The sequence below is a fragment of the Nannobrachium achirus genome (genome assembly GCF_963921795.1).
Source record: "Nannobrachium achirus genome assembly, chromosome: 24".
Taxonomy (NCBI): Eukaryota; Metazoa; Chordata; class Actinopteri; order Myctophiformes; family Myctophidae; genus Nannobrachium; species Nannobrachium achirus.
Genome location: NC_137831.1, coordinates 949,520 through 1,021,608, shown reverse-complemented (window position 1 = coordinate 1,021,608; position 72,089 = coordinate 949,520). Strand labels below are relative to the sequence as shown.

Below are 72,089 nucleotides of genomic sequence, written 5' to 3'. Positions count from 1 at the left end.
CGCCAACTCCAAAAAGACTACACGCTCGAAATCCACTTACACTTCCGCCTCTCGCTGGACGGCCCACGTCCGCAAAGCATTGTGGGAAATGTATTCTTTTTTGGAACAGACTTTCCAAACGGAACAGACTCGCACTGAACACAGAACGTTCCAGTCTGAGTGCGGCCTGAGAGGCGAGCCTAGCCTAGGTCAACTTGACAGTGACACAGCTGCACAGCGAGTCGTAGATTGCGTCGAGAGAGAGAGAGAGAGAGAGAGAGAGAGAGAGAGAGAGAGAGCTCTTCTCATTTACTCACGACACAAGTAAAGTACAAATACCTGAAAATCTCCTTTGTACAGTATAAGTACAGTAGGCTACTTAAGTAAATCTACTTAGTTACTTTACACCAATGTTGTTGTTTTTTTACTGTGCTGTAGACTTCTATTTATATGGCACGAGTGCTGGTTGATTAACCTGGGGGAAAAAAACAAGTTACACTGTCCTGTGAAAAACGTAGTTATTCAATGTTGAATAAATGTGGATGATAGCATGTAGTTGTGTTTTCCGTCATCATGGGCACATTCATGTGTTTTTTATAGGGCAAAAATAAGAATTAATATTAAAAATTAAATGAATTAATTACTCGATTTCATTAATTAATTATCAAAAAATTTCGGCGCACGCGCGAAATCCCCCCCCTGGTCAAGACTTTTTCCTGCAGGAAACCCTGTAAACATATTTGTTTCAGATGGTGTCATTAAACTAGACCAGGTCACCTGGTTCTGCCAGACCCGCAATGAAAACTTGTAGATCGGCTGTTTTGACTAGTATGGCACTGAACTAACACATGAACACACAGGATTGTATAGGCTGAGCAGCTGGAAATGTTTGTGAGCTTGTAGATGGGCTGAGGAATTTATAGTGTCAGCAGCTCGTCAGCCAACTCAACTCAGCTGGTCCTGTACAGGTGACGGCACTCAAGGCAATCAGCCGAGCAAGGGAAGGGAGGGGCAGATGAGCAGTCAGAGGCAAACACAGGCACACTGAGGAAAAGAGGGACCGACCGACAGACCGACAGACCGACAGACCGACAAAGCCTTTTGTAGGCCGACCCCCTGGGTCTGGCAAACATGATGAGACCAAGATAAACGTATTTGTTTCAGATGGTGTCATTAAAACATGATGAGACCAAGATAAACGTATTTGTTTCAGATGGTGTCATTAAAACATGATGAGACCAAGATAAAAATATTTGTTTCAGATGGTGTCATTAAAACATGATGAGACCAAGATAAACGTATTTGTTTCAGATGGTGTCATTAAAACATGATGAGACCAAGATAAACGTATTTGTTTCAGATGGTGTCATTAAAACATGATGAGACCAAGATAAACGTATTTGTTTCAGATGGTGTCATTAAAACATGATGAGACCAAGATAAAAATATTTGTTTCAGATGGTGTCATTAAAACATGATGAGACCAAGATAAACGTATTTGTTTCAGATGGTGTCATTAAAACATGATGAGACCAAGATAAACGTATTTGTTTCAGATGGTGTCATTAAAACATGATGAGACCAAGATAAACGTATTTGTTTCAGATGGTGTCATTAAAACATGATGAGACCAAGATAAACGTATTTGTTTCAGATGGTGTCATTAAAACATGATGAGACCAAGATAAACGTATTTGTTTCAGATGGTGTCATTAAAACATGATGAGACCAAGATAAACGTATTTGTTTCAGATGGTGTCATTAAAACATGATGAGACCAAGATAAACGTATTTGTTTCAGATGGTGTCATTAAAACATGATGAGACCAAGATAAACGTATTTGTTTCAGATGGTGTCATTAAAACATGATGAGACCAAGATAAACGTATTTGTTTCAGATGGTGTCATTAAAACATGATGAGACCAAGATAAACGTATTTGTTTCAGATGGTGTCATTAAAACATGATGAGACCAAGATAAACGTATTTGTTTCAGATGGTGTCATTAAAACATGATGAGACCAAGATAAACGTATTTGTTTCAGATGGTGTCATTAAAACATGATGAGACCAAGATAAACGTATTTGTTTCAGATGGTGTCATTAAAACATGATGAGACCAAGATAAACGTATTTGTTTCAGATGGTGTCATTAAAACATGATGAGACCAAGATAAACATATTTGTTTCAGATGGTGTCATTAAAACATGATGAGACCAAGATAAACGTATTTGTTTCAGATGGTGTCATTAAAACATGATGAGACCAAGATAAACGTATTTGTTTCAGATGGTGTCATTAAAACAGGTGAGGAGAACTAAGACTAGAGCTTCTCGCCTACAGCAGTGTTTCTCAACCACTGGTCCTGGGGACCTTTGGTGGCCCCTGAGAAGGGTCAAGTGTGCCCCTTGAAACTGCTTGAAAGCCAGTTTTGTATTTACCATTTTAAAAATGATTTAAAACAAGTGAAAACAGCAGATCTACAAGCACACAACGCCTCGCCGCGAGGCGTTGTGTGCTTGTAGATCTGCTGTTTTCACTCGTTTTGTGTGACAGTCTTGTATGATGAAGCAGAGCTTTGCTTTACCAAAAGACGTACACATTTGAAACTTGGAGATACGAGGTTTCTGCCCGACAGTGACGATATTTTAGTGATTATGTTGTGAGGAAAACGTTGAGATAACAGCCATTTTGGTTAGAACTGACTGAAAATAACTTTGTACTTCAAGTTCAAAATGATACTAAATATTTGTGTGTCCAAATAAATTCCAAATATTATCAAATAATCTCTCGGCACCCCTGGACTGCCGTCACGGCACCCCAGGGTGCCCCCGGGGGCGCTTGTTGACCATGGGGCTTTGGGAGCCCACCTACTCTGTAAAATACATTATGTTATGAAATAAAACGCACCCACCTCGAGCCACCCAGCGGCCACCGCAGACACAACGGTTCACAACCCAGAAATAAGTGGCGGTCGATAGACTTTCAACAACACAAAACTACCTTTGGTTTGGTGAGTAGTGAAGTAGTTTAGTTTATTTTGACTCAAGTTGAGCACTGGTAGGGGCTGAGAAAACGCGGTCTATTCATTTGCCGACGGGTCTGTCAGAGTGTCACTGGAGGTGACGCCATGGACCAGAGCTAATTCCAACATGATAACGACCCCAAACACACCTCCAAGACCACCACTGCCTTAATTAAGGAGCTGAGGGTAAAGGTGATGGACTGGCCAAGCATGTCTGCAGACCTCAACCCTATTGAGCATCAGTGAGGCATCCCTAAATAGAAGGTGGAGGAGTGCAAGGCCTCTAACATCCACCATCTCTGAGATGTCATCATGGAGGACTGGGAGAGGGTTCAGTGGCAACCTGTGAAGCTGAACTCCTTGTCCAAGAGGGTTAAGGTGCTGCTGGACAGTAATGGTGGCCACACTAAATATTGACACTTGGGCACAATTTGGACATTTTCACTTAGGGGTGTACAACTCACTTCTGTTGCCAGCATTTTAGACATTTATAGCTGCGTGCGGGGACAATAAAATATGTTTTTATTGTATACTTTATATTGTATCAAAGTGTGATTTATTCAGTGTTATAATTAAAATATAATGACATATCGGTAGCACTTTATAATGAAGTACCTCAATAAAGGCTAATTAACAGCTAATAAGGCACTTATTAACAATGAATTAACAGCTAATAAGGCACATTAAGTCCTAATAGTGCATTTATAAACCCTTTACTATGCACTTATTATGAGATCAATTAACACTAACAAATCCTTAATAAAATCTTTATTATAACAGTATAAACAATTAATTAAGCCTTTATTAACACTTTATTAGGCAATTTAAAGCCACCTATTCTAAAGTGGGAACACATCGGGTACACCCGCCACTCTGACATGTCGGTTGAGTCCTAATTGTGCATTTAGAAACCCTTTACTATGCACTTATTATGAGATCAATTAACACTAACAAATCCTTAATAAAATCTTTATTATAACAGTATAAACAACAACAAGTCATTAATTAAGCCTTTATTAACACTTTATTAGGCAATTTAAAGCCACCTATTCTAAAGTGGGAACACATCGGGTACACCCGCCACTCTGACATGTCTCCTTTCCGACATGTCAGAGTGGCGGGTGTACCCGATGTGTTCCCACTTTAGAATAGGTGGCTTTAAATTGCCTAATAAAGTGTTAATAAAGGCTTAATTAATTGTTTATACTGTTATAATAAAGATTTTATTAAGGATTTGTTAGTGTTAATTGATCTCATAATAAGTGCATAGTAAAGGGTTTATAAATGCACTATTAGGACTTAATGTGCCTTATTAGCTGTTAATTCATTGTTAATAAGTGCCTTATTAGCTGTTAATTAGCCTTTATTGAGGTACTTCATTATAAAGTGCTACCGAAATATCTGCAGAAATAAGAGGGGTGTACAGATAGATTGTCACTTTATAAATGTGCACATACCCTCTATACACTCACATACCCTCTATACACCCTCTATACCCTCTATACACCCTCTATACCCTCTATACACTCACACTTATGTAGGTTTGTTTACTGTGCACATACCCTCTATACACTCACACTAACATATAACCCTAACCCTCTATACACTCACACTTATGTAGGTTTGTTTACTGTTGAGAGAGAAAACAATGTTGCCCATTAGGTTAATCATCTGGGGACCCCCCAAAAAATAATGTGGGGACCCCTGGGGGTCCCGACCCACAGGTTGAGAAGCTCTGCTATAGAAGACAGGACAGGCTGGTTCTAGAGTTAAATTAACATTAAAGCAGGGGGTCTTCAACAGGGGGTCCGGGACCCCTAGGGGGTCCTCAGAGTTACTACAGGGGGTCCTCCAAATCTTTGAGTGAGTGAGAAACTTTTTTCTCTTCTTTAATATTAACCACTTGAACCGATACTTTGAGAACTTTAGCCAAAAATAGCAGATCTACAAGCTCACAACAGATCTACAAGCTCACAACGCCTCGCGCTGCGAGGCGTTGTGAGCTTGTAGATCTGCTATTTTTGGCCAAGAGGTTTGGTGTAGAGGGGAAAAAGAGCAGACTAAGTACAGAGTAAAAGGTCAAGTTTATTAAGTATTGACGGTTCAAGTGGTTAAATATCTGAAAACACAAATTGACATGAATCCAAAATACACTGATGATTGTGCTGTCAAACAATGAAACTATATGGAATCTATGAACAGGTTGTGGGGGTCCCTGCTTCATCTCTCTCTCAACTAAGGGGTCCCTGCTTCATCTCTCTCTCTCTCTCAGCTAAGGGGTCCCTGCTTCATCTCTCTCTCTCTCTCTCAACTAAGGGGTCCCTGCTTCATTCATCTCTCTCTCAACTAAGGGGTCCCTGCTTCATCTCTCTCTCAACTAAGGGGTCCCTGCTTCATTCATCTCTCTCTCAACTAAGGGGTCCCTGCTTCATCTCTCTCTCAACTAAGGGGTCCCTGCTTCATCTCTCTCTCAACTAAGGGGTCCCTGCTTCATCTCTCTCTCAACTAAGGGGTCCTTGCTTCATCTCTCCCTCCACTAAGGGGTCCCTGCTTCATCTCTCTCTCAACTAAGGGGTCCCTGCTTCATCTCTCTCTCAACTAAGGGGTCCTTGCTTCATCTCTCCCTCCACTAAGGGGTCCCTGCTTCATCTCTCTCTCAACTAAGGGGTCCCTGCTTCATCTCTCTCTCCACTAAGGGGTCCCTGCTTCATCTCTCTCTCAACTAAGGGGTCCTTGCTTCATCTCTCCCTCCACTAAGGGGTCCCTGCTTCATCTCTCTCTCAACTAAGGGGTCCCTGCTTCATTCATCTCTCTCTCAACTAAGGGGTCCCTGCTTCATCTCTCTCAGCTAAGGGTCCCTGCTTCATCTCTCTCTCAATTAAGGGGTCCCTGCTTCATCTCTCTCAGCTAAGGGGTCCCTGCTTCATCTCTCTCTCAACTAAGGGGTCCCTGCTTCATCTCTCTCTCAACTAAGGGGTCCCTGCTTCATCTCTCTCTCCACTAATGGGTCCCTGCTTCATCTCTCTCTCAGCTAAGGGGTCCTTGGCCTGAAAACGTTGAGGACCCCTGCATTAAAGAATTCAATCACTGTAACTTCACAGTCAGCTGTAGCTAGCATGTCTAATTCACCAATACAACAACATGACAATGATGATGATGATAACATAACATCACCCATGGTGTTGTGATAACATAACATCACCCATGGTGTTGTTAGCTGGCTAGCATGTTTAATTCACTGATAAAATGAATAATAAAGATATTAATAACAGTATAAATATTCACCCATGTTGCTACAGAAGAGTCGCAGTTTGTTTCCAGTGTTGATGAACCAAAACGAGCAGCAATAAAAGTGTAAATAAGAATAAAACCAGGATTCTGTGGGCTAAGCTGTTAGCATGTTAGCTCTGCTGCTGCTGCACTGTTTACTGTCTGTCTGACCCGGAACTACTGCTGCTGCTGCTGCTGCTAGCGCCCCCTGTGGTGAGGAGCTGCTGCTGCTGCTAGCCAGGGGCGTCAACTGGGTATGGCAGGGGTATGCATGCAGCTGCCATACCCTGGGTCCAGGGCAGGGGGGAAAATAAAAGTTACTTTTAAATATAAATCCAATAATGTCTCTTTGTCTATCTGTGCTGGTTATTATGTTGTTAAATTACAGTAAAATAACTACAAATGCAAACTTTAACAAAATGGCCACTTTAACAAGGTATTATAATTGTATTCTACCCATCTTGACAGAATGGTATATTCCCAGGTTCTGCAGGTCAGCTGCACAGGTGCAATGCATTATTGTTAATTGTGGCCACGTTTACTAACATGACACGTTTAGCTGCACTTGAACAACCGTTCCAGGCTGCCATATCCAGCCCAAGAAACTGTAGAAACGGGGGAAAAAATAAAATGTACTTCTTAAAATAAATGTATCATGCCTGTTGCTAAGGTATGGCAACATGACTGGTGTCTTACGAGTCATGTTGCCATACCTTAGCTTTTTCTGATCTGACGCCACTGCTGCTAGCGCCCCCTGTGGCGAGGAGCAGAGAGACAGTCAGGTCAACAGCCCCGCTCATTTCAACAGGCATCAGACCACAGATATAAAAAGCTAGATACCTCCTCCACCGCTGCAGTTCATTAGCGCGACTGGTCAAACACCCCTGGCGGAAGTGCATAACTGTGGAACTGCGGAAGGCACTCTGCCCCCTCCAATGGGAAAGAGGGAGTCCTGCCAGGACTGCATCTGATTGGACTACCGAGCTTCCCATTCTGTGACGCACAAGGAAGCGTCCTTCAGAATTCCCAAGAGCCCCGCCTCAGAATTCTGGAGGCTTGCATAGAGTTATTGGGAGGCTTGCCAGGAGTCTTGGACCAGCACCCCCCAGCCGGAAGAGGCGTCTACCTTTCTATGTCTTGTTGAAGGATGAATTAGCCCATTTCATTTATTCATTGTAAAGGGTAATTCCGCCTATTTTAACCCATTTTCTGGACCTGGGTTACATAAACAATACATAATATGTGCAAGGTTACTCTCTTCAATGCGTTAATTATTGGTTTAAGGGATATTCCACTTTCAACTCCATTTGAACCATGATAGATTAAAAACACCCATTATTTTTTCTGGTGACTCATTTTACCCTCCTAATATGTGAGCAGGCCGTGTTTTTTCTCAAAGTTTTTTCATTTATTTTTAATTATTATTTGGGAAAATGGAAAAAAATGAAATACAAAAAATAATTATAAAAAAGAAAATGAAAAAAGTTATAGAAAAAACACGGCCTGCTCACGTATTAGGAGGGTCATATGAGTCACCAGAAAAATAAAATAATGGGTGTTTTTAATGAATCTATCATGGTTAAAATGGAGTTTGAAGTTACAATGGGTGGGGAGAGGCCCTGGGCCTGGAGGGCATGGTAACATTTACATCAAATATCTAAATATTGAATCAAGCAAATTAAAAAGCCTGTTCATAAAAGCCTGATTAGACCATAAAATTATCGTGTGTGTGTGTGTGTGTGTGTGTGTGTGTATATATATATATATATATATATATATATATATATATATATACATACAGTACATGGTCGTACGAATACAAATATATTTTAGTCTACTTTCAGTGTGGAGTTCAACTATCATGTTTCAGTTTTTCTACAAAACCAGGAAACTGTTTTTTTGTCTTGTTTTATACAATGTATATTCAGTGATTGTATTTCATTCAAATAAAAATATAATTGGTACATTTTCCATTCATTCTCCTCACTAGAATGTGTGCTGACCATATAAGGACTTCCACCATGGCCCGTGTTATGAGCATAGCTAGATTTGGGTTTCAGAGGTGGCCAGCCAGTCCTCGACCAATCAGGGTAGAGCATGGCCGTAGTTATGTTATGATGTTTAGTTATGATGGTCAAAATAAAAGTTTTGAGAACCGCAGTTGCTCTGAATTAAGAACGTCTGCTAAATGCCTAGATTGTACTGAACTCATAAAATGGCACAGTCTGGTAGTAAATCAGTATCATACATATCCTGAAGCTGCCTACCGATATTCAGTGATTGGGTCTAATGATCAAAATGAGTTTGATTGATTGATTGAAGGCTTTATTAGAAGCTTGCATAGGAAAAATGTACAGTTTCATGACGGTACAGTTCACTGGTACAAGGTCTACTAAAAGGAGATCCATGAAAAGACTAAGCTTATTTCAACAGGAAACCATTTAAGTATCTCATATAACATTGAATGACAGACAAATAGAACACAGTACTATGCAGTAGATATGTAAAGAAAAGGAAAATAAATAAGAAAACAGTAAGTCTAAACAAACAGAAAGTATATACAAGGAAGGGGCAGGGGAGGGTAGGGTTGGGCTAGGTTTTTACCAGTTGCGAACGGCTGCTGCCTGTAAGTGGGTTTTCAGGGCAATTTTAAAGGATGCTAGTGATCCACACTCCTTTATGGCCTTCGAGAACTTTATAATGGCGTAAAAAATCGCACCCGTGCGAAGTGAGCGGTGCAAAAATATTTAGGGAGTATGATATACTGTGGACTTTGATTTCCAAGCCTTTTCTTTAAATAACTAGACCAGGTCAACCTGGTTGTGCCAGACCCCCTGTCTGTCATCATCATTTATGACATCATGCCTTTTGTAGGCATGTCATCATCATGTCATCATCATATATACCCTTTATATAGAAAACCCGGACAGACCGACATTTGCTTATGTAGGCCTACCCATTTCATGGGTCTGGCAATCATAAATGTTTTTCCCTTTTAAATTGAAGATATTAAATAATATCTGTTTGGAACGTCGTGTATTTGATAATATAGCCTCTTCTGCATTAATACAAATTCCCATAACATTTACCAATGTATCCTTTTCTATGATTAACCTATTATTAACCTATTATATAATATTTATTGTGATATCACAATAACGTCATCTCTCAGATGAAGTTTAATTGGTTAATACTAATGGTGTATATGTTGAGAAACACATTTAATAAAGCTTTCAAAATATTATATTAGAAGCTATGACATAGGTCTTACATCATTCACAACATAAATAATAGATACAATTAAAAGTTAAGAGTTAAGTCATTCAATGTTGGAGGTAACTAGAATACTCCCAAAAGAGTGAGGAGGATCCAGAGCAACAGAACCTGGGTCAGGAGGCTCCAGAAGAGCAGGCCTGGTATGTTCTGGAACCACAGACCTTGCAGCAGAAAACTGAAAGATAGAGATTCCAGAACCACAGACCTTGAGTCAGGATGTTCTAGAAAAAAGATCCTTCTTCAAGATGGTGGAGGTTGGAACCATAGAAGAGCATGGGTGAGGAGGATCCAGAGCAACAGGACCTGGGTCAGGAGGCTCCAGAAGAGCAGGCCTGGTATGTTCTGGAACCACAGACCTTGCAGCAACAGCTGTACAACAAAGTACAACAGCTGTCAGCCAAGTACAACAGCTGTCAGCTATGTTCAAGACCACTGACTTGACTGAAGCTTTCAAGGAGACCTTCTGTAAGTGCCCGAAGAGCTGGGCCCGAAGAGCCCGAAGAACTGGGCAATCAATGGATACCCAGTGGATATTGTGTTTATTTGTATTTTAAACTTGTATTAGTTGGCTATCATTTATAACCTGTAGGATTTTCCACAGTCTGTCTAAAAGTGTGGTTATTTTATCGCTTATAAGTGAATATTCATCTAATACAATTTTGAAATTCAAGGTTAGCACCGCTCAATAATTTTTTATGACGTATTTTACGCGGCCTAAACGCGTTATGATGTATTTTACGCGGCCTAAACGCGTTCTAAATCAGAGTTAACCAATCGGGTGCCTATGTGACTATGACATCATGGACAGATCAACAGAATCGAAGTGTTTCATTGGTCTAGCGGACTTGTGTCATCATCATTTGTGACATCATGGTTTTGATAAAAAAAATGGTCTATAGGAGCGGTTAGCACAGCTCAAAAATCTATAAAGAACTAAACATTTCCACGCTGTAAGGCCAGTAAGGGACAAGATGACCCCCGGCCACTTTCATTATCACTGAATACACCTTTAATGTTTCAGACTACTCATAGTGTGTACAGAACCATTGTCTAAACGTCCAAAATAAGATCGTAGTTTTTAGCTTGCGAACCTTGAACTTTTGGTATTTTGCTGAGTGGCCCCGGAGCCATCTTAAGTTGAGTGGCCCTGCACTATACGAACCCTATTGTCGTACTGGATACTTTACTTTATAGTGTCCATATCCAGAGAACTTTAGCCAAAAATAGCAGATCTACAAGCTCACAACGGCGTTGTGAGCTTGTAGATCTGCTATTTTCGGCAAAGAGGTTTGGTGTAGAGTTGTAAAAAAGAGCAGACTAAGTACAGAGTGAAAGGTCAAGTTTATTAAGTATTGACGGTTCAAGTGGTTAAATATCTGAAAACACAAACTGACATGAATCCAAAATACACTAATGATTGTGCTGTCAAACAATGAAAGTATATGGAATCTAAGAACAGGTTGTGGGGGTCCCTGCTTCATCTCTCTCTCAACTAAGGGGTCCCTGCTTCATCTCTCGCTCAACTAAGGGGTCCCTGCTTCATCTCTCTCTCAACTAAGGGGTCCCTGCTTCATCTCTCGCTCAACTAAGGGGTCCCTGCTTCATCTCTCTCTCAACTAAGGGGTCCCTGCTTCATCTCTCTCTCAACTAAGGGGTCCCTGCTTCATCTCTCTCTCAACTAAGGGGTCCCTGCTTCATCTCTCTCTCAACTAAGGGGTCCCTGCTTCATCTCTCTCTCAACTAAGGGGTCCCTTCTTCATCTCTCTCCACTAAGGTGTCCCTGCTTCATCTCTCTCTCAACTAAGGGGTCCCTGCTTCATCTCTCTCAACTAATGGATCCCTGCTTCATCTCTCTCCACTAAGGTGTCCCTGCTTCATCTCTCTCCACTAAGGTGTCCCTGCTTCATCTCTCTCTCAGCTAAGGGGTCCCTGCTTCATCTCTCTCTCAACTAAGGGATCCCTGCTTCATCTCTCTCAACTAATGGATCCCTGCTTCATCTCTCTCCACTAAGGTGTCCCTGCTTCATCTCTCTCCACTAAGGTGTCCCTGCTTCATCTCTCTCTCCACTAAGGTGTCCCTGCTTCATCTCTCTCTCCACTAAGGGGTCCCTGCTTCATCTCTCTCTCAGCTAAGGGGTCCCTGCTTCATCTCTCTCCACTAAGGGGTCCCTGGCCTGCTCTAAAGTCTATCATTATTCCAGAACAGTGATAGTTAAATACTTGTGTTCTCTGTACAAAAGTTTCTCTCTACAAGTCACATGACCTGCTCCCACGCACACACACCCACACACACACACACGCGCACGCTCATGCACGCACGCACCCACCCACACACTCGCACGCACGCACGCTTGTGCACGCGCGCACACACCCGCCCACGCATATCCTCACAGCAAACACCCACAACGCGCGCGCCAGCGCGCACGCACACACACACACACACACACACACACAAACACACACACACACACACGCACGCACGCACGCACGCACGCACGCACGCACGCACACACACACACACACACACACACACACACACACACACACACACACACACACACACACACAATGCCTACAGCACAGCAGCAATGCAAGCACACACACACACACACACACACACACACACACACACACACACACACATACAGAAAACGCCCACACACACACACACACACACACACACACACACACACACACACACACACACACACACACACACACACACACACACACACGTGTGCAGTCAGACATAAGCTGTTAAACCCAACCTACACTTTCAACACTCACAAAGTACCTCAGAGATTTAACCCTTCACTCTCTCTCTCTCTCTCTCTCTCTCTCTCTCTCTCTCTCTCTCTCTCTCTCTCTCTCTCTCTCTCTCTCTCTCGCTCACACACGTGTGGCGGAGAGAGTCGCAGCCCCAGCCTGAAGCCTCAAAAGTCTAGTATCTGCTCTGGTTCCATGGGGATATCCCTTCCCTTTGGAGTGATGGTTAAGATATTGGACTTTCACGTGGGAGACCCGGGTTCGAAGCCGGGTGGGGAGGTTCGTATCACCTCCGTTACACACACACACACACACACACACACACACACACACACACACAGGGAGTTGTTAACGACACAAAAGTAAATCTAAGTTGAAGTTTGAAGTTCCTCTGTCTGTCTGAACACATCTGTCACTTTACAGAAAAAGGAGAGGAGAGGAGAGGAGAGGAGAGGAGAGGGGAGGGGAGGGGAGGGGGGAGCGTGGGCGAGGTGACAGGGCGAGAGGCTGACAGGCTTCTGCGTGGGCGTGTCTCATTGAAATGTGTTGGAGAGAGAGAGAGAGAGAGAGAGAGAGAGAGAGAGTCCAGACCATGAATGCAGTTTTTACTATGGAGAAAGAAATGTAAATGTCCCTCTTTCCATGCCATACCTGAAGGCAGCATTCAAGAGAATTGCCTTGTCCAAACTCTCCTGAACTTGAATGCAGCATCTTATGTTGAAAGAATGCCGTTACGCCACATCTCCAGTATTCACTTGAATATGCTTAGTTCAGTGTGGGATCAATCCAATGGGGGAAATCCCAGTTTTGGCGTAATTGGCGACGTAGCGTTAAGGCGAAGTGTACCAACATGGGCAAACAGGGACGTGCTGGCCATTGGGAAGAGCGGGACAACTCCCGAACGGCCGGTTCATTCCAGGCCAGGCCAGGCCAGCCATTAGGAAAAAAATAAAAATAAAATATCGGCCTTCGTTCCATTTTGGGGGCTGGGCGGCCAACAAAGTAAATCGTCACTGTCGGGCAGAAACCTTGTATCTCCAAGTTTCAAATGTGTACATTTTTTCGCAAAGCAAAGCCCTGCTTCATCATACAAGGCCGTCGCAGAAAAGTAGTGAAAACAGCAGATCTACAAGCACACAACGCCTCGCAGTGCGAGGCGTGTGCTTGTAGATCGGCTGTTTTCACTAGTTTTTAAATCATTTTTAAAATGATAAATACAAAACAAACGGTTTTGGATGTACAAGGTTTCCACCCGACAACGACGAAATATAACTCATGTACAGTAATTGACCCACTGGCTTGTCACTTGTCATGATCTGAAATGGCAAATCTTTGAGCAGCAGCAGCAGCGCTATAGAGAGAGATCTCTCTCTATAGCGCGCAACTCTTTTTCCCGGGCTGAATCAGGGGCCCAGCACGTCCCAGTGGGTAAATGTACGAACGGGGTCTCCTACCGTACTGATAAGGCGACATGCACATTTCCATTCATTTCCGTCCAACACATCACATCACTCAAGTAAATCCTGGCTTTTATACTTCTTCGTTGTGGCGTGTTCCGTGACAAAAGTGGCTGATCTACAAGCTCACAACGCCTCGCATCCGCCACGCGTTGTGAGCTTGTAGATCTGCTATTTTTCAGGCGCAGAAACTTGCAGAATGAATAAGCGAGTCACTGTGTCAGACGTCCAGCGCAGCACAGCTTAGTTTTATCATTTAATAATCAACGTAGCCTACTATAGAAACAGTTTCACAAGCCACAGTGTGGCTTAATATTCACATTAAGGGTAACATGCAGGCACGCTGCATGCACTGCACATTATCAAACATATAATTTTCCGAATGTCTGTCTGTCTGTCTGTCTGAGTGAGTGAGTGTCTGTCACAGCGTTTCTCCTCAGTGGCTGGAGCAATTGATATGAAATCGCATCACCATTAGCATATGAACACACCTGACATAACTGTGAAGCCCGTTTGTCACTTTCACAAATCATATGCTGTATATTAGCATTTTTATGGTGTATCTACTATCTATTCTGCATCTAGCTTGAGGCATATCTATTCTGCATCTAGCATGAGGCAACATGTTTAACCAGCTGTGTGTGTGTGTGTGTGTGTGTGTGTGTGTGTGTGTGTGTGTGTGTGTGTGTGTGTGTGTGTGTGTGTGTGTGTGTGTGTGTGTGTGGGTGTGTGTGTGTGTGTGGGTGTGTGTGGGTGGGTGGGTGGGCGGGCCCTGTTACAGATGTTGTCCAAAAATCATGCATATCGGTACACAGTATCTCTGTAGCCATTAAACGAAACGGGTATTTCTTACATTGATTGACTTTCCATCCCTCATATACTGTGTGCACAGTGCACATCCCATAACCCACACACTGCACATCATTTCAGAGCTCATATCTTTGAACGGGTAAGGGCTAGTTAGAACAAGTTTGCTAGTGAGTGTAAATCAGTGGCTTCCTCAAAGAAAAAGAAACAAGGCGAAAAAGCATTGGTATACTTCTTGTATTTTGCCTTATCGCTCATTACGATGCCATCAAGGCCTGACAAAATACTTTTTAGTCGACTAAATCAACTGTAGATTTAGTCGCCTAAAATCTTATGATATTTAGTCGACTAAAATGTGACTAAAACCAATACTTTTCAGGTGACTAAATTATGACTAAAACTAAATGACATTTTATTCAAAAGACTGACTAAAACTAAATCAAAGTTTGCTGTCAAAAACAACACTGCTCAGAACTCTCTCTCTCTCTCTCTCTCTCTGTATCGCTGATACAGATGAGCCAATTTCCCCCACAATGCACCTGGATTCAGCCCCACAATGCACCTGGATTCAGCTAGTTCCTGGTGCTTCAAAACGCCACTGAGCAGCTAGCGTTGAAATGAATAGCTTGGGGGCGGGGCCGTCCGTTCTCTATATTATACTAGTAAGACACCTGAGGGTGGAATGCAACCTCAGGGTGACATGCGACCTCGCCCTAAAGGGCGAGGTCGCGCCAATTCTTGACCATATGGCCAACCACAGCGTTTCTCTGACGATTCTAGTTGTTGTCATTCTGGGGGGAGTTTGTTCATGTTTTTGTGAGGGTATCAACCCTAGGAGACACGGGGAGAACATGCAAACTCCACACAGAAAGGCCCTATAGCTCACACCCTAGGTTGGGTTGGCGATAGGGCCTTTCTGTGTGGAGTTTGCCTAAACATGGAGATGTGGTACAGAAGGACTCATATATGGGCATAAAAAGTATGTCATGTGACATCACTTCCTGTACAGACAGTCAGACAGACAGCCATTGACTCCGACCTAACAATGGCTACTGTCTATGACGGTAGTTCCTATGACATATTGGACTAGACTATCTCCATATATAGTGTTATCCACATCTCCATGTTAGGACTCATATATGGGCATAAAAAGTATGTCATGTGACATCACTTCCTGTACAGACAGTCAGCCATTGACTCCGGATTAACAATGGTACTGTCTATGACGGTAGTCCCATATGACATATTGGACTAGACTATCTCCATATATAGTGTTATCCACATCTCCATGTTTAGGCCAAACAGATTCGCTCCATTTCTCCATGTATAGGTCCAAATGCCCAACGTTGAGCTTGACTCAGTCCATTGAGTTGGCCTAACAATGGCTACTGTCTATGACGGTAGTCCCATATGACATGATGGAATGGACTTTCTCCATATATAGTGTTCTCCACATCTCCATGTTTAGGCCAAACAGATTCGCTCCATTTCTCCATGTATAGGTCCAAATGCCCAACGTTGAGCTTGACAACGAAACGTTCTTAACACAGACGCCCCCATATTTACATAAAAAGTATGTCATGTGACATCACTTCCTGTACAGACAGTCAGTCAGACAGACAGACAGCCATTGACTCCGGCCTAACAATGGCTACTTTCTATGACGGTAGTCCCATATGACATGATGGACTGGACTATCTCCATATATAGTGTTATCCACATTTCGTGTAGCCACCCTGTACAGGAAGTGATGTCACAACTCGCTGACATCACACTGACATCACAGAGGATACGGAAGGATACGGAAGGATACGGAAGGAAGGTCACTCAAGCGACACGGTTCTTCAGAGTATATGCGACCTTCGGTCGCAACAATTATATCGTCACTGTCAGGCAGAAACCTCGTATCTCCGAGTTTCAAATGTGTACGTCTTTTGGTAAAGCAAAGCCCTGCTTCATCATACAAGACTGTCACACTGTCAACGCCTCGCGATGCGAGGCGTTGTGTGCTTGTAGATCTGCTGTTTTCACTAGTTTAGTACATTTTATAGATAAATACAAAACGAACGGTTTTGGACATACAAGTTCAAGGTTTCCACCCGACAACGACGCGATATATAACGTTATGGTTGACACAGGTTGGACGGGTCTTGGATTCTGTGTCTGTTTCTGAGGTTGATCCGAGGACTTATGATTTAAAAGGTCACACCCACACACACGCACGCACGCACGCACGCACGCACGCACGCACGCACGCACGCACGCACGCACGCACACACACACACACACACACACACACACACACACACACACACACACACAGCCAGACATGGATCAGAGTGAGTGGGCGGGGTTATAAGCCTACCTGCGAGCGGCATGGTAAACATGGAGATCAGATTATGGAGCTGTCTGAGCTGGAATGGAGCTGTCTGAGCGACGTGAAAAACACATGACAACAACAATGTAAAGCCCTTTGCACACAGGCGCGTTTATTCGCACGGATAAAACGGACAATTTCATTTTTCTAAAAGAAATGATTCTCTACGACCTCATGCACACCGGATCCCAATTAGCCGTGCGACGAGTGGCTGTGGCCGGGCGTTTTTTTCTCGATCGAACCCAGTTGGATTTGTGCGTCTTGTCGCATGCGGTAAAAAAAACTCATCAGAATCAGAATCAGAAATGCTTTATTGTCACACCTTAAAAATACAATCACAGTAAGAAAAGGGTGAAATTCATTTGTCAGTGCTCCTCGGACTTGCAGCAGTTCATTAGTGAAAAGTCATAAATTAAAACATTGTCACATAATAAAATCTAAAAAGTTGAATAAAAGGATACTTTAAAAGTGCCTTAATACTAGCCGCAAAATAAAAACATTACATTTGTGTGTCAGTAGCCTGTCTATTGGTTCAAAAGTCTTATTGCTTGATAAAAGAAAGTTCTTTGTGCTCTTTCTGTCTTGCCCACAAGGCTTTGGTATTTTGTCCCGTTCCGACGGGACCGCGACTCCACAAACTTTCCATGGTTCGGATGGAATGGGTCCTCGATGATCCTCCGGGCTTTGGCAACACACCGGCTGTTGTAGAGGCTCTGGATGGAGGGGAGCTCACACCCACAGATCTTCTGTGCTGTCCGCACCACCCGCTCCATTGCAGAGCGATTGAGAGCAGAACAGCTCCCAAACCAGGCAGTGAAACTACCTGTTAAAATACTCTCCACAGTGCTTCTGTAGAAAGTCCTCAGAATCCTCTGTCCCATGCCAAATTTCTTCAGCTGCCTTAGATGATAGAGGCGCTGTTGGGCCGTCTTCACAACATGCTCAGTGTGCACGTTCCACCTGAGATCATCAGAGATGTGGACACCTAAGAACTTGAAGCTGTCCACTCTCTCCACCGCCGATCCGTTGATAATGATGGGGTCCAACTTCTCCTTTTCGCCCTTCATCCTGAAGTCAATGACCAGCTCTTTGGTCTTATCGACATTCAGGGATAGGTTGTTCTTCTCGCACCACTGAGCCAGATTTTCAATTTCTCTCCTATAGTCCTTCTCATCGTTGTTCTTAATCAGGCCCAGAACAGTTGTATCATCTGCGAACTTTATCACCATGTTCGAACTGGCTTCACAATCAAGTGTGTAAAGGGAATAAAGGAGGGGGCTCAGGACGCAGCCCTGGGGGGCTCCGGTGTTGATGGTCAGTGAAGTCGAGGTCATGGCACCCATTTTTACCACCTGACGTCGGTTCCTCAAGAAGTCCAAGATCAGGTTACGTAGAAGGGGGTCGAGGTTTAATAACCTGAGTTTTGTGTCCAGTATGGTGGGGACAATAGTGTTGAATGCAGAGCTATAGTCTATAAACAACATCCTCAGGTAGGAGTTTTTATTTTCCAGGTGAGTGACAGCTGCATGGAGAGTTGTGGCTATTGCATCCTCTGTTGACCTGTTCTTACGGTATGCGTATTGGTGCTTGTCCAAGCCTGGCATCAAGCTGTCTTGAATTCGTTTTTGTATTAGCTTCTCCATACATTTGCTCACAATAGATGTGAGGGCCACAGGGCGCCAATCATTTAAGCTTGATATCTTGGACTTTTTTGGCACTGGCACAATAACAGCTGATTTAAAACAGGAGGGATAGACACCTGTAGCCAGAGAGAGGTTGAATATGTCTTTATACACACCAGCCAACTGCTCTGCGCAAGTTTGAATCACTCTACCTGAAATATCATCTGGGCCTGCTGCCTTCTTAATGTTAACTTGTTTAAACTCCTTACACACCTCCTCTTCTGTGATGACCAGAGCACTGGGCAGAGCGACGGTGGTAGGGGCTCTTTGGGGCGGGGGGTCTGCTTTTACCACATCAAAGCGTGCATAGAATTTATTTAACTCCTCTGGGAGGGATGCAGGGACATTGGCTGCATTTTTTGGTTTACTTTTATAGTCCGTTATATTGTGCAGCCCCTGCCAGACACTGCGCGAATTGTTGTCGCTTAATTGTGTCTCAATCTTGTCCCTGTAATCATTTTTGGCCGCTCTAATCACACAGCGCAAATTATACTTTGCTCTTATACATCACTCCTTTTATGACTCCTTTTGGGATCCGCAGCACCGATTCAGCACAGCCTTGCACACCAAATCCAATGCGTTTTATTCATGCAGCAAACGGAAAAAACGCAACTGTCCTGTACACTCAGGAGTCTTCAACGTTTTCAGGCCAAGGACCCCTTAGCTGAGAGAGAGATGAAGCAGGGACCCCTTAGCTGAGAGAGAGATGAAGCAGGGACCCCTTAGCTGAGAGAGAGATGAAGCAGGGACCCCTTAGCTGAGAGAGAGATGAAGCAGGGACCCCTTAGCTGAGAGAGAGATGAAGCAGGGACCCCTTAGCTGAGAGAGAGATGAAGCAGGGACCACTTAGTTGAGAGAGAGATGAAGCAGGGACCCCTTAGTTGAGAGAGAGATGAAGCAGGGACCCCTTAGCTGAGAGAGAGATGAAGCAGGGACCCCTTAGCTGAGAGAGAGATGAAGCAGGGACCCCTTAGCTGAGAGAGAGATGAAGCAGGGACCCCTTAGCTGAGAGAGAGATGAAGCAGGGACCCATTAGCTGAGAGAGAGATGAAGCAGGGACCCCTTAGTTGAGAGAGAGATGAAGCAGGGACCCCTTAGCTGAGAGAGAGATGAAGCAGAGAGATGAAGCAGGGACCCCTTATTTGAGAGAGAGATGAAGCAGGGACCCCCACAACCTGTTCATAGATTCTATATAGTTTCATTGTTTGACAGCACAATCATCAGTGTATTTTGGATTCATGTCAATTTGTGTTTTCAGATATTTAACCACTTGAACCGTCAATACTTAATAAACTTGACCTTTCACTCTGTACTTAGTCTGCTCTTTTTCCCATCTACACCAAAGCTCTTTGCTGAAAATATCTGATCTACAAGCTCACAACGCCTCGCGCTGCGAGGCGTTGTGAGCTTGTAGATCAGCTATTTTTGGCTAACGTTCTCAGAATATGGACACTATAAAGTGGTTAAAAAAAAAGAAAAAAAAAAGGTTTCTATCACCCAAAGATCTGGAGGACCCCCTGTGGTAACTCTGAGGACCCCCTAGGGGTCCCAGACCCCAGTGTGGTGGTTTCAGTCATAAGATGTTCCAGCTCCAGACCCACAGGAGGACTTGGACGTTCGTTGGCCCGGAACCAAACTAGAGGACAGCTGATCTACAAGCTCTCAGCGAGTCAAACTAGAGAGGACAGCCGATCTACAAGCTCTCAGCGAGTCAAACTAGAGAGGACAGCCGATCTACAAGCTCTCTGCGAGTCAAACTAGAGAGGACAGCCGATCTACAAGCTCTCTGCGAGTCAAACTAGAGAGGACAGCCGATCTACAAGCTCTCTGCGAGTCAAACTAGAGAGGACAGCCGATCTACAAGCTCTCTGCGAGTCAAACTAGAGAGGACAGCCGATCTACAAGCTCTCTGCGAGTCAAACTAGAGAGGACAGCCGATCTACAAGCTCTCAGCGAGTCAAACTAGAGAGGACAGCCGATCTACAAGCTCTCTGCGAGTCAAACTAGAGAGGACAGCCGATCTACAAGCTCTCTGCGAGTCAAACTAGAGAGGACAGCCGATCTACAAGCTCTCTGCGAGTCAAACTAGAGAGGACAGCCGATCTACAAGCTCTCTGCGAGTCAAACTAGAGAGGACAGCCGATCTACAAGCTCTCTGCGAGTCAAACTAGAGAGGACAGCCGATCTACAAGCTCTCTATGAGTCAAACTAGAGAGGACAGCCGATCTACAAGCTCTCTGCGAGTCAAACTAGAGAGGACAGCCGATCTACAAGCTCTCTGCGAGTCAAACTAGAGAGGACAGCCGATCTACAAGCTCTCTGCGAGTCAAACTAGAGAGGACAGCCGATCTACAAGCTCTCTGCGAGTCAAACTAGAGAGGACAGCCGATCTACAAGCTCTCTGCGAGTCAAACTAGAGAGGACAGCCGATCTACAAGCTCTCAGCGAGTCAAACTAGAGGACAGCTGATCTACAAGCTCTCTGCGAGTCAAACTAGAGGACAGCTGATCTACAAGCTCTCTATGAGTCAAACTAGAGGACAGCTGATCTACAAGCTCTCAGCGAGTCAAACTAGAGGACAGCTGATCTACAAGCTCTCAGCGAGTCAAACTAGAGGACAGCTGATCTACAAGCTCTCAGCGAGTCAAACTAGAGAGGACAGCTGATCTACAAGCTCTCTATGAGTCAAACTAGAGGACAGCTGATCTACAAGCTCTCAGTGAGTCAAACTAGAGGACAGCTGATCTACAAGCTCTCTATGAGTCAAACTAGAGGACAGCTGATCTACAAGCTCTCAGTGAGTCAAACTAGAGGACAGCTGATCTACAAGCTCTCAGCGAGTCAAACTAGAGAGGACAGCTGATCTACAAGCTCTCTATGAGTCAAACTAGAGGACAGCAGATCTACAAGCTCTCTATGAGTCAAACTAGAGGACAGCTGATCTACAAGCTCTCTATGAGTCAAACTAGAGAGGACAGCTGATCTACAAGCTCTCAGTGAGTCAAACTAGAGAGGACAGCAGATCTACAAGCTCTCTATGAGTCAAACTAGAGAGGACAGCAGATCTACAAGCTCTCAGTGAGTCAAACTAGAGAGGACAGCAGATCTACAAGCTCTCAGTGAGTCAAACTAGAGAGGACAGCAGATCTACAAGCTCTCTATGAGTCAAACTAGAGAGGACAGCAGATCTACAAGCTTTCAGTGAGTCAAACTAGAGAGGACAGCTGATCTACAAGCTCTCTGTGAGTCAAACTAGAGGACAGCTGATCTACAAGCTCTCTATGAGTCAAACTAGAGAGGACAGCAGATCTACAAGCTCTCTATGAGTCAAACTAGAGAGGACAGCAGATCTACAAGCTCTCTATGAGTCAAACTAGAGAGGACAGCCGATCTACAAGCTCTCAGTGAGTCAAACTAGAGAGGACAGCAGATCTACAAGCTCTCAGTGAGTCAAACTAGAGGACAGCTGATCTACAAGCTCTCTATGAGTCAAACTAGAGAGGACAGCAGATCTACAAGCTCTCAGCGAGTCAAACTAGAGAGGACAGCTGATCTACAAGCTCTCAGCGAGTCTTTGGGATGGAGAGGAGTATAAATAAATAGGTAAAGTAAAATCACACCCAGTGTGAAGTGATATGTGCTTTTTATTTGACATGACCATATGTATATGTCACCGGATGTTAGAGAAACAGGACGGCCGAGAAACGGAGCACTCGCGGTGCCGCACGGGGCGGAACAAGCGGTCGCCCACAACAACGTCCTCCAGGCGGAGCCCATCGATTGTCCACGACATTGCAAGCGGCGCGAAGGCCAGCGGACCTTGGTCCTGCTCTTCGCCCCCGAGCGCCGCAGGCGCGAGTGGCCGCGAAGAGCGGGCCAGGGCCGCGCGGCCGGCGGAGCGCCGCGCGAGTTACGAAGCCGTGGTGAATGCAATCGTTATATTTATGCCCAGGCCGTAAGGCCTGGGCAAGCCCAAGATAAACGCTCATAGTAAGCTAATGGCTAAGCTAATGGCTAAGCTAATGGCTAAACACCGCCCAGCTAGGCTAGTAAATAAAGAAAGGGAGTCGCAAACGAGTGACGTCAGCGCCTGCACTAGTGAATGGCTGTCTATGGGCTGTCGTCGCCATCTGGTGGTGATTAGTGTGTGGTGAACGAAACAAGCGCTCTTACAATGAACGTCCTGAGTTACCCAAACATGCTGTAACATATATATACATATATATAATATAACCGAATATTGAAAATCGAACCAAACCGAGAAATATCGAACCGAATGATCCTCTACCGAACAATACAATACAAGACCACTCCACATCCACATTCCCCTGGAACCCCCTCAAGGACCCCTAGGGGTCCGCAGAGCCCACTTAGAGAACCACTACCCTAGAGCAGTGTTTCTCAATCTTTTTTGGCTTGAGTACCCCCTTTCCCTGATTTCTGAATCCGAGTACCCCCTTTACCTTGCATTTTGCTTGTAAAACTGTAATTAAAATATAAATAAATAGTTGTTTATGATGCTATTTCAAGAATATAAAATCACAAATGGAGTGAAAGGGAGTTTCAAATGGTTTTCATGTCAATAACCTCTATACATTACATTCAAACAACTTTAAAACACATCCCAGTTGCCTGGTACCATGTCATTTGGGTTAGCAACTCAGGCTCATATCAAGTTTCTCCATGTGTCATCATTAAACATAACAGTACCCTCCTAATTCAATTGTAGTCAATTATTTAACTATGAACAATATTAGCATGATTTATACTTCTATTTTTCTTTTTTTTTTGGGGGGGGGGGCATTTTCTGAGTACCCCCTGCAGTACCTCCGCGTACCCCTAGGGGTACACGTACCCCCTTTTGAGAAACACTGCCCTAGAGGTTGGGCACCATATTGTTCAAAGTTAAAACAAAAGAAATACATAGTTAGGCAGCACTCGTTATTTATTGAAGGGGGTTATAGGAGCAAATATATAAGCTCTGATATAAAATGCCATGACCCTCCCTCTCAATTGGGGAGGAAATCAATGACCCTCCCCAGGCATTAAAAAAAAGGATTCCCCCTGAAGAGAAAGAGAAAGCAGAGGGGGGGGTATCATTGACTATTGTATTTTACCATAGCGTTCCTTAATTAAATAATAGTATTATTGAAAGGAACGCTGTTGTAAAATATATATAGGCCTATAAAAACCTGGACTATTTTTAATTCAAAGTCGCATGACCCTCCCCGAGACTCAAATAAAAATAGCATCACCCTCCCTGAGATTAAAATCAAAATAGCACCACCCTCCCCTAAAATCCTCCAGGGGGGAGGGGGTCATATTTAACGATACGTCCCTTATAAAAATACATTTATAAATCAAGGACATTTCTGTTTTTTTTTTGTATCGAAAAAGTATCGAACCGTGACACCAAAATATCAAACCGAACTGAACCGTGAATTTTGTGTATCGTTATCGTATCATACGATCGTATCATATATATATATATATATATATATATATATATATATATATATAGTCTCAGACTGTAGACTAGTAACAGGAACAAAGTTCTTGCTGAGATGTTTTGTCCCCCCCCCCCCCCCCCCCCCCCCCCCCCCCCCCCTCTCTCTCTCTCTCTCTCTCTCTCTCTGTCTCTCCACCATCCATCGCCCACTCCCTCAGTCCCTCCCTCGCTCATTCTTGCTCTCCACCCTCTCTCTCTCTCTCTCTCTTTCTGTCTCTCCCCCCCCCCCCTCTCTCTGCGTGGGAGTTGATCCTCCACGGTGTCCCAGATGAGGGAAGCGCGCGCGCGCGCGCACACACACACACACACACACACACACACACACACACACACACACACACACACACACACACACACACACACACACACACACACACACACACAGAGACACGCCGGCACCTCCAGCCATGGCTCGGTATTCCGCGAGCGCGCCGCGCGCAGCAGCCACTCACTCACACACACAAACACACACACAGGCAGGCAGCTCTCCACCCACGCGCTCCTGTCCTGTCCGCCCACGCGGCCTGCGTGACGCAAATCCGCGCGTGGGCGTGGAGGAGTGGAGCGGTTGAGGAGAGAGAGAAAAAAAAAGAAGAAAAAAAAGAAACACACACACACACACACACACACACACACAGACACAGCCTACAGAGCCTGTGTTTGATAGTTTTCTATCAATAAGTGACATTAAATCTCTTTTCTTGTGTAAAAGGGTTTTCCATCGGGTTGAGATCTGCTCTGCTCACACATCAACACGATTCATCAAGTCTTCTGGTAGAGAGGTGAGTGTTTTATTCATAATAACGTCTCAAATCAACTGTCTTATGATGAAGCTCAACGGTCAAAAAGCAACTGTCTTAACGGCTTGGCTTTGCTGTCGCGACGCGTTGTGAGCTTGTAGTGTAGATCACTCGTTATTTCTGGGCACCGGGGGTCAGACAACTAAAGGTGATCTGTGGGCAAAGGAAAGCCCTTATTTAAATGAATGGACATGTGTACAGGAACTGCTGTTGTGTTGTTTTATGGTGTGTCAGACTGTTGCATGATGTGTTATTAATAATAACAGATAGACTGTCTATAATCATTTATTATAGTCTATCTGTTGCTGGTTTGGATGTTTATAGTTCCAGTGTAATAGTTTGAATATCGTCACTGTCAGGCAGAAACCTCACATCTCCAAAGTTTCAAATGTGTACGTTTTTTTTTTTTTTTTTTCGCAAAGCAAAGCCCTGCTTCATCAGACAAGGCTGTCACACAAAAGTAGTGAAAACAGCAGATCTACAAGCTTGAAGCTTGTAGATCAGCTGTTTTCACTATTTATTAAAAAATGTTAAACGAAGGGTTTTGGACATACAAGGTTTCCACCCAACAACTACGATATGCTGGGATATAAAATGTATTATTAGTGTGATTTATTATTCTATCTGCTGTGTGCAGCTGGTTGGATGTGGATAGTTTGGATATGCTGGGACACAGGCTAGGCTATAATGGTTGTTTTGAATGGTTGTTGTGTTAGAGCTGCAGCCACGCTTTGCCACTTTGACAACTATGCTAATTACTGTCTGTCTGTCTGTCTGTCTGTCTGTCTGTCTGTCTGTCTGTCTGTCTGTCTGGAGAGACAGACAGACAGACAGACAGACAGACAGACAGACAGACAGACAGGTTCTGAGATTCAGAATATTTCTAAAGAGTTACTTACACCACCACCGGTGTAAGGGTCCATTTGGTTCCAGGGGGTCCCCAGCTAAAGTGATACATGTTAACAATCACCATGCACCTGAACCCCTATATTGATATATTTATATGCTACCTCATGCTAGTCAGACATGAGAGATGAACTCTGTCCAGGTGCCACTCACATGGCCATGTTGTGTGGCCTATTTGTGCGCCAGCAGAGCGCTCAAGTAGTGCGTTGGGGGGTGTAACTGTTTGCCGTAGCCAATGAGGGAGCAGCATTCTTGGTGATGTCACCATCAGCGTGTGTGACCTGATAACATAACAGTGGACAAACAGCCGGGCCACAGAACACACTGCTTGCACGCTCTGCTGGCTCACATACTGAAGTAGAAAGGTGCAAATAGAAGCTGAGAGATTCTATATTTAGTGCTGGAAATTAAGTCTATTTTTTGGAAGAATCGTTCGGTTTGTGATACCAGCACCAAATTTTGTACAAAGTTTCCTCTGGACATACTTTTCCCAAAAAGCATGTTAGCCACTCAATTCTTTTTTTAAAAGGGTTGGGGTCCCATTGACATCCTATACAGTAAAATAATGCAAAAACATAAATCTGCTTTAAGTAGCATGTGAGGGGCCAAACTAGGGGTTTTTCATGATCCTGAATCCAGGATCTGAATAGCAGATCTGAATAGCAGATCTACATGCATAGCAGATCTACATGCATAGCAGATCTACATGCTCACAACGCCTCGCGCTGCGAGGCGTTGTGAGCATGTAGATTGGCTATTTTCACAATGTCTGAAAAAAAAGAGTTTTGACAGTTTTTCCACACAGGTTTCTACGGTTTCTTGGGCTGGATATGGCAGCCTGGAACGGTTGTTCAAGTGCAGCTAAACTTGGCATGTTAGTAAACGTGCCACAATTAACAATAATGCATTGCACCTGTGCAGCTGACCTGCAGAACCTGGGAATATACCATTCTGTCAAGATGGGGAGAATATAATTACCAGTAAGACTCCCTAATCGGGAGATAAGCGACCGTTGGTCGCTGATGCGGAGATATGAGCAGGGCAAAGGTGTGACGTGTGACGTGTGACCGACGGACGGACGGACGGCCGGTGGAGGTTTTGATACTAAACTGCGACCTGACGGTCACAATAATACCTTGTTAAAGTGACCATTTTGTTAAATGTTGCATTTGTAGTTATTTTACTGTAATTTAACAACATAATAACCTGCACAGATAGACAAAGAGACATTCATGGATAAATTAACTTTTATTTTCCCCCCTGGACCCATGGTATGGCAGCTGCATACCCCTGGATGTTGTGTTGTTGAAAACGAGTGCTTCCACACTCTGACGCTTGGAAAAATAAAAACCTGCACAGAATGTCTTGACAGAAAGTAGCTCATAACATGTGGATTTTTATGAAACAACAACTTTGCAGATAGAAAGAGGACAATTCAAGCTTTCAGTACAGCCGCAATGATGGTGAGTTTAACTTTGTTTAATGCAATCAGATAGGACTTTTCTGTTTGGATGTTTGGGCTGTCAATGGCAGAAATTAGTTTTTTTGCCACTCAGTAGGCGTTCCCACATAACTTCCAGCAACAGTGATGTCACGCGCATACCCTCTATAGAGACACACGGGCGCCTACAAATTCACGCCCCCTATTGTAACAGCGGCCCCACTTCGGGTAAGGGAGAACGGTGCACTGCAGCTTGAAATAACATCATTTCAGTGGTTGACTACTGAGGCCATACTATAGCATAGTTTGTGTGTTCTAATATAGGGTGTGTTCGGAAACCCGCACCGGGTGTGTGCTCAATGTAACAAGTGCAGTGGGCGTGACTTTGGAGAGTGCGTTCAGTGTGGCTTATTTACGAACGACCAGTTTTGACAGGCAGCTGTGTGCTTTTTCACTCTGAACTCTGAAGGTAAACTTTCTGAAAAGCAGCAGTTGCTGAGTATGCTAACGTAACGTTGCTATTAGGAGATGTAGGTCTAATTCACAACATTGGCATACATACTGTTAATTTACATGTTGATGTGTGTGAAACTATTCAAGCCCAAACGACCAATTTAGCTGCAAGTGCAGTATTTTGCGGTTATTTCCTCCATTGTTCACTGTTGAAAAGCATTCGAGACACGGCCATGAAAACCAACCAATCAGAACACCGCACCACACCACCACACCGCCAAACCCCACCCCAGTAGGGCCGGTCAGTGCCTGCACTCAACACACCGGTGCGCCGTGCACTGGATTTCCGAACGACAACGCACCAAGTGCACCGAATAAACGAACAACAACATGGCACACCAGTGCGTTGAGTGCGCATTTCCGAACGCACCCAAAGTGTCCCATGTGTTTAATTTTGCCTTTTTAAAGTGGCATATCTGTCATCTTGATACACTAATATACTTCAGTGAGTCAAAAGTGCTTGGAAATCTTAAGTTTAAGTGGTCGCATGGTACACACGTCATGTTTGATCCCTTGAGGTTTTCAATACCCAGATACGCTCGTCTCTCATGTAATAATTCCGGCTGTCCGTCCCTGAGTCAGTGAGTCAGTCACACTTTTGCCCTGCTCATATCTCCACAACCGTTGCCCCCATCCATGCCACATTTTGCACACACACTCCTTACCTGGCAAACTACAACCTCCAAGGACCCCCGGAGCCCCAGGGACCCCCGGGTCCCTGGGGGACCCCCAGGTGTGCAAAAATGACCACATGTGCAAAAATGACCAAATGAGCACCCCAACGGGGCTGCTCACGGGGAATTCCTGGGGACCACCCACTCCTGGTGCTCCAGAACGAATGCTAGGAGCGTCCGGGAGAGCCGGGGCCGGTACCTATTCGTCCGCCAAGGCAACGCGGAGACCCCACCCCTCATTTCTCACATGGCCCTCTTCTAGCGTAGCCTCGCGTAGCCAGGCTTACTCATCTCCGAAGAGAAAAGCCTGGTGACAATAGAAGGCAGAAGACGTTCTGGGAGGGGGGGCTGAATTTTCCCGGAAGCTGTATTTTTTTCACAGTGCGGTGTTCCTGCAAACGTATTCCCTGCACGAAAAAATCTGGTCTACGTCTCCTGCTACGTCGGTTACGCTCGCAATAAACAATATACAAACAAAAACATTGATTCAAGCAATGTTACACCTATTAAGAGTGATTAAGAGCTACAATCTATTTTAGTTTTTTCGCTGGGGAATGTAAACAGACCCGCATCGCATGACGTAACGTCCGTTAAACGCAGCACTTCCGCTAGGAATTGTGGAACACACCGGAAGCCCTATTGTCTACAGGGTGCTTCTAGCGCCACCTGCAGGCCGATTTTTAAAACACATTTTTGGACACTGCTCCTACAGTTTTTGCCCTAAAATCACGCAAATCGCTACACAGTATGTCTACACTCATCCCATCAACATGAATCTGTCCCATATAGCGCCACCTTCAGGCCGATTTTTAAAAACACATTTTTGGACACTGCTCCTACAGATTTTGCCCTAAAATCACGGAAATCACTACACAGCATGTCTAAACTCATGTCATCAACATGGATCAGGAAGATTTTGGAAAAACCCATTTTTGCCCTATTTGTGGAGATAAGCGACCTATGGTCGCTTATCTCCCGATTAGGGAGTCTTACTGGTAATTAGGCTGTTTAATTTGGGAAAATATTGGGCATCTTGCTTCTTCCAAATGAAGTCTTGCAGGTTATTTTTGGATTAATACTAACCTGGAGAATTCACTCTGTAGTTGAAAAAATCGGGATCTTCAAAGTCTGCGCCCGTAAATGTATGTTGGCAGAGTCAGGCCATACATTTGAAAACATATTTTTATTTAAACCAATATTGTCTTTAGTCATGTAGGATTGTTTTAATATTAGGCTAACCACAGTTGAATTGCAATGACTTTCTACTCTGTAGGGCCTTGTGCACTCCTGGCCATATATGGCCTAATTGTGCGCCATCAGAGCGCAAACACTACTTTCAGTGCTGACAGACAGACAGACAGACAGACAGACAGACAGACAGACAGACAGACAGACAGACAGACTGCACCAAACAGTCTGTCTGTCTGTCTGTCTGTCTGTCTGTCTGTCTGTCTGTGGGTGGGTGGGCAGGTTGGCACCCTGCCAAGGTGCCCATATCAGGTCGCACTGGTTGGTGGTGACATCACCAAGATGGGTGTTCCCATAGAGTATATATAAAATAGAGAGCGGACGAGCCCCGCCCCCACTATCATTTCTATGCAAGTGCTCAGTGGCGTTTTGAAGCAACGGCCACGTGCTAGCATGTAGCTAATCCAGGTGCATTCTGGGGGAAAGTGGTCTCTAATCCAGGTGCATTCTGGGGGAAAGTGGTCTCTACCTAGCTACATGCTAGCGTTCATGTTTTTTTTAGGCTGCAGTTCCAACTTTGGCCACCATCGGGGTTGCTTCAAGTCTAGCCCTGGGTTCTGGGGGCTTGGGTGTTCCCTCATTGGCTAAAGGCCATTTATATTATAGGCCTACTAGTCATTGCCTGGGGGGGGGGGTGAATGTAGGAGCCTCAGAAGGGATGGTGGAGAAGACAGACATATCAGTGATGTCATCTCCAAATTTGGGCATTGTTTTTCAGCATGTGGCTGTTACCATGGTGGTAGTCTCGCGAGGCCAGACTGTTGCCTCCGCGATTTGGCCAAATGCTCCCGGCATACAGTCTGGCAAACCGGAATAGAAATGATGAGTGTGAGATAAAGCGGATGTGACGCAACCGCTCCCTTGGTGCAGTAGCAATAACATGTCCTACTGGAAGCGTTATGTCTCCTTTCAAAAAGCGTTGCGGCGTTATTTTGTCTTTTTCTGGTGTTGTTGGTGTTACCTCCATGATGTTTTCAAACGTTTTCTTAAACTATACACCCATAACAAGAATAGGCCGCTCGAATGACTTTGTGTCAGCTAGTGTGTTTCTGTTATGTTTCCAATGGGACTGCAGTTCAGTGCAGCAGTGGCTACTTCCGATACTCGCCGTTTGGGAGCTGCCGTTCCAGACTCTATATAGCATTCAGAGATTGTGGAATAGTTGTCTGGCTACGAGAGACTATGGCGGAGATGCATGTGCAGTACAGGTGGCGGTGATGTCAGAAATGTGGGCACTGTTTCACCGGTTTATGCCCAAATATGGTGTTCGGTGTCCAGGCCAGTCTGTCGTCATAGTACTGTAAAAAAATCATCATGTCAGACACACCTTATTTGGGCCTTGTTTCAGCATGTGGCTGTTAACATGGTGGAGACACTGTTTAGTATCAGTGATGTCAGCATGCAGACTGATTCACCCGTTTATGCCCATATTTGGTGTTCCGTGATGTCAGTCAGTGATGTCAGTTAGGCCTTGTTTCAGCATTTGGCTGTTACCATAGTGGAGACACTGTTTAGTATCAGTGATGTCAGCATGAGGCTGTTAACCATGGTGGAGACACTGTTTAGTATCAGTGATGTCATCATGTGGCTGTTAACCATGGTGGAGACACTGTTTAGTATCAGTGATGTCATCATGAGGCTGTTAACCATGGTGGAGACACTGTTTAGTATCAGTGATGTCATCATGCAGACAGACGGACAGACTCTGATACCAGAGTGTACAAATGGAACCAAATGAACCCTTACAGCTCTGTAACTCTGAGAGTGTACAAATGGAACCAAATGGACCCTTACAGCTCTGTGACTCTGAGAGTGTACAAATGGAACCAAATTGACCCTTACGGCTCTGTAACTCTGAGAGTGTACAAATGGAACCAAATGGACCCTTACGGCTCTGTGACTCTGAGAGTGTACAAATGGAACCAAATGGACCCTTACAGCTCTGTAACTCTGAGAGTGTACACATGGAACCAAATGGACCCTTACAGCTCTGTGACTCTGAGAGTGTACACATGGAACCAAATGGACCCTTACAGCTCTGTGACTCTGAGAGTGTACACATGGAACCAAATGGACCCTTACGGCTCTGTAACTCTGAGAGTGTACACATGGAACCAAATGGACCCTTACGGCTCTGTAACTCTGAGAGTGTACAAATGAAACCAAATGGACCTTCTTTTTTTTGCCAGACCCATGAAATGGGTAGACCTACATAAGCAAATGTCGGTCTGTCCCTTTTCTATATAAAGGGTATATATGATGATGACATGATGATGACATGCCTACAAAAGGCATGATGTCATAAATGATGATGACAGACAAGGGGTCTGGCACAACCAGGTTGACCTGGTCTAGTTTAGATATGATTTGGGGATTTTATGCCTTTATTGATAGGACAGTAGACTGACAGGTCTTTATTGATAGGACAGTAGACTGACAGCTCTTTATTGATAGGACAGTAGACTGACAGCTCTTTATTGACAGGACAGTAGACTGACAGCTCTTTATTGACAGGACAGTAGACTGACAGCTCTTTATTGATAGGACAGTAGACTGACAGCTCTTTATTGATAGGACAGTAGACTGACAGCTCTTTATTGATAGGACAGTAGACTGACAGGTCTTTATTGATAGGACAGTAGACTGACAGCTCTTTATTGATAGGACAGTAGACTGGCAGCTCTTTATTGATAGGACAGTAGACTGACAGCTCTTTATTGATAGGAAAGTAGACTGACAGCTCTTTATTGATAGGAAAGTAGACTGACAGCTCTTTATTGATAGGACAGTAGACTGACAGGTCTTTATTGATAGGACAGTAGACTGACAGGTCTTTATTGATAGGACAGTAGACTGACAGGTCTTTATTGATAGGACAGTAGACTGACAGGTCTTTATTGATAGGACAGTAGACTGACAGCTCTTTATTGATAGGACAGTAGACTGACAGCTCTTTATTGATAGGACAGTAGACTGACAGCTCTTTATTGATAGGACAGTAGACTGACAGCTCTTTATTGATAGGACAGTAGACTGACAGCTCTTTATTGATAGGACAGTAGACTGACAGCTTTTTATTGATAGGACAGTAGACTGTCAGCTCTTTATTGATAGGACAGTAGACTGACAGCTCTTTATTGATAGGACAGTAGACTGACAGCTCTTTATTGATAGGACAGTAGACTGACAGGTCTTTACTGATAGGACAGTAGACTGACAGCTCTTTACTGATAGGACAGTAGACTGACAGCTCTTTATTGATAGGACAGTAGACTGACAGCTCTTTATTGATAGGACAGTAGACTGACAGCTCTTTATTGATAGGACAGTAGACTGACAGCTCTTTATTGATAGGACAGTAGACTGACAGCTCTTTATTGATAGGACAGTAGACTGACAGGTCTTTATTGATAGGACAGTAGACTGACAGGAAATGGGGGGAGAGACGGGGAGTGACACACGGCAAAGTTTGGATGTGTCCATTTGGTTCCATTTGTACACTCAGAGTTACAGAGCTGTAAGGGTCCATTTGGTTCCATTTGTACACTCAGAGTTACAGAGCTGTAAGGGTCCATTTGGTTCCATTTGTACACTCAGAGTTACAGAGCCGTAAGGGTCCATTTGGTTCCATTTGTTTCTCATTTTTAATTTTTAAAATGATTTAAACTAGTGAAAACAGCTGATCTACAAGCACACAAGATCGCCTGTTTTCACAACTTTTGTGCGACGGCCTTGTACGATGAAGCAGGGCTTTACTTTGCGAAAGAACATACACATTTAATTGAAACATGGAGATACGAGGTTTCCCCCCGACAACGACGATATACTATATGGTTCTGGGGAAACTTTATTCTGGATGAACTTTTCCGCTGCCATTTGAAATTGATGGAAAGTGACGTCACTGATTGTGATTGTAGTTGAGATGCATTTGGAATGCAATGGAGGAGTGGTGTTAGCTGGAGGATTGGTCTGGCTCCACATGACAGTTATCATGCTGCAGAATGCAGTGGTGGAGTGGTGTTAGCTGGAGGAGTGGTCTGGCTCCACATGACAGTTATCATGCTGCAGAATGCAGTGGTGGAGTGGTGTTAGCTGGAGGAGTGGTCTGGCTCCACATGACAGTTATCATGCTGCAGAATGCAGTGGTGGAGTGGTGTTAGCTGGAGGAGTGGTCTGGCTCCACATGACAGTTATCATGCTGCAGAATGCAGTGGTGGAGTGGTGTTAGCTGGAGGATTGGTCTGGCTCCACATGACAGTTATCATGCTGCAGAATGCAGTGGTGGAGTGGTGTTAGCTGGAGGATTGGTCTGGCTCCACATGACAGTTATCATGCTGCAGAATGCAGTGGTGGAGTGGTGTTAGCTGGAGGAGTGGTCTGGCTCCACATGACAGTTATCATGCTGCAGAATGCAGTGGTGGAGTGGTGTTAGCTGGAGGAGTGGTCTGGCTTCACATGACAGTTATCATGCTGCAGAATATCGTCATGGTAACCACACTTAGTTGTCGTTATGCTACGTATAAATAGCATTTAGCACTGGTTCTGGGGAAACTCTATTTCTACTGGATAAAGTGTGATTGTAGCATTTAGCACTGGTTCTGGGGAAACTCTATTTCTACTGGATAAAGTGTGATTGTAGTTGAGTTCAACAGGAGGTGCTGGTGAGGATTAGTTGAGCTTCACTTGACGTCCCAGGCTGTCTAGGCAATAAATAGGCAACCACATCTCTCTAGTTATTATATATCATTATGTATTCATACAGGGATGTCAGCGGTGTTTGTTATATTTACGGTATTTTATGTATCATTATTAGGGATGTCAGTGGTGTTACCCATGACCCTGGTGTTAGTATATTATATTTACATATATATTGTTATTAGGGATGTCAGCGGTGTTGTATGTTATATTATGTTATATTTACATATATATTGTTATTAGGGATGTCAGCGGTGTTGTATATTGTATTATATTTACATATATATTGTTATTAGGGATGTCAGTGGTGTTGCCCAGGACCCTGGGGTGTTGTATAGTATATTATATTTACATATGTATTGTTATTAGGGATGTCAGCGGTGTTGTATATTATATTATATTATATTTATATATTATATATCATCATTAGGGATGTCAGCAGTATTGTATATTATATTATATTTATATATTATATATTGTTATTAGGGATGTCAGCAGTGTTGTATATTATATTATATTATATTTATATATTATATATCATCATTAGCGATGTCAGCAGTGTTGTATATTATATTATATTTATATATTATATAATATATATATATTATATATTGATGTTCTGACATATTATCTTGTTTATTATTGTGATGTTATCTGCTTATTGTAAGTCGCTTTGGATTAAAAGCGTCTGCTAAATGCCTAAACTGTAAACTGTAAACTCTATATATTGTTATTAGGGATGTCAGCGGTGTTGTATATTATATTATATTATATTTATATATTATATATTGTTATTAGGGATGTCAGCAGTGTTGTATATTATATTATATTATATTATATTTATATATTATATATTGTTATTAGGGATGTCAGCGGTGTTGTATATTATATTATATTATATTTATATATATATTATATATCATCATTAGGGATGTCAGCGGTGTTGCCCAGGACCCTGGGGGAGCTCCAGCTCTACCGGATCCTCCAGAGAGCCAACCTGCTCTACTACTACGAGGCCTTCATCCAGCAGGGCGGCGATGATGTGCAGCAGCTGTGTGAGGCGGGGGAGGAGGAGTTCCTGGAGATCATGGCTCTGGTGGGCATGGCTTCTAAACCTCTGCACGTCAGACGACTGCAGAAAGCTCTGAGAGACTGGGTGAGTTTAATACCTCTGCACGTCAGACGGCTGCAGAAAGCTCTGAGGGACTGGGTGAGTTTAAACCTCTGCATGTCAGACGACTGCAGAAAGCTCTGAGGGACTGGGTGAGTTTAAACATCTGCACGTCAGACGACTGCAGAAAGCTCTGAGGGACTGGGTGAGTTTAAACATCTGCATGTCAGACGGCTGCAGAAAGCTCTGAGGGACTGGGTGAGTTTAATACCGTGTCTGTTCAGACGGTAACGCTTGTCTTTTTTGTTGATTGACCCTCACTCTCTGATAACCCTCTAGAATTTGTAAAAGGTACTTATATACTTGCTTGATGCAGTCTTTTTCAAATGTCTTTGCCAAAGAATAGCATATCTACAAGATCTAGCTTTTAGATCTGCTATTTTTGGGCAAATGCTCCGCCCCGGGATAATGGATGTTGGGGACTAGGGGTGGGCGATATGGAAAAATACAATATCACGATATTTTCCCAAGCTGTATCACGACATACGATTTTATCATAATTTTATCACGATTATTTTTCACGTTGGTTTTTATGGTTATTTAAGTTCCTTTTGGGGGGTCTACATTTTACTTTAAAAGAAGTATGTACTGTAACTCTGAGTATGTAACTCTGAAAGTATACAAATGAAACCAAATGGACCCGTAAAGGTCCATTTGGTTTCATTTGTATACTGTCAGAGTTAAGTGGAGACCTTGACATTTTAAAGTTTGAGAACAACTGATTTAGACCAAAAATGCAGGTTTAAATTGAATTCTGCAATGAATCTCTGTATTAACGATTAAACAGGATTTTTTGCAAGGCTCCCTCAATTGTATCAGGATATATACGATACCTCTGAAAAGGCATATCGTGGAGACATTGTATCGTCTCAGTGATATTTATCACCATATCGCCCACCCCTATTGGGGATGTTTTGATTATCGTGATAGTATTGTAAGTCGTGATATCTAATCCAGTGTTGTTATTGACAGCACATTTTGATTTAGTTTTAGTCATCGTCTTTTGAATAAAAATGTCATTTAGTTTTAGTCGTAGTCTTTTGAATAAAAATGTCATTTAGTTTTAGTCATAGTCTTTTGAATAAAAATGGCATTTAGTTTTAGTCATAATTTAGTCACCTGAAAAGTATTAGTTTTAGTCTAATTTTAGTCGACTAAATATCATAATATTTTAGGCGACTAAATCTACAGTTGATTTAGTCGACTAAATTGTCTTTTGGCAGGCCTTGATGGCATCGTAATGACTGATTTACACTTTTTTCTGTGCTGAAAATAGCCGATCTACAAGCTCACAACGTGTCGCGCTGCGACGCGTTGTGAGCTTGTAGATCGGCTATTTTCAGCACGCAACACCTGAGAGCAACCAAACATAAAATGACTCTCTTCTCCACTAGTCCCTCCCTAACGTTTTAGTCTAGTTTTTGTTTTGTTGATGAAATTGTCAATATATTTAGTCTTAGTTTTAGTCACCACAGCTTAGTTTTTGTTTAGTTTTTATTTAGTTTTCGTCAGTGAAAAAAACACAGTCGACAAACATTTTTCGTCATAGTTTTAGTCGACGAAATCAACACTGATCTAATCGTGACATGTCATGTTCATATGGTCCATCCATAATAAGGACTAAGGTGTCAACGTATTGTTGTTGTGTTCCCAGGTGACCAACCCCTCCCTGTTCAACCAGCCCCTCACCTCCTTACCGGTGTGCAGCATCCCCGTCTACAAGCTCCCAGAGGGGTCCCCCAGCCTGCTGGGGACCCCCCAGGACCGAGGGGGTCTCAAGCTGCCCAAGGCCCTGCCGGCCGCGGCCTCCGAGCCGGGCCGGACGGAGGGGGGGCCGCGGGGCGGCGAGAGGCTCTGTGGGGGGTCCCCTCTGCAGGGCAGCAGCGACGCTGCCGCGCGATTCTGGTCCAGGTAGGGCTGTCACAATTATTACATAATGATCCTCTAATCGTGATTATTTGACATTATCGCAATTATTTTGTCATAATCGTCATGATCGTGAATGTTGAAACATGTCAGAAATAGTGGAAATAGCCGATCTACAAGCTCACAACACGTCGCATTGCGACGCGTTGTGAGCTTGTAGATCGGCTATTTCCACTATCAAAGTTATTTTTTAAGTAGTAAGTTGTCAAATATGTCAGGAATTTCTTCGTATGTTTAGGTTATGTGTCATATCTACCATGTGCAACTTCAAAGCCTAAAAGCCAAACAGAAATGTAATTATCAACGACAAAAACACAATTAAATCGTTAATCGCAATTATTTGAGTGACAATTAAATCGTCATGTAAAATGTCATAATGGTGACAGCCCTGGTTGTGTGTTCCTCCTCCCACCACAGCAACGACAGCGAGCAGAGCCTGTCCCCGTCGGACCGGGGGTCCCCGGCGTCGCCCCGGGACGGTCTGGAGGCCCTGGACGCGGCGGCGGTCCAGTCGGTGTTGGAGTGCGTGGAGAGGATGACCCCCAGCCTGCGGGGCAGCGACCCCACAGAGGTCAGAGAGCAACTGAAGAACAACAAGAAGCTGGCCAAGATGGTGGGTGGAAAGATTACTCATGTTTTACTTAGAGGTGTGACGACGCGGTCTCTCTGTAAACACTGTGAAACAGGCAGAGCACAGCGACACAGTCTCTCTGTAAACACTGTGAAACAGGCAGAGCACAGCGACACAGTCTCTCTGTAAACACTGTGAAACAGGCAGAGAACAGCGACACAGTCTCTCTGTAAACACTGTGAAACAGGCAGAGCACAGCGACACAGTCTCTCTGTAAACACTGTGAAACAGGCAGAGCACAGCGACACAGTCTCTCTGTAAACACTGTGAAACAGGCAGATTGCAAGAGGCAGCCTTGCACTGACCAGGACATCTGGTGCCAGCAAAAAGCAGCTTACCTTTGCAATGTTATAGAAAAAGATGTATTTATTTATAATATATTATTATCAAAGATTTTTTATTTTATTTTATTATATGTGTACTTTAGCTGAGCTGGCGGCAGAGGGCAGCCTTAATGCAAAGAATGGGTTTGAATTGGGCCGCTCCGCTTGCCGTGGTTCAGAGCATAGAAATGCATAATCTAGATCAATCCAGAGAACAGCCAGGAAGTGAATTGGACATGGATTGATGTTTACGTGTGGTGGAGATTTGAAAGCAGTCACAGGAGATGTTTTTACTGTACACACCCACGCACCTCTCATCAGCTTACAGTCATCAGACAAGGTAAAAGAACAAGCCGTATTGGCAGCGCGCTTGGGTAAAAATTGGGGCGAACGGGAACGTCCGAAGCAGTAAAAGAGTTAACACATCTGCTGCCTTTGACAACGAAAAGGGTTAGCGTCAATGAAAGGGTTAATATCATGACGCCGTTGGCGACGCTCCTCGTCAATCTTACTGTATTTACAGTAAAAGTATTATTACTTTCGCGCTCGGTAATGTCCGTGATTTGTTTACAACGCACGTTGGGCGTGCACGCCAAGTGAAGCTCCTCCTTAGTAAATCCATTGAGAGACCCATAAAGAAACTTCATTTACTCAAAAAGAGACATTTTGAAAGCTGGCATGTTTACAGTAAAAACTGCACTTGGCTGGGCGCGGCCATGACACTTTCATGGAGACACACTGTCATGTGACTAGATGACGTAAACGTTGAAGTAAAGTGATAATCCATCGGCGTAAAAACAACCCCGCCCGGCCCTTCAAAATAATAGCGGAGGCCTACGGAGGAAGCGGCGCGGCACCAAGGCACCAAGCATTCCTTCAAAGTAAGGGGCTGCAAAAGTGTTAATGTATGTTTTTGTAATAATAATCAAAATGTACAAAGTAACTGTAGTGGAGTAAAAGTACAATGTCTGTCTCTGAGATGCAGTGGAGTAGAAGTAAAAGTACAATGTCTGTCTCTGAGATGCAGTGGAGTAGAAGTAAAAGTACTGAAAACTGGAGATATCCAAGTAAAGTAAAACATACCTTAATACCGGCCTAGTAGCTACTGTGGCCCAGGAGTGACATCACATTCCGTCCTTGTCTCTTAGTATGTCCATATATGGAGATCCCTGCTGTCATCAATATTAAGCCCATAGCTGGAATGCCCAAATATGGACATCTATGATGTCAGACGTCAGTCACATTCTGTCCAACAACCAACTGCGACTCCAATCACACTAGCAATGAATTCATTCCCTAAAGCGTCTTACTGGTGATAACTAACCATGTATCATTATTCATATGATCACATTGATTGACAGGTGGGACACATATTTGAGCTCTCTGACGACGACCCGCGGCGGGAGGACGAGATCCGCAAGTACAGCGCCATATATGGGCGCTTCGACTCCAAGAGACGAGACGGGAAACACCTCACACTGCACGAGGTACTTATTATCTTAGAACCTCACACTGCATAAGGTCCTTATTACCTTAACACCTCACACTGCACGAGGTACTTATTACCTTAACACCTCACACTGCACGAGGTACTTATTACCTTAGCACCTCACCCTGCATAAGGTCCTTATTACCTTAACACCTCACACTGCATAAGGTCCTTATTACCTTAACACCTCACGCTGCATGAGGTACTTATTACCTTAGCACCTCACCCTGCACGAGGTACTTATTACCTTAACACCTCACGCTGCATAAGGTCCTTATTACCTTAACACCTCACCCTGCATAAGGTACTTATTACCTTAACACCTCACCCTGCATAAGGTACTTATTACCTTAACACCTCACCCTGCATAAGGTACTTATTACCTTAACACCTCACGCTGCATAAGGTACTTATTACCTTAACACCTCACCCTGCATAAGGTACTTATTACCTTAACACCTCACACTGCATAAGGTCCTTATTACCTTAACACCTCACCCTGCATAAGGTACTTATTACCCTAACACCTCACCTTGCATAAGGTACTTATTACCCTAACACCTCATCCTTATTACCTTAGCACCTCACGCTGCATAAGGTCCTTATTACCTTAGAATATGTGTGTACAGTTAATGGTCAACGAGGCAGCAGCCCAGCTGTGAATGAGAGACATGGCTCTGTTGACAGTAAAATATTAATAGTGTATATGTGTATATAATATTAATAGTGTATATGTGTATATAATATTAATAGTGTATATGTGTATATGATATTAATAGTGTATATGTGCATATGATATTAATAGTGTATATGTGTATATGATATTAATAGTGTATAGGTGTATATAATATTAATAGTGTATATGTGTATAACAGTATATGTGTGTTCAGTTAACAGTGAACGAGGCTGCAGCCCAGCTGTGCATGAGAGACATGGCTCTGTTGACAGTTATAATAATAATAATTGTTATTATTATTATTAATTTTAATAAAGTATGTGTGTACAGTTAACAGTGAACGAGGCAGCAGCCCAGCTGTGCATGAGGGACATGGCTCTGCTGACCAGGAGAGACGAGCTGTTTGGTCTGGCAAGACAAATCTCTAGAGAGGTCACCTACAAGTACACCTACCGCACCTCCAAGTAAGTAATCTATTACTACTGTATACGTCGTACCTACCATACCTCTAAGTGAGTACTATTACCTCTTTTCCTGCCCTGCCCTAAGTCTGAGTTTCCCAAGGTATTCCCCATGTCTGTGTGTGCCAGGACAGAATTTCCAAAGTCAGTGGAAGTTCAGTAGAATGCACTGGAGTCAGTGGAAGTTCAGTAGAACGCACTGGAGTCAGTGGAAGTTCAGTAGAATGCACTGGAGTCAGTGGAAGTTCAGTAGAACGCACTGGAGTCAGTGGAAGTTCAGTAGAATGCACTGGAGTCAGTGGAAGTTCAGTAGAATGCACTGGAGTCAGTGGAAGTTCAGTAGAATGCACTGGAGTCAGTGGAAGTTCAGTAGAATGCACTGGAGTCAGTGGAAGTTCAGTAGAATGCACTGGAGTCAGTGGAAGTTCAGTAGAATGCACTGGAGTCAGTGGAAGTTCAGTAGAATGCACTGGAGTCAGTGGAAGTTCAGTAGAATGCACTGGAGTCAGTGGAAGTTCAGTAGAATGCACTGGAGTCAGTGGAAGTTCAGTAGAATGCACTGGAGTCAGTGGAAGTTCAGTAGAATGCACTGGAGTCAGTGGAAGTTCAGTAGAACGCACTGGAGTCAGTGGAAGTTCAGTAGAATGCACTGGAGTCAGTGGAAGTTCAGTAGAATGCACTGGAGTCAGTGGAAGTTCAGTAGAATGCACTGGAGTCAGTGGAAGTTCAGTAGAATGCACTGGAGTCAGTGGAAGTTCAGTAGAATGCACTGGAGTCAGTGGAAGTTCAGTAGAATGCACTGGAGTCAGTGGAAGTTCAGTAGAATGCACTGGAGTCAGTGGAAGTTCAGTAGAACGCACTGGAGTCAGTGGAAGTTCAGTAGAATGCACTGGAGTTCGCACTGAGCTGGGAATGAGACTGAAAACTAAACACATCTCCATGAACTCAAGGCTTCATGGGATTTGTAGTTGATAGAACATACGTCATGTTTTGGGTGAACTGTGTGGTTTTAGCTTGACCTCTGACCTTTGCCCCCTGCCCTTCAGAAGTCGCTGTGGAGACAGAGATGAAGCTTCTCCCAAGAGGATCAAAACTGAGGTCAGTTTGACTTTCATTACTTTATTATTATTACAGTATTACTGTAAAACCTTATGATTACTTTATTATTATTACAGTATTACTGCAAAACCTTGTCCCATGTTTCCTTTCCCTTTCCTCCATCAACTCCCCTTGTTCAGGTAGTTGTTGCCATGTACAGTAGGCGCAGTGTTGGGAAAGTTCACTTTAAAAACGAACTAGTTCAAGTTCAAGTTCAGAACTTCTAAAATGAACTAGTTCATTTTTAGTTCATAATTCCCCATTATGAACTAAAGTTCATGGTTCCCCAAAATGAACTACATAGTTCTTTTTTAGTTCTTTTTTTAACCATATTTTTTTAATACTTTTGGCTATTCAAAAAAAAAAAAAAAGGAAAAAAATATATATAAAGGTCTATATATATATAAATGTTTAGACGTTGCTGCATGCTATTTTTTTTCAAAATGATTGACTCAGCCCATATAGAACCACACACAGCAATAATTTCATCCAACTTAACATTGAGGTGCCCACAATATTTATGTGCCCACTGCCTAGTTCCCAGTCTTCCTGCACCCTTATTGTGAAGGGCTGAATGTAATAACCATGTTATTGTCTCATTGTGTGAAATATCATAATATTCAAAACAAATATTTGACTCCAATTGATTCCCCACACAGTATTGACTTGATATAGCAATAAAAATATATATATATTACACAGCAGTTGTGGGAAAACTAAGACATTGTTCAAAAAACACAATTCCGATTTTGGTCATTTTGGAAATAGGGCAAAAAATATATTTTTCTTCAATCTACTGTCTTGACACTCTAACCAAAATTGTTCTATAAACCATAATCTACAAATTGGAAGTGAAAGAAACTTTAACACACATTTGAAATGAAAACAAAAAATTACATGTACAAGGAACCCCACTAGAAAAAAACCAAAAAATTACATGTACAAGGAACCCCACTAGAAGGCAGACGTTTCTAAACCGTGCACAGCATGTTTCCGCGTTGGTTAAAATAGCTGATCTACAAGCTCACGTTGTCTCGTGGATGCGACGCGTTGTGAGCTTGCAGATCAGCTATTTTCGCCGTGCAACACACATAGGACAAAGTATAGTCAGGCTTGCGAGACGAGGAGGAGATTCACGTGCAGCAGCAGAGTGCAGACAGCACCGCATATCAACGGAGGAACGTTCACGAGATGCAGTAGGCACTGCTGCGTGCTGCTGCGTGCAGTGCCTACTATTGGAGCATGTGAATGAAAAGAGAGACGAGAGGAGCAGAGGACAGATGACCGCGAGGGGCGGACCGCCGCATGAACGGCCGACGAACGCCGACGAACGTCGTTCACGGGCGTCAGAATGACCGCGTTCGACAATATCGTTCATCAAGCGAAAACAATTAGGTTCAGTTCACGTTCGCCCAAAATATGAACGTGTTCATGAACGATCGTTCTTTGAACGCGTTCGGGTACAACACTGAGTAGGCGAGTATTCCTACCGTAGGAGACGGGGTTGCATAAATTAGAAGGCGCGGCTTGTGATTGGCTGGAGCGGAGGTCTGGAGCGCTCGGCTGTGGTCACTTGGACTGCGCGGGCGTTTATCGTGGGGCTTGCCCAGGCCTTACGGCCTGGGCATAAATATAACGATTGCATTCACCACGGCTTCGTAACTCCTGGCCCGCTCTCGGCGCGAGTGCCCGCGAAGAGCAGGACCAAGGTCCGCTGGCCTTCGCGCCGCTTGCAATGTCGTGGACAATAACTGTGACATCTAACCATAAAACGAGCGCTCCTTCAAACCCCGTCTCCTACGTTTGGAATAATAGCGTACAGTAGATAGACACATATATGTGACTGAGCATGATACTGGGGCAGTCATTTCGGAAGCCACTACTTTAGACCACAGCTGAAATTACTTTTTTTTTGATAAAGCCACAAAAGCATGTCATAAATATCAGGCTACATTTCACTTAAACGCCAGAGCTTATCTCTGCATGTAAATAAGACTTTTTTTTTAATTAATGCGAGAGATCGGGACATAATTCTGTTGGTCCTCCCAAATTTAGAACTTGAATATCTCAAAAGTAGTATTTCAGCATGGCATCATTCTATAAGCAATATCTTCAAAACTGTTGGGTCAATCTCCACAACCAATATGGTTGTGGAAAATAAAATACAAAATTAAAAATTCAATGACTAGCCGTCGTTTTTAACATAACAAAATCGAAGTATATCTAAATGAAAACAGCTAAAATCAAATCGTATTGTTTTATTTTGTATCGTAACGAATCGGCAGTGCAAAGAATCGATTGTATCAATACTGCCTACTTGTGCATTGTATTTAGTATTTTTAAGAAGAAAACATGAAAAGGAGGGGTTTCATTACTTATCCTTTCCATATAGCTACACTGGTCTATGGATAAATGTGTGTAATCTCTGGGTTCATGGCAAGGTGCAGGTTTGTCAATATACAATGTCCAAGTGTGTGGCAGATAATCACTGTGTTTACTTATTTATATCCATAATAATATATGTTTCCCTTAAAAACCTGCACTATCCACACCTTTCACACAGATTTAATTTCTTTGCTAAATAGTTACTATATCGATTTTAAATCATTGAATGGAATCGTATCGTTTCGCCATGAATGAATCAATATCGTCCATGTATCATATCGTCAACCATGTATCGTGATATGTATCATTGCTATAGAGTGTTTGTTCAGTAACAGTGTTAAACAGCTCTATATTGTGACAGTAATCATTGCTATAGAGTGTTCAGTAACAGTGTTAAATAGCTCTATATTGTGACAGTAATCATTGCTATAGAGTGTGTGTTCAGTAACAGTGTTAAATAGCTCTATATTGTGACAGTAATCATTGCTATAGAGTGTGTGTTCAGTAACAGTGTTAAATAGCTCTATAGTGTGACAGTAATCATTGCTATAGAGTGTTTGTTCAGTAACAGTGTTAAATAGCTCTATAGTGTGACAGTAATCATTGCTATAGAGTGTGTGTTCAGTAACAGTGTTAAATAGCTCTATAGTGTGACAGTAATCATTGCTATAGAGTGTGTGTTCAGTAACAGTGTTAAATAGCTCTATAGTGTGACAGTAATCATTGCTATAGAGTGTGTGTTCAGTAACAGTGTTAAATAGCTCTATATTGTGACAGTAATCATTGCTATAGAGTGTTTGTTCAGTAACAGTGTTAAATAGCTCTATAGTGTGACAGTAATCATTGCTATAGAGTGTTTGTTCAGTAACAGTGTTAAATAGCTCTATAGTGTGACAGTAATCATTGCTATAGAGTGTGTGTTCAGTAACAGTGTTAAATAGCTCTATAGTGTGACAGTAATCATTGCTATAGAGTGTTTGTTCAGTAACAGTGTTAAATAGCTCTATATTGTGACAGTAATCATTGCTATAGAGTGTTCAGTAACAGTGTTAAATAGCTCTATAGTGTGACAGTAATCATTGCTATAGAGTGTGTGTTCAGTAACAGTGTTAAATAGCTCTATATTGTGACAGTAATCATTGCTATAGAGTGTGTGTTCAGTAACAGTGTTAAATAGCTCTATAGTGTGACAGTAATCATTGCTATAGAGTGTTCAGTAACAGTGTTAAATAGCTCTATAGTGTGACAGTAATCATTGCTATAGAGTGTTTGTTCAGTAACAGTGTTAAATAGCTCTATATTGTGACAGTAATCATTGCTATAGAGTGTGTGTTCAGTAACAGTGTTAAATAGCTCTATAGTGTGACAGTAATCATTGCTATAGAGTGTGTGTTCAGTAACAGTGTTAAATAGCTCTATATTGTGACAGTAATCATTGCTATAGAGTGTGTGTTCAGTAACAGTGTTAAATAGCTCTATAGTGTGACAGTAATCATTGCTATAGAGTGTTTGTTCAGTAACAGTGTTAAATAGCTCTATAGTGTGACAGTAATCATTGCTATAGAGCAGCGCTACTCAACCCGCGGCCCGCGGGCCGCATGCGGCCCTTTCCGCATGTCTGTGCGGCCCGTCATGATCATGCCAATAAAAATATGATTTTTCTAAGCCTGTCAAAGTTAACGCGCAACGCAAAATGCGGTGATGTTTGAGCCTCGGTGGACTCCGTAGTCAGGAAGCGAATGCAGTCGAGTCAATGCATTATGCACAGAGCACAGACAGCTGTGTGGAGATGCAGGCGGCTACACTAGATCTATTGTACAACGAGACGGTCAGACAGACAAATATGCGGAGATTTTGCAGCAGGCTGCAGACAACCACAGTCGGGCTCACTGGAGTGGAGACGCATGACGGCTCGCGACCCGGACCGTCATGTTTTAGGCTAGTGAAGATGTACTTGTCTCTGCCTCCGTGACTCCGCCAGTCAGCACCGACAGACAGTGCACACATTCCAACAGATCGTAGCAGCCAGGGAACTATGCTTGTACCCCAAATGTATGCCAATAACGCTCCTTTTCATTAATAGGACGGATTTAAAATAAATGGACGTTTATACTTATTATTCAATCACTCAAACGCCAGCATCCCTATTCTTGGGGGACATTCACCAAAAATAGCCGATCTACAAGCTCACCACAGGATGCATTTTGAGCTTGTAGTTGTTGTTGTATGGAAAAATAACTCAAGTACAGTTCAACTCAGCCAGTAGTTTGTAAAACAGTTTGATGCTTTGAGCTTAAACACAACTAACTGCTCATTGAAGGAGAGCTCAAAGCATCAAACTGTTTTACAAGCACAGAAGCCCACAACTGGCTGAGTTGAACTGTACTTGAGTTATTTTTATTTTTAACAACTCTTAACCAAAAATAGCCGATCTACAAGCTCACAATGCATCTTGTGGTGAGCTTGTAGATCGGCTATTTTTGGTGAATGTCCCCCAAGAATAGGGATGCTGGGGTTTGAGTGATTGAATATAAACGTCTATTTATTTTAAATCTATCCTATTAATGAAAAGGAGCGTTATTGGCATGAGAAAACAAACCTTTACATTGCCAAAGTTCACTAGTCTTGCATACCCAGACACGGGCGGTTACAGTTGAACTAGTTCTGTTAATTTTCACTTCACATTTTGTGAATAAAGCCTAATTTGATAACATTTGATCATTTCTTCATTCCATCCATGACAATCTTTTGGTTCAATGAGGTTTGGCCTGGCTTATATAGATGGAAATGTGGCTGTTTTCTGGGTGTTTCCTTAATTATTAGACTTGTCATAAGTGTGTTACAAAATCATTGTAAATGTCCAAAATGGGACCGTCATTTTTAGCTTGCGGCCCTTTGGACTTTTGGTATTTTGCTGAGTGGCCCCTGAGCCATCTTAAGTTGAGTAGCCCTGCTATAGAGTGTTTGTTCAGTAACAGTGTTAAATAGCTCTATATTGTGACAGTAATCATTGCTATAGAGTGTGTGTTCAGTAACAGTGTTAAATAGCTCTATAGTGTGACAGTAATCATTGCTATAGAGTGTTTGTTCAGTAACAGTGTTAAATAGCTCTATATTGTGACAGTAATCATTGCTATAGAGTGTGTGTTCAGTAACAGTGTTAAATAGCTCTATAGTGTGACAGTAATCATTGCTATAGAGTGTTCAGTAACAGTGTTAAATAGCTCTATAGTGTGACAGTAATCATTGCTATAGAGTGTGTGTTCAGTAACAGTGTTAAATAGCTCTATATTGTGACAGTAATCATTGCTATAGAGTGTGTGTTCAGTAACAGTGTTAAATAGCTCTATAGTGTGACAGTAATCATTGCTATAGAGTGTTCAGTAACAGTGTTAAATAGCTCTATAGTGTGACAGTAATCATTGCTATAGAGTGTGTGTTCAGTAACAGTGTTAAATAGCTCTATATTGTGACAGTAATCATTGCTATAGAGCGTGTGTTCAGTAACAGTGTTAAATAGCTCTATAGTGTGACAGTAATCATTGCTATAGAGTGTTTGTTCAGTAACAGTGTTAAATAGCTCTATAGTGTGACAGTAATCATTGCTATAGAGTGTTTGTTCAGTAACAGTGTTAAATAGCTCTATATTGTGGCAGTAATCATTGCTATAGAGTGTTTGTTCAGTAACAGTGTTAAATAGCTCTATAGTGTGACAGTAATCATTGCTATAGAGTGTTCAGTAACAGTGTTAAATAGCTCTATAGTGTGACAGTAATCATTGCTATAGAGTGTTTGTTCAGTAACAGTGTTAAATAGCTCTATATTGTGACAGTAATCATTGCTATAGAGTGTTTGTTCAGTAACAGTGTTAAATAGCTCTATAGTGTGACAGTAATCATTGCTATAGAGTGTTCAGTAACAGTGTTAAATAGCTCTATAGTGTGACAGTAATCATTGCTATAGAGTGTTCAGTAACAGTGTTAAATAGCTCTATATTGTGACAGTAATCATTGCTATAGAGTGTTTGTTCAGTAACAGTGTTAAACAGCTCTATAGTGTGACAGTAATCATTGCTATAGAGTGTGTGTTCAGTAACAGTGTTAAACAGCTCTATATTGTGACAGTAATCATTGCTATAGAGTGTTCAGTAACAGTGTTAAATAGCTCTATATTGTGACAGTAATCATTGCTATAGAGTGTGTGTTCAGTAACAGTGTTAAATAGCTCTATATTGTGACAGTAATCATTGCTATAGAGTGTTTGTTCAGTAACAGTGTTAAATAGTGCTGTGGGCTTGTACATCTGGTACTTTTGAATAGCCAACATATACATGTTTTAATAATACATTCAGAAGGTGTTTTTAAAAGCTTTAAAGGTCTCATTTGGTCCCAGATCAGATCAGGGTATAAAGTGAACCCAGTGATTGTTCTGCTGATTAGAAACACATGGCTGCTTTCTGCTGGGCTTTGATTCAATATAAATAACACACACACACACACACACACACACACACACACACACACACACACACACACACACACACACACACACACACACACACACACACACACACACACACCACCTGCTTACTGTGTGTGTGTGTGTGTGTGTGTGTGTGTGTGTGTGTGTGTGTGTGTGTGTGTGTGTGTGTGTGTGTGTGTGTGTGTGTGTGTGTGTGTGTGTGTGTGTGTGTGTGTGTGTGTGTGTGTGTGTGTGTGTACACTCATAAAGGGGACTTCCATACCGCCTGACATTGTTTGTGTGTTGAGCCGTCTAACGGACCATCAAACCCTCCTGTGATCCATGCTAGTGACAGGACATTATGGAAAGAAATAACTGATCTACAAGCTCACAATGCAAGAGATTAACTAACGACCTACTAACCCTACTAACCCTAACCCTAACCCTAAGCTCACAACACGTCGCAAAGAAGAGAAAATAAAAAAGACTGTATCAAGTACGTATATTAGAAGTACATTTTTGCCAATAGAGGGTTTAAATGGTAGCGGATATGCAGCTGGGCAAATAAATCCCAGTGCATGACAGAGGACAACTTCACGATCTCCACGCTACGATTTATATTGACTGTTTTATATCATGATTAACAATAATGGCTTATCGTCCCATCCCTAATCAATTCAGATCGGAACATTTCGATCGCAACACGTTGGGGCAGTTCGATATTGATCGGAAAGGTTTTGAGCAAATGGTTGTCATTCAAAACTATGTTGAGCGGACCGTTTCCCCCGTTTTACCTTCCGTAATCTGAAGTCTCACCTCTTAAGCTCCTCCTCTCACCTCTTAAGCTCCACCTCTTAAGCTCCAGGGTTAGGGTTAGGGTTAGGGTTAGGGTTAACCCTAACCCTAACCCTGGCACTAAAGCCAGTGTTGATTTCATCGACTAAAACTATGACGAACAATGTTTGTTGACTGCATTTTTTTCACTGACGAAAACTAAATAAAAACTAAATAAAAAATACGCTGTGATGACTAAAACTAAGACTAAATATATTGACAATTTCGTCAACAAAATAAAAACTAGACTAAAGGCCCATTCCCACTGGGCCAGATAACAGATAAAAAAAATCTCTTTCTCCAGATATGTTTCCATTCAAAGTGGATGGTGGATGGTAAAAAAGAAAAAAAATACTTCTTTGACCTCCTAAATGTGTAAACTGTAAACGGTACATTGTTCTCTCTGTGTTTGCAGGAGAACTTCTTTGACCTCCAGGAGGCGCTACAGGCCATTCACATGAGGCAGGAGATGCTGCGAGAACAGCTGGCCTGCGCCAAGTCCAAGGGGGAGGAGTCTGTAGGACGCAACCTCCAGGTAACCACAGGAGCAGGTTGCACCATGGGATATGTAGTGTTCTGTAGGACGCAACCTGCAGGTAACCACAGGAGCAGGTTGCATCATGGGACATGTAGTGTTCTGTAGGAGTCTGTGGGACGCAACCTGCAGGTAACCAAAGAATGTCTCAGCAAGAAGGGACACCGACGTGTTTTTGGCGTCCACTGCGCCACTCTCGGTGGCAAAACTACCACCGGAAGTTTGGTGAATAACATTGCGTCTATGAGCTTCGGCTGGGACAGCTCATGAACAAAAAATAATTCTGAACGATAGAGACCTTTATAAAACACTCAGCTCAGGAATATAAAAGACAACATGTCACACATTGTTTTGTGCTGTGTTGCTTTTCGGTGAGTACACTGTATAACATTATAGAGGCATCTAAAGAGCACAATTTACGTTTCTGAGCTAGATAGTATCGCGAGACTCTCCACCATTCCCTGTCTGGAATCCAAATCTCGCGATAGCTCGGAGACAGAAACGGCCGCCGCCGCTGTTTAGCTGCCTCAATAACATTATGTACCGTGCACATCGAAAAGCAAGTGATTGTAAAAATACCTGTGATATGTCTTCTTTTATATTCCTGGAGCGATTATACAACAAAGGTCTCAATCGTTCAGAATTATTTTTTGTTCATGAGCTGTCCCAGCCGAAGCTCATAGACGCAATGTTATTCATCGAGTTTCCGTTGCAACTTCCGCCACCCAAAGTGTCATGGCGGCGTCCAGGCGGGGTCCCATGGTGTGCCAATTTCCGGGTGTTGTCCCTTCCTGCCTAACCTTCCTTGCAGGTAACCACAGGAGCAGGTTGCACCATGGGATATGTAGTGTTATGTAGGAGTCTGTGGGACGCAACCTGCAGGTAACCACAGGAGCAGGTTGCATCATAATTGTATTCTTCATGTATTCTTCATGTGTTCTTCATGTGTTCTTCATGTGTTCTTCATGTGTTCTTCATGTGTTCTTCATGTGTTCTTCATGTATTCTTCATGTATTCTTCATGTGTTCTTCATGTGTTCTTCATGTGTTCTTCATGTATTCTTCATGTATTCTTCATGTATTCCAGGTGCAGCTGGAGAGGCTGTTAGCCAGACAGATGGAGATTCTTCATGTATTCTTCTGATAGATACCTTGGGATAATAAAGGTATCTATCTATCTATGTATTCCAGGTGCAGCTGGAGCGGCTGCTGGCCAGACAGATGGAGATCCTTCAGGACGCAGCGGTCCAGGAGAGGCTGCAGGCTCTGGACTGGAGAATCCCTCCTTCTGCCCTGAAGTATCTGAGCACTGCTGCACAGACCCACAGCACCGCCCTGCTGGACAGCCAAGGTAATACACTGACCCATAGCACCCCCTATAGGACAGCCAAGGTAATACACTGACCTATAGCACCCCTATAGGACAGCCAAGGTAATACACTGACCCATAGCACCGCCCTGCTGGACAGCCAAGGTAATACACTGACCCATAGCACCCCTATAGGACAGCCAAGGTAATACACTGACCCATAGCACCGCCCTGCTGGACAGCCAAGGTAATAACACCCTGAAGTACCTGAGCACTGCTGCACAGACCCACAGCACCGCTCTGCTGGACAGCCAAGGTAATACACTGACCCATAGCACCGCCCTGCTGGACAGCCAAGGTAATAACACCCTGAAGTACCTGAGCACTGCTGCACAGACCCACAGCACCGCTCTGCTGGACAGCCAAGGTAATACACTGACCCATAGCACCGCCCTGCTGGACAGCCAAGGTAATACACTGACCCATAGCACCCCTATAGGACAGCCAAGGTAATACACTGACCCATAGCACCCCCTATAGGACAGCCAAGGTAATACACTGACCCATAGCACCCCTATAGGACAGCCAAGGTAATACACTGACCCATAGCACCCCCTATAGGACAGCCAAGGTAATACACTGACCCATAGCACCCCTATAGGACAGCCAAGGTAATACACTGACCCATAGCACCCCTATAGGACAGCCAAGGTAATACACTGACCCATAGCACCCCTATAGGACAGCCAAGGTAATACACTGACCCATAGCACCCCTATAGGACAGCCAAGGTAATACACTGACCCATAGCACCCCTATAGGACAGCCAAGGTAATACACTGACCCATAGCACCCCCTATAGGACAGCCAAGGTAATACACTGACCCATAGCACCCCCTATAGGACAGCCAAGGTAATACACTGACCCATAGCACCCCCTATAGGACAGCCAAGGTAATACACTGACCCATAGCACCGCCCTGCTGGACAGCCAAGGTAATAACACCCTGAAGTACCTTCACCTGAGCACTGCTGCACAGACCCACAGCACCCCTACAGCAGGGGTTTTCAAAGTGGGTGACGGGGCACCCTGGGGTGACGGGGCACCCTGGGGTGCCATGACGACAGTCCAGGGGTGCCGCGAAATCATTTGATAATATTTGGAATTTATTTGGACGCTTGAAAACATATTTAGTATCATTTTAAAGTTGAAGTACAACATTATTTTCAGTCAGTTCTAACCAAAATGGCTGTTATCTCAACATTGAATTATGTCTAGGGTACCAAGCCGAGGGCCACAACATTGAATTATGTCTAGGGTACCAAGCCGAGGGCCACAACATTGAATCATGTCTAGGGTACCAAGCCGAGGGCCACAACATTGAATCATGTCTAGGGTACCAAGCCGAGGGCCACAACATTGAATCATGTCTAGGGTACCAAGCCGAGGGCCACAACATTGAATTATGTCTAGGGTACCAAGCCGAGGGCCACAACATTGAATCATGTCTAGGGTACCAAGCCGAGGGCCACAACATTGAATCATGTCTAGGGTACCAAGCCGAGGGCCACAACATTGAATCATGTCCAGGGTACCAAGCCGAGGGCCACAACATTGAATTATGTCTAGGGTACCAAGCCGAGGGCCACAACATTGAATCATGTCTAGGGTACCAAGCCGAGGGCCACAACATTGAATCATGTCTAGGGTACCAAGCCGATGGAATTATGTCTAGGGTACCAAGCTGAGGACCACAACATGGAATTATGTCTAGGGTACCAAGCCGAGGGCCACAACATTGAATCATGTCTAGGGTACCAAGCCGAGGGCCACAACATTGAATCATGTCTAGGGTACCAAGCCGAGGGCCACAACATTGAATCATGTCTAGGGTACCAAGCCGAGGGCCAAAACATTGAATCATGTCTAGGGTACCAAGCCGATGGCCACAACATTGAATCATGTCTAGGGTACCAAGCCGAGGGCCACAACATTGAATCATGTCTAGGGTACCAAGCCGAGGGCCACAACATTGAATCATGTCTAGGGTACCAAGCCGAGGGCCACAACATTGAATCATGTCCAGGGTACCAAGCCGAGGGCCACAACATTGAATCATGTCTAGGGTACCAAGCCGAGGGCCACAACATTGAATCATGTCTAGGGTACCAAGCCGAGGGCCACAACATTGAATCTTGTCTAGGGTACCAAGCCGAGGGCCACAACATTGAATCATGTCTAGGGTACCAAACCGAGGGCCACAACATTGAATCATGTCTAGGGTACCAAGCCGAGGGCCACAACATTGAATCATGTCTAGGGTACCAAGCCGAGGGCCACAACATTGAATCATGTCCAGGGTACCAAGCCGAGGGCCACAACATTGAATCATGTCTAGGGTACCAAGCCGAGGGCCACAACATTGAATTATGTCTAGGGTACCAAGCCGAGGGCCACAACGTTGTGGGGGGCGATGGTGGCGTTCCCGCTACTCCAGCAACAGTTCAGATATACTAGTGTTGTTGTTGCTGCTCTTATACCAACATTATCATATTCATTACTAGTAAGACACCTGAGGGTGGAATGCGACCTCAGGGTGACATGCAACCTCGCCAATTCTTGACCATCTGGCCAACCACAGCGTTTCTCTGACGATTCTAGTTGTTGTCATTCTGGGGGGAGTTTGTTCATGTTTTTGTGAGGGTATCAACCCTAGGAGACACGGGGAGAACATGCAAACTCCACACAGAAAGGCCCTATCGCTCACACCCTAGGTTGGGTTGGCGATAGGGCCTTTCTGTGTGGAGTTTGCCTAAACATGGAGATGTGGTACAGAAGGACTCATATATGGGCATAAAAAGTATGTCATGTGACATCACTTCCTGTACAGACAGTCAGACAGATAGCCATTGACTCCGACCTAACAATGGCTACTGTCTATGACGGTAGTTCCATATGACATATTGGACTAGACTATCTCCATATATAGTGTTATCCACATCTCCATGTTAGGACTCATATATGGGCATAAAAAGTATGTCATGTGACATCACTTCCTGTACAGACAGTCAGCCATTGACTCCGGATTAACAATGGCTACTGTCTATGACGGTAGTCCCATATGACATATTGTACTAGACTATCTCCATATATAGTGTTATCCACATCTCCACATCTTCATCGACATCACTTCCTGTACAGACAGTCAGACAGACAGCCATTGACTCCGGCCTAACAATGGCTACTTTCTATTGGACTGGACTATCTCCATATATAGTGTTATCCACATTTCGTGTAGCCGCCCTGTACAGGAAGTGATGTCACAACTCGCTGACATCACAGAGGATACGGAAGGACATGACAGAGGATACGGAAGGAAGGTCACTCAAGCGACACGGTTCTTCAGAGTATATTCGGTCGAAACAATTATTGCTTGTGGCGCTAATAATTTAGCTCTGGGATTCTTAAATCCTGTGTTGAGTGTCACACAAGCAGAAATGCAATAAATTAATCATTCTGCTTGAAAAGTAGACCCTGGCATCCGTATAACAGCAGCCAGTTGACAGTGCAGAGAAATAATTGATTAATTGATTGATTGAAGACTTTATTAGAAGTTTGCATAGGAAAAGGTACAGTTTCATGACGTTACAGACCCAATCACTGAATATCGGTAAGCCTACATCTCCAGCTTCAGGATATGTATGATACTGATTTACTACCAGACTGTGGCATTTTATGAGTTCAGTAGTTTACAATCTAGGCATTTAGCAGACGTTCTTAATTCAGAGCGACTGTGGTTCTTAAAACTTTTATTTTGACCATCATAACTAAACATCATAACATAACTACGGCCATGCTCTACCCTGATTGGTCGAGGACTGGCTGGCCACCTCTGAAACCCAAATCTAGCTATGCTCATAGCACGGGCCATGGTGGAAGTCCTTATATGGTCAGCACACATTCTAGTGAGGAGAATGAATGGAAAATGTACCAATTATATTTTATTTGAATGAAATGCAATCACTGAATATACCTTTCACTGGTACAAGGTCTACTAAAAGGAGATCCTAGAAAAGAGTCCCACCATCCCAGCCTGTGTCATCCCCCCCAAAAAAGCACAAAAAGCATTTATCCCGCTGTAAAAAGTGTCCTCTCCAGACCATGAATGCAGTTTTTACTATGGTGAAAGAAATGCAAATGCACCCTTTCCTTTCCATGCCATACCTGAAGGCAGCATTCAAGAGAATTGCCTTGTCCAAACTCTCCTGAACTTGAATGCAGCATCTTATGTTGAAAGAATTGCCCTCTCTGTGTAGAAATCCATGCCGTTATGCCACATCTCCAGTATTCACTTCATTATGCTTTAGTTCAGTGTGGTATTAAGGACTGAAAATAGCAGACCTCCAAGCTCACAACGGCTATTTTCCATATTTGGCCTTTAGCCAATGAGAGAGCAGCGAGCCCACACTGTTTCATATTTTCAAAAATGAACAAAATTACAATTTATGAAAATATGAGGGAATCAAACTATTTTTCAAAAAATGAAGGAGAGAGAGAAAGTAAAAGTTCAACCTCTCTCTCTCTCTCTCTCTCTCTCTCTCTCTTTCTCTCTTTCTCTCTCTCTCTCTCTGGGTCTCTCGCCCACATCTCACTCATTATACTTTTGTTCCCGCTATTCCCACAATGCACCTGCAATTATCACACCCACGTACACACACACACGCGCGCACACACACACACACACACACACACACACACACACACACACACACACACACACACACACACACGCCTGTTTACCTCAGGCCAGCAGCCCAGGGGGCGTATCTCTCTCTCTCTCTCTGTGTGTGTGTGTGTGGGGTGGGGGGGGGGGTGGTTCTCAAGCTGTGGCTCGGGGACCCCCGGAGGACCTACTGTTCCTGAGAGCTTTTTAACCCATTCAGACCTGAGGCAGATTCTACATGTCTTCTACATTCCTTGGTAAAAAAGGACTTTTCACCCCGTACATCTTAAAATAAATGTATCATGCCTGGGGGGGGGGGGGGGGGGGGGGTTGTAAACACTGGCTCAATAGCGCAGTCCTCCCACTCAGGCCAAGGTGGTACTGCAGCTGAAAATGCTCTGAAAGCCAGGCAGAAAGAAATGACAGGGGCTCTGCTCTGTATTCAGGAGTGGTGATTTAGACTCAAACATTTTGAAAAGCGTTTTTGGGACATAAAGATTATGATATTAATTATGTTTAAATGCATGGTGTAGAACCCCCCCCCCCCTTGTAAACATCTCCTCCTGCCAATAAAGCTCCTTTGGATTGAATTTCAGTACCAGGAAAGACACACTGTGATTGGTCAGTCAGAAGTCACTTTGAGTGGCAGAGTGACTTCCACCAATCCTGTTTCACCAGTCTGTCCAATCAGTGTTGATTGGACACAGTGTTGATTGGACAGTGTTTGACTGGCCAATGAGCTGCAGCAGAGGAACAGCTGTCTAGTATGGCTGTTCCATTTGACCTAAAAATAAAATCCGCTTTATTTATCAGAAAAGTCGATTTCCGATTTCCGATTTCCGATTTAGATTTTTTGGTAAAAAGAATATATTGTTTCAAAAATCTTGTTTTGGGAAAGGTAACCGGTAACTTCAAAGTTTAATTAGCTTATTTCTTTCCCGAAATGTTCAAACCATATTTTACACGCCATTATCCAAATGTACTTTTCCTTTTTTACATGTTCGGAAAAATATTCCGATTGAAGTGAAAATCCATTTGACGATTTTCATTTATTTAAAATCTTCCAAACAAAAAAATCAGATTTTCGATTTATAATCGCCCAGCCCTGATGACTAGCTTTATATCTGTGAGGGCATCCACCCAATGAACCTCACTAACTGTGTGTGTGTGTGTGTGTGTGTGTGTGTGTGTGTGTGTGTGTGTGTGTGTGTGTGTGTGTGTGTGTGTGTGTGTGTGTGTGTGTGTGTGTGTGTGTGTGTGTGTGTGTGTGTGTGTGTGTGTGTGTGTGTGTGTGTGCGTGTGACTGTGTGTGTGTGCGTGCGTGCACGTGGTCCACAGATGAACGGCCAATCAACTTGCGCGTTGTGAGTCGGAGCATGCAGGAAGGAGAGCTCCCATTGGGTAAGCAGCTGGCCAATGAGCTGAAGCGTCATCTCAACCACAACAACAGCAGCAGCAGTCACACAACGGACAACAACAAAACACCAACCACAGGTCTGTCTGTCTGTCTGTCTGTCTGTCTGTCTGTCTGTCTGTCTGTCTGTCTGTACGAAGCAACACATTGTGAGCTTGTAGATCTGGGGGGGGGGGGGGGGGGGGCGGGTACAACAAGTAGTCTCGCGTAGCCAGACAACTATTCCACAATCTTAGAATGCTATATAGAGTCTGGAACGGCAGCTCGCATTGGAAACATAACAGAAACACACTAGCACAGACAGAGTCATTATAATGAACTGTAGTCCCATTGGAAACATAACAGAAACACACTAGCACAGACAGTCATTCTAATGAACTGTAGTCCCATTGGAAACATAACAGAAACACAATAGCTCAGACAAAGTCATTCGAGCGGCATATTCTTGTTATGGGTGTATAGTTTTAGAAAATGTTTGAAAACAAAATGGAAGTAACACCAATAACACCAGAGAAAGACGAAATAACGCCCCAAAAAATAAAGAAAGGAGACATAAAGCTTCCAGTAGGACATGTTATTGCTACTGCACCAAGGGAGCGGTTGCGTCACATCCGCTTTATCTCGCACTCATTGTTTCTATTCCGGTTTGCCAGACTGTATGCCGGGAGCATTTGGCCAAATCGCGGAGGCAACAGTCTGGCCTCGCGAGACTACACAACAAGATACAAATGTAATAAACGTTGCATTTTTATAGCGCTTTATTCCAAGGCTTTTTTACATAGATTGTGCATTACATTCACCAGTAAGACTCCCTAATCGGGAGATAGCGATTTCATCACTATCATCAGTTTTGTGGGCCTTTTCTGGGGCTATTTTTAGCCCAAGGAATGTTTTTTGTGCAAAACAAATGCTGGCAATGGATTCAGCATCATGTCAAACCCCTAGTTAGACCCCTCACATCCTACTTAAAGCAGATGTTTTTTCTGTGTATTTTCCTCCTCTATAGAAAGTCGACCCTGAAGGTCGTCGACTCGGGCGCCCTAGCTAAAGCATTAGAGCATGCCCGGGATACATCTGGGCAAAATGTGGCACTAACACACTAACCCTAACCCTAACCCATCTGGGCAAAATGTGGCACTTTTAGACTGATTAGCACGAAAAACCCCCGACTATGTCCCTCGTCCTTGGAGGATTGGACAACTAAAAGCATAGAAAACCCTGACCAGACCTCTAGACTGACAGTTACTGAAATGGTTGATCTACAAGCTCACGTGTCCAACTTTTTTAACGAACTTGTCCGGAAGGATTTGTTACTTGTCCCGGACAACAGGACAAGCCTTAAAGTCAAGCACAATCTCTGTAAAGAGCCTTAGATAAAACAATCTCTGTAAAGAGCCTTTGATAAAACAATCTCTGTAAAGAGCCTTGGATAAAACAATCTCTGTAAAGAGCCTTGGATAAAACAATCTCTGTAAAGAGCCTTGGATAAAACAATCTCTGTAAAGAGCCTTAGATAAAACAATCTCTGTAAAGAGCCTTGGATAAAACAATCTCTGTAAAGAGCCTTAGATAAAACAATCTCTGTAAAGAGCCTTGGATAAAACAATCTCTGTAAAGAGCCTTAGATAAAACAATCTCTGTAAAGAGCCTTGGATAAAACAATCTCTGTAAAGAGCCTTGGATAAAACAATCTCTGTAAAGAGCCTTGAATAAAACAATCTCTGTAAAGAGCCTTAGATAAAACAATCTCTGTAAAGAGCCTTGGATAAAACAATCTCTGTAAAGAGCCTTGAATAAAACAATCTCTGTAAAGAGCCTTGGATAAAACAATCTCTGTAAAGAGCCTTAGATAAAACAATCTCTGTAAAGAGCCTTAGATAAAACAATCTCTGTAAAGAGCCTTGGATAAAACAATCTCTGTAAAGAGCCTTGGATAAAACAATCTCTGTAAAGAGCCTTAGATAAAACAATCTCTGTAAAGAGCCTTAGATAAAACAATCTCTGTAAAGAGCCTTGGATAAAACAATCTCTGTAAAGAGCCTTGGATAAAACAATCTCTGTAAAGAGCCTTAGATAAAACAATCTCTGTAAAGAGCCTTAGATAAAACAATCTCTGTAAAGAGCCTTGGATAAAACAATCTCTGTAAAGAGCCTTGGATAAAACAATCTCTGTAAAGAGCCTTGGATAAAACAATCTCTGTAAAGAGCCTTAGATAAAACAATCTCTGTAAAGAGCCTTGGATAAAACAATCTCTGTAAAGAGCCTTAGATAAAACAATCTCTGTAAAGAGCCTTGGATAAAACAATCTCTGTAAAGAGCCTTAGATAAAACAATCTCTGTAAAGAGCCTTAGATAAAACAATCTCTGTAAAGAGCCTTGGATAAAACAATCTCTGTAAAGAGCCTTGAATAAAAGCACCTTTTACCATGAATAATGCAGTTTGTCTCAGATATCTCTGAAAAGGCATATTGTGGAGCAGGGGACCCCAAACTGTTTTGTCTCAGGTCACCCCATATTGTTTTAATCCGAGGCACCCCTACATTATAATTTTCACTCCCAGCACCTTATATTTATAGCATATCGTCGTTGTCGGGTGGAAACCTTGTATGTCCAAAACCGTTCGTTTTGTATTCATCATCTATAAAATGTACTAAACTAGTGAAAACAACAGATCTACAAGCACACAACGCCTCGCATCACAAGGCGTTGTGTGCTTGTAGATCGGCTGTTTTCACTAGATTTGTGCGACAGCCTTTTATGATGAAGCAGGGCTTTGCTTTATCAAAAGACGTACACATTTGAAACTTGGAGATACGAGGTTTCTGCCTGACATTGAGATAACAGCCATTTTGGTTAGAACTGACTGAAAATAACTTTGTACTTCAAGTTTAAAATTATACTAAATATTTTTTCAAGTGTCCAATAAATTCCAAATATCGTCAAATTACCTTGTGGCACCCCTGGACTGCCGTCGCGGCACCCCAGGGTGCCCCGTCACCCACTTTGAAAACCCCTGTCGTGGAGAACCATATTTCTAACCACAGTCTGTCTGTTGTTCTCCCAGCAGACGCTGTGTCGTCTCAGCGCGGCGTCGCCTCCTCCAACGACCACAAGAAGATCATCAAGGAGGAGCCTGAGGACTCCACATAATGACCTCTGACCCCTGGCCCTCATCACCTCTGTTCCAGTCACGTTCTTCTGACCTCTGTACATGTTGTGATAGCAGAGGTCTTTAGAACTGACCCTCCTCTGTACATGTTCTGATAGAGTAGTGAAGTGTGACGTCATTTACCCATCCTACCTGGTTCGCGGTTTTCTCCGCCCATTCTGAATTCCCATAGACCTTTTTCATATGGCGTCATATAAGAACTGTGTTCCAATTATAAACAAATGATCTCAGCGGTTTGACTCTTATGGATATGAAGAATCAACTGATGGTGAGAAAACGCTAATGCTTCTGTCACCCAATTAGTTACATTTTCACTAGAAACAGACTGTATCAAATATGAGTGACTGACTATCATAAACCATACAGAGCCACCTCCCCAACAATATCACAAAGACCGTTTGTTTATTTTTGGACCACAATGCTTATATGAGAGGATTTTAAGATGGCTCGATGTTATTCTCCATAGAGAATGACTTCATTGGAACCGAGGGATGAGCGAGTCACGTCATGACTTCCTTACTCTATAGCAGGTTCTTCAGTTCTGACTCCTCCTCACTAGATGTTCTAATAGCAGGGTCTTCAACAGGGGGTCCAGGGACCCCTACAGGAGGGAGGGGGGATCTGTGTGAGATGGGATATACTGTATATATTTTTAATAACCTTTTGAACCTCACCATCCCTGTTCTGAGGAGTGCTTCAGCCTAAAAGAATAGCAGATCTACAAGCTACAAGCTTTAAGATCTGCTGTGTTTCTGCAAAAGATGTCTTGGTGTAGACTAGTAATTTAGTGTTCAGTGTCTGACAACACACCTTACCGTGTTTCCAACACACTGATGGCTGCGCTGTCAAACAATCCTTTGACGTTTAATCTGAGACATAATGCTATACAAACAAAATGGCCTTTCTGTGTGGAGTTTGCATGTTCTCTCCGTATCCCTTAGGGTAGGCAACCTCACAAAAACATGCAGTAATCCTGGTCTCTATACTGCCTCCCCCTGGCCAGCTGGGGCGCCTGATGGAGGGGAAAGGAACTGGTTGGAATAACGTGTTCCCTGCTTCATCTCTCTCAACTAAGGGGTCCCTGCTTCATGTCTCTCAGCTAGGGGGTCCCTGCTTCATTTCTCTCTCAGCTAGGGGGTCCCTGCTTCGTCTCTCTCTCAGCTAGGGGGTCCCTGCTTCATGTATCTCTCAGCTAAGGGGTCCCTGCTTCATCTCTCTCTCAGCTAGGGGGTCCCTGCTTCATCTCTCTCTCAGCTAGGGGGTCCCTGCTCCGTCTCTCTCTCAGCTAAGGGGTCCCTGCTTCGTCTCTCTCTCAGCTAGGGGGTCCCTGCTTCATGTATCTCTCAGCTAGGGGGTCCCTGGCCTGATGTTGAAGACCCCTGTACTAAAGCAAAGCACAGCCATAGCGGAGCCTTAACAACCAACGTTGCCTCAGTGAAAATAGCATTTATTTTTCTTTACGTTTTCTTTTCTTTTCAAAAGGGATTTATTTGTTTGTTTCTGCCAAAGCAGGAACGCATCGTATGGCGTCCTCCTCTCAGCTCGTTGATTCTTTCTACTTTGTAATTTAAGAAGTGATTTGTTGGGTTGTTTTTACCTTTCCTTGTGTTCTGGTCTTTGTTTTGAGCAGCCAGGCTGTGGCTGTGATGGCTGTGGGTTCTACAGTATACTATGTGATGGTTATGGTTCTATACGGTAGGGCTGTTTGGTTGTTGTTTTGGTGTAACTTAAAGGAGAATTTTGAGGAAAAATTGTCTTTCTTACCTTTTTAAAAGTATCTTTTTGGTCATTGTTTGTTTGTGTACGGCCATTATTGCCGTGAAGCCATGAACTTTGAACTTTGAGCTCCCGTTGAAATCTCCTCTCTTGCGTGACTTCCGTTCGCTTGCTTTACAACCGAAGTCCCGCGAGAGACGAGATTTCAACGGGAGCAGGATGTAAACAAACAATGAATTCAGGCTCTGTGTAGTGGCGTGGCATGTGGTGGAAAAATGCACTTTAGAGCGACCAAAATAACCGCTTTAACAATTGAACGCAGCGGTCCTGAATGAATGGAATATAATAATTCTTTTGGGGGAACAAAAACTACTGGAGCTTAATTTTTATGATAAAAAAGATACTTTTAAAAGGTCAGAAAGCCGCTGTTCCCTGAAATTCTCCTTTAAAGCATCCAGGAAGTGATGTCATGAGGTGTTTGATGACAGCATGCAGGGGGCGGGGCCACTGCCTGGGGGCGGGGCCGCTGCCACAATAATAGCAGCGGCCATTTTGTATTTCCGAAAAATCTATTATTTTAAGCCTGGGACGAAACCATCCAGGAATCATAAAACCTTTTGATTGTCAAAGAATAAAAAATAATTTAAAAGTTTTATGGTAATGATTGACCAGGTGCCTGGATGTTTTAGGCTTTAGAATATTTCATATCGATAAAATATTTTATATCGATATTTTAAAATATTTCATATCGATATTTTCTGAAATCTCTAAGGGGAACATGAATGGGTTTCTATCTTTGACACCAAAAAATGGCCGCCGTTGCTCCGCCCTGTACTGGTTTCCATTCCACTCTGCGTTGAGCGGAACTCTCAGAATACGGAACTCAGAATCTGGACGAAAATCTCCAGTTTTGTTTCAGGAATGAAGAAGAATGCTCTTCAAGGATTTGTTTGTGAAACAAATTAAAGGAAAAAGAAAACGTCTTTACATTCAAGTAAAAAAAAAAAGTCTTTACATTCATGTAAAAAAAAAAGGTTAAAAAAATGATACACTGTCTGTAGAGTTTCATGTTTTTTCCACGTTTGTGTGAAATGTTAAAATGTCCTGTCGTGCTGTTCCTGTTGTTCCCACTGGGGGGCGACAGTTCCTCACACCCGGTCTGTAAATAATATTTCCGTGGTTTCCTGATAGTTGAACGTAAACCTTGCGGCCACCCAGGGTCCACTCGTTCCGCGCTAACGCTAGGATAACGTTACCTAACGTAGCGTTAGCATACGTTCGCATAACGTTGCCTAACGCAGCGTTAGCATACGTTAGCGTAACGTTACCTAACGCAGTGTTTCTCAACTTTTTTTCTGCATGGCCACACTTTTCATGTCCCAATAATCCATGGTCACACCAACATAATACGGGGGTGTAAACATCGTCACTGTCGGGAAGAAACCTTGTATCTCCAAGTTTCAAATGTGTACATTTCTTCACAAAGCAAAGCCCTGCTTCATCATACAAGGCTGTCGCACAACAGTAGTAAAAACGGGCACGTACCTTTTTGGCGAAGCCCGAACTGGCGAACAGGGAAAATGTCCCCTACCGTAGCGATCTGGCGAAAGAAAAAGGGAAAAAAAATGCATATTTTTCGTCTTTTTCGTTTAATCCTTCTGGACAGGGCGTTTATCGTGCGCTTGCCCAGGCCTTACGGCCTGGGCATAAATATAACGATTGCATTCACCACGGCTTCGTAACTCGCCTGGCCCGCTCTTCGCGACCACTCGCGCCTGCGGCGCTCGGGGGCGAAGAGCAGGACCAAGGTCCGCTGGCCTTCGCGCCGCTTGCAGTGTCGTGGACAATCGAGCGGCTCCGCCTGGAGCTGCGGCGTCATTTACAATAACGCCACGGGCAACAGGCGAGACCAATGCGCAAGCACTCAATAACTACGAAAAATGCCTTAAAACAGAGCCATGTTTAAGACAATAAAACGATTCGCCAGATCGCTACGGTAGGGGACATTTTCCCTGTTCGCCAGTTCGGGCTTCGCCAGATCAGGACTTTCCCGTAAAAACAGCAGATCTACAAGCACACAACCGCGAGGCGTTGTGTGCTTGTAGATCGGCTGTTTTCACTAGTTTAAATCATTTTTAAATGATAAATACAATACTGGCTTTCAAGCAGTTTCAAGGGGCACACTTGACCCTTCTCAGTGGCACACCAAAGGACCCCAGGACCAGTGGTTGAGAAACACTGACCTATAAGGTAGCGTTAGCAGACGTTAGCATAACGTCACGTTGTGTATGGTTGCTGTAGATTGTTGGGGTCGACTCAATGTTCATAAATGTATATGTAAGCAGTGGTTCTCAACCTGGGGTTCAGGACCCCAAGGGGGTCCCCGGTTCAAATAGGACTGTTTTGCGGGGGTCCCCAGTTTGAATTGGATTATTTGTGGGGTACCCTGGGTTCAAATATGGTTATTTTGGGGGCTCCCCGCGGCCTGAAAAGATTGAGAACCACTGCATGATGTTGAGTACAGGAAAAAAGAAAACGTTTAAAAAAGTGTCGTTAACAAAACAACATTGTTGAAGTGCATAACGATGACTAGCCTTAGACGCTAACCTAGATGTTAGCTAACCGTGTTTCCTCTCCATCTGTGACGCAGGTATCCACGTGTGTTTCCTTGTTTAGGATTTAGCAGCCGAGCCGTGTTTATCTCTGTGTGTAAATATATCTTTATTCTGTCTTAAAAAGACAAACTAAAAAAAGCTGTTAAAATGAGCGTTTCTGCAAAACCACGAGACACGTTGAAGGTCGGACGTTTCTAAACCTAAAAATACGCTGAGTAACACTTGATACCGACGACATCGACTCCTCAACGTCGGGTCCGGTTCCTCCCATGCATCCGGTTCCGGATCCCCACGCTAATCTGGAAGCGATGCGTAACGGGAACCGCGCGGCAGAAGAGAACGCTGGCATCGCTGACGACGTCGTGTCTGGTCTGAAGCGTCGAGATTCAGCGTGTCTGGGAGTTTACAGAAACGTAAAACGGCAACATTTCGTTTCCCCTCTGGTGTTTGGGTTGTATCTAGCTCTGGTCCATGGTGTCACCTCCAGTGACGCGCTGACAGACCCGTCTGCAAATGACGGGTCTGTCAAAATACATTATTTTTGGCATGAAATAAAGTGGGTGCATTTTATTTCATGACAAAAATAATGTATTTTACAGAGTAGGTGGGGTGCTGAGAGGTTCACCACCACGGAGAATAGACTTTCAACAACGCAAAACCACCTTTGGTTTGGTGAGTAGTGAAGTAGTTTAGTTTATTTTGACTCAAGTTGAGCGCTGGTAGGGGCTGAGAAAACACGGTCTATTCATTTGCCAACGGGTCTGTCAGAGCGTCAGTGGAGGTGACGCCATGGACCAGAGCTAGGTTGTCTCTCTCTCTCTCTCTCTCTCTCTCTCTCTCTCTCTCTCTATCAGCCTATCCACACACACACACCAATGCAATACTTAGTGTCCAGTAACACGCGTGTCACGGTGTGTCTGTGTCCCTTCCATGTTCCACTGAACACTGTTAGCATGTCCTCACCGTCCCTCTGACACGCCAACACACCGTCCACTGGGTGGCGCTCCTTCAAGCCCTGAAGGTCTTTACACACCAGAGAGTTAGACAAGCGTCGCCAAAATGCAAAGTATTATTTCCCATACGCACCAAAGTGCGACACGAATATGCATATTAATTTCACCAAATTGAATAAAGTTCTCTGTTGTGCGAATCGATTGGGGGCTTGAATCACACAACCATCACATCACAGCAGAGAAGACAGCACAGGTTCACCGTTCCCCCGCAGACAGGTGTAAAGTAACTAAGTACATTTACTTGTAGGTATTTGTACTTGAGTAGGCCTAATGTCCAATTTCCAGTAGCCCACTCTTCCTTCTACTCCGCTAAATTTCTGATCCTATTCCGTATATACTTTTTGCAGATTATAATAAAACATGAACCATATTTTCACCAGTAAGAAATTGGCGTACTTTTTCCACCACTGACGGCAGTGCTAGCAAGCTGCCACACGGACCAGACGGTTCCCCTCGGCCTCAATGCAAAGGGATGGTCCCTCGACCATGCTCTCTCTCTCTCCTTAAATAGGATAGAGTGAGCTTGCTTTGATACAGAGAGAGAGAGGAGTTCGCCTGCGAACGGTCGCAAAATTTCGAAGCGAGTAAAAAAATAAATAACAGCAGCTTTTTCCAAATTCGTGGTCGGTGTGGAAGCTTGCATTGACTTTATGATGTTTTAAAACAAAAGGCAAATTATTCGCTTTGCTAACCCGCCCCCGGTGTGTAAAGACCTCAACTCCAACGAGCTTAACTCAGAATATCACTTGACTCTGAGGAGTAAAGCCTGATTTATACGTTGGCGTCGGGAGCGTCAAAAATACCCGACCTAAAGTTCATGAGCTTGTAGATCGGGTATTTTCTATGCAGCGACGGTGCATGAATCAGGCTTAACTCGGAAGCTCGTAACTCCAACCAGCGTAAGCAGGAGCAGAACGACCGCTACGGATTGGACGGTTTGTACGGTTATGTTTTTGTACCATCATGTATCGTGAGTGATAGAGATGGATTTTAGGCTCACCTACGTTGTTTGTGCACCGTTTTCTTTTTTAAACACTAATATATTTTATTTGGTATACAGCACATAAAAAAAAATTACATTAAACTTTATTTTTTTGAACTCTTATGGTGAAGGTGTCGCTCTTTCTTAGCAACAGTTGGTGTTTCTGTAGCTCTGGTCTGTAGCGCTAGTTCTGAAGCATGACCTACATCTGGTCTAGATATGGCCTACATCTGGTCTAAATATGGCCTACATCTGGTCTAAATATGGCCTACATCTGGCCTAAATATGGCCTACATCTGGCCTACATCTGGCCTAAATATGGCCTACATCTGGCCTAAATATGGCCTACATCTGGTCTAAATATGGCCTACATCTGGTCTAGATATGGCCTACATCTGGTCTAAATATGGCCTACATCTGGCCTAAATATGGCCTACATCTGGTCTAGATATGGCCTACATCTGGCCTACATCTTGGCACAAACGGCTCAAAGTTTCCTGTACGCAGAGGGTCACAACCTATGCAGGATGCGCTGTGACACGCTATAGAGTATAGTCACGAGCAGCCCATACTGTGTTTTAGGAACAGTAGGCCTATTTCTAATTCATTGTTATTATCTTCTATAAATGCACTTTTTTGTGGCTTTAGAATTCATTAATTCAAGGCTTTATGGAGTGTGTAATTTATAGATAATTTATTTGCTTATTGTGTGGAATTCATTTAAATTACAAAATCACAGATTGCGGTTTTAAATGCCCCGCCTGTAGGGGAAACTCTGTTAAGTAGGAAATTCACTCTAAATCTCTAACTATAACTAAAAGAATATGGTTCCAGAACGGTGATGTGTAGATCTAAATCTCTAACTATAACTAAAAGAATATGGTTCCAGAACGGTGATGTGTAGATCTAAATCTCTAACTATAACTAAACGAATATGGTTCCAGAACGGTGATGTGTAGATCTAAATCTCTAACTATAACTAAACGAATATGGTTCCAGAACGGTGATGTGTAGATGTCCAAGCGTTTATTTTAGAAGGCAGTAACAGAATAATCCAAGAATAGCGTCCAGCATAGCATAAGCCTGTACAGAGAGTCACAGCACAGAGTGCCCGTGAGCAGAGCCCTGTCCCCTCCACGGTGCGACAGGCAGGTAACTGTCCCTAATGTCAATATACAGAGAGTTATATAGGCCTACAGTACCTACAGTAGGCTACATGTGACACCTTGACAGACAACAGCTGCCCATGCAATACACATTGCATGGCCACCGTCAGGTTGCATACACAAACTTTAGAAGGCAATGGTAGCCAATCAGGAGGGAATATTGGAAATGGGACAGATCCATGTTGATGGCATGACTGTAGAGATACTGTGTACCGCTTTGCGTGATTTTAGGGCAAAATCTGTAGGAGCAGTGTCCAAAAATGTGTTTGGAAAAAATCGTCCTGATGGTGGCGCTAGAAGGGACAGATGCATGTTGATGACATGACATAGAGATACTGTGTACCGCTTTGCGGCCTGATGGTGGCGCTAGAAGGGACAGATCCATGTTGACGACATCAGTCTAGAGTGGGCGTCACATGAACACATTGTGAAACTGGTTGGTGAGTCACCATCCCACCCTTTATACACCGTCTGTCTGTCTGTCTGTATGTCTGCCTGCCTGTCTGTCTATACCTCCACACACATACATGCGTGTGTGTGTGTGTGTGTGTGTGTGTGTGTGTGTGTGTGTGTGTGTGTGTGTGTGTGTGTGTGTGTGTGTGTGTGTGTGTGTGTGTGTGTGTGTGTGTGTGTGTGTGTGTGTGTGTGTGTGTGTGTCTTTCTCTCCCCACTCCTTCACACCACATCTCTAGCACACCCCACACACACACACACACACACACACACACACACACACACACACACCGCCCACACACCACAGGAAGGGGCATGTCTTTCCGTGTGTGTGTGTGTGTGTGTGTGTGTGTGTGTGTGTGTGTGTGTGTGTGTGTGTGTGTGTGTGTGTGTGTGTGTGTGTGTGTGTGTGTGTGTGTGTGGTGTGTGTGTGTGACAACTTGTTTTACTATATTCGCGAGGACAAAGTGTTTCCACAGGTATACAGTTGTTGTGTAGTTGTTGTGTAGTTGTACAGAGGACAGTGTGTCTCTGGAGACCCAGAGGTCAGGGTTAGGGGTTATAGGGGTGAAAGGTCAGGTTCAGGGGTCATGACCTATGAAGTTAGCGTGTCAGTCAGATATAGCAGATCTACAAGCTCACAGCAGAGCTGGTAGATCTGCTATATTCAGCTCTGGGGTTGGAATTTAAAACAAAGAGAGAAAAACTAATCTGTCAAAAACTCCTGAAACGTGGGGTGCCTGCTGGCCTAGCGGTCCAGAGCCTGACAGCGTGTCGCTGGTTCGAGTCCCGATCCTGACCTTTGCTGAGTGTGTAGGGATGTCCCTTTGGTCTGGTGGTCAAGATGTTGGACTTTCACATTCCTGTTTCCTGTCAGTCTGCTGTCCTGTCAATAAAAACTAAAACATTTAGAAATATAATGTCTTAAACCTTGGGTCTTCAACAGGGGGTCCTCAGAGTTACTACAGGCGGTCCTCAGAGTTACTGCAGGGGGTCCTCAGAGTTACTACAGGGGGTCCCTAGAGTTACTACAGGGGGTCCCTAGAGTTACTACAGGGGGTCCTCGCAGCATGTTGTATTTTCAGCAGAGAGGTTTGGTGTAGAGGGGGAAAAGAGCAGACTAAGTACAGAGTGAAAGGTCAAGTTTATCAAGTATTGACGGTTCAAGTGGTTAAATATCTGAAAACACAAATTGACATGAATCCAAAATACACTGATGATTGTGCTGTCAAACAATGAAACTATATGGAATCTATGAACAGGTTGTGGGGTCCCTGCTTCATCTCTCTCTCAACTAAGGGGTCCCTGCTTCATCTCTCTCTCAGCTAAGGGGTCCCTGCTTCATCTCTCTCTCAACTAAGGGGTCCCTGCTTCATCTCTCTCTCAGCTAAGGGGTCCCTGCTTCATCTCTCTCTCAACTAAAGGGTCCCTGCTTCATCTCTCTCTCTCTAAGGGGCCCCTGCTTCATCTCTCTCTCTAAGGGGTCCCTGCTTCATCTCTCTCTCTAAGGGGTCCCTGCTTCATCTCTCTCTCTCTAAGGGGTCCCTGCTTCATCTCTCTCTCTCTAAGGGGTCCCTGCTTCATCTCTCTCTCTAAGGGGTCCCTGCTTCATCTCTCTCTCTCTCTAAGGGTTCCCTGCTTCATCTATCTCTCTCTCTCTCTCCAAGGGGTCCCTGCTTCATCTCTCTCTCTCTCTCTCTCTAAGGGGTCCCTGCTTCATCTCTCTCTCTCTCTAAGGGGTCCTTGCTTCATCTCTCTCTCTCTAAGGGGTCCCTGCTTCATCTCTCTCTCTCTAAGGGGTCCCTGCTTCATCTCTCTCTCTCTAAGGTTCCCTGCTTCATCTCTCTCTCTCTAAGGGGTCCCTGCTTCATCTCTCTCTCTAAGGGGTCCCTGCTTCATCTCTCTCTCAGCTAAGGGGTCCCTGCTTCATCTCTCTCTCTAAGGGGTCCCTGCTTCATCTCTCTCTCTCTAAGGGGTCCCTGCTTCATCTCTCTCTCAGCTAAGGGGTCCCTGCTTCATCTCTCTCTAAGGGGTCCCTGCTTCATCTCTCTCTCTCTAAGGGGTCCCTGCTTCATCTCTCTCTAAGGGGTCCCTGCTTCATCTCTCTCTCTCTAAGGGGTCCCTGCTTCATCTCTCTCTCTAAGGGGTCCCTGCTTCATCTCTCTCTCTCTCTAAGGGGTCCCTGCTTCATCTCTCTCTCTCTCTAAGGGGTCCCTGCTTCATCTCTCTCTCTCTAAGGGGTCCCTGCTTCATCTCTCTCTCTCTAAGGGGTCCCTGCTTCATCTCTCTCTCTCTAAGGGGTCCCTGCTTCATCTCTCTCTCGGGGGGTCCTCTGCAGGGCAGTCCCCGCCCACGCGTGTCTCATGCTGATGATGCGTTGCTGTGTTAGGCTCCGCCCACGCAGGCTGGGCTGGCCGCCGCCCACTCTGCTCTGAGGCACACAGTACCGCCCACGGTTACCATGACAACCACACCAGTGCTGGGAGGGAGGGAGGGGGGTGACTGACTGGAGCGTAGGAGTTCAACTGAGAAAAGCTCTCTCTGACAGACACACACACACACACACACACACACACACACACACACACACACACACACACACACACACACACACACACACACACACACACACACACACAAACAATTACTATAGTTCTGAGGACATCAACAGTTTAGAGCAGGAGTCTTCAACGTTTTCAGGCCAGGGACCCCTTAGCTGAGAGAGAGATGAAGCAGGGACCCCTTAGCTGAGAGAGAGATGAAGCAGGGACCCCTTAGCTGAGAGAGAGATGAAGCAGGGACCCCTTAGCTGAGAGAGAGATGAAGCAGGGACCCCTTAGCTGAGAGAGAGATGAAGCAGGGACCCCTTAGCTGAGAGAGAGATGAAGCAGGGACCCCTTAGCTGAGAGAGAGATGAAGCAGGGACCCCTTAGCTGAGAGAGAGATGAAGCAGGGACCCCTTAGCTGAGAGAGAGATGAAGCAGGGACCCCTTAGCTGAGAGAGAGATGAAGCAGGGACCCCTTAGAGAGAGAGATGAAGCAGGGACCCCTTAGTTGAGAGAGAGATGAAGCAGGGACCCCTTAGTTGAGAGAGAGAGATGAAGCAGGGAC

The 72,089-nt window shown here is 43.8% G+C and overlaps 2 protein-coding genes across 3 annotated transcripts in view; one reads left to right on the top strand and one right to left on the bottom strand.

Moving 5' to 3' along the window:
• LOC308280534 (uncharacterized protein) overlaps window positions 1-6,309 on the bottom strand; it is a 42,642-nt gene extending 36,333 nt beyond the window's left edge. For both annotated transcript variants that reach the window (XM_080720847.1, XM_080720848.1), the window contains exon 1: window positions 6,292-6,309. In XM_080720847.1, coding sequence (XP_080576973.1) covers window positions 6,292-6,295 — 4 coding nt within the window. In that variant the 5' untranslated portion in view covers window positions 6,296-6,309. The remainder of the gene's footprint in view (window positions 1-6,291) is intronic.
• An 18,492-nt stretch (window positions 6,310-24,801) lies between these two features.
• LOC308309375 (NGFI-A-binding protein 1-like) lies at window positions 24,802-61,014 on the top strand (the record flags this gene model as incomplete). Its single annotated transcript, XM_080754922.1, has 12 exons — window positions 24,802-24,932; window positions 35,357-35,550; window positions 35,711-35,743; window positions 37,253-37,509; window positions 37,942-38,137; window positions 39,840-39,965; window positions 40,974-41,107; window positions 42,151-42,202; window positions 50,298-50,417; window positions 51,608-51,767; window positions 57,788-57,943; window positions 60,932-61,014. The coding sequence occupies exons 2-12, from the start codon at window positions 35,359-35,361 to the stop codon at window positions 61,012-61,014; spliced, it is 1,509 nt and encodes a 502-aa protein (XP_080611048.1). The 5' UTR covers window positions 24,802-24,932; window positions 35,357-35,358.
• Window positions 61,015-72,089: the final 11,075 nt, after the last annotated feature.